This window comes from Cajanus cajan, chromosome 3 (genome assembly GCF_000230855.2).
Source record: "Cajanus cajan strain Asha chromosome 3, NIPB_CcT2T_4, whole genome shotgun sequence".
Taxonomy (NCBI): Eukaryota; Viridiplantae; Streptophyta; class Magnoliopsida; order Fabales; family Fabaceae; genus Cajanus; species Cajanus cajan.
This window is the reverse complement of record NC_138519.1, coordinates 7,576,790-7,648,878: the sequence shown is the minus strand read 5'-3', so window position 1 is coordinate 7,648,878 and position 72,089 is coordinate 7,576,790. Positions and strand designations below refer to the sequence as shown.

Genomic DNA, 72,089 nt, shown 5'->3' with positions numbered 1-72,089 from the left:
AGAGATATAAAGTATCTGGATCTCAATTATACTTTTATGTATATAAAAGTAATAATAAAATCAATGATTAATTAAGAAATAATGAATTACCTGTCATCTGGATGAGAAGTCCAGGTCCAATAGCTAGGATCGTCTCCCCAAGCAATGAAGAGAGTCCGAGCAACGAGCATGTAAGGTTGAGGATTAGAATAAGAAGACTCATGAAGTGGCAACGCGCTATTTAACATATTATGCTTATGCATCATCATCTGCTCCCTTACACTGTAAGCCTTGAAGAGAATTTTGGTAAGCTTGGAAACCGAGTCTGAGAGACCCGCTAGCTCACCTTGGTAACGAGCCCTCGACAAACAGTTCAGCCTGTGGACTTTTGAACAATTGCAAACAAGATCTTTGCCGTTTTCTATCATGTCTATTACTGATTCCAGCCCCTCCTTTGAATACCCCAACTCCTTGTTCAGACGTTCTATAATCTATATCTTTTATCACCGGAGCTATTCCTTCCAGAATGTATTGGAGGTTCCTCAAGCTCTGTTCGAACATAGAGGCTTTGCTCTTTTGTTCCATAACAGCTTTCAGCAGCCCTGACACAGCAATTGACAAAACTGCTTCTACTGCCATCACTCAAAACTCACAAGACAACCACTACAATAATTAACACCCACTACCTCCAAAACAAGATCAACAAATATCTTTATATATATAGGTCGAGGATAACCTTAGTTTTAAAATTAAATTAATCTTTTAATTCTTTTTTTTATTTTAATTTAGTCTTTTTTTGTTATCTCGTTAGAAGGCCTCTTTTATAATTTTTTTTAGTAAATTAAAAATTACAAATGTATACTAAAAAGGGTTATTATTATGATATTATTAAAATGGTTATTTCAATTTTTTTATTAGAAAAACGATATTTGTACTATAAATTACTCTCCAAATCATATTTTTTTATGTTTAAGAAATATTTAATGTGAAGTAATTATAGAATAAGAATAGTAATTGCGCAATAGGAATATATAACATCAAAAGAATTCGGAACAAAAGAGAAAGTCATAAAAAATTATTTTTCACATGATATTGCATAAGTTATATATCACACTTTCTCCCTCCTTTTCAAATATTTAGTCCTTCCGTAGTTTTTTTTTTCTCACAAAACAAATCTCATTTTATAATATTAAAGGTAATCAATTCATCCAAATTTAAACTAATAGTCTCCCTCAATTTTTTTTTTTGGTGAATTGCGTTCCCCTTCAATTTACTTCCTTTTTACTTGTTGATTTTTCGGATATATTTTACGTATCAAAATATAATTCTTTTTTGTTTTGTCTTTACATTTTTTTAAGTATAAAAAAAGTTAATAACTTTTGTCAATTACATCCTTATTCGATTACTCTTTTTCCATCAACTTTTACATGTTTTTTTTACAAAAATTAGATAATAAATTTAAATAATAGGATAATAAATAAGAAATTTTTAGTGTAAATTTTTGAAAGACTGAAATTCGGGAGAGAGTAATTTTTTTATACATATATACCGCAATAAGTATCTAGTAGTGTTTATACATGCTATCTATTAAAACATGAAGTTGTGGATTCAAAACTTAACACGTTTTCGGTGGCAGAGCTTATTCAATTGTTAAATTTAAAATTTTTAATACATAAATTTAATTTCTAAATTTTTAAAAAATTTAAAAATTATTTAAAAAAATTTATATGACTACTTTGTCTTTAATTTTATTTCCGAAATTGCAATGAACGTAGGAAGGGTGTGGTGGCGTAGAAGAACCTCAACGTGGGGAGGGTATTCGAGGACCGGCGATTTGAACAAGATTTTTTTTTTCAGGGAGGACATTAATTTTTCTGTTCATGAATATTTATTTCTTATTTTTTCGTTGTTTGATTATGGTTTGAATAAGATGTTTTCGTCTTCTACGGAGGACAATTTTCTGTTCATGAATGTTTATTTATTATTTATTTTATTTTTTCGTTGTTTGATTATGGTTTGAATAAGATGTTTTCGTTTTTTACGGAGGATATTTTTCTCTTCATGAATATTTATTTTTTATTTTTTCGTTGTTTAATTATGGATCTTTTAATATTAGATTTTAACTTTTTCTCATAAAAAAATTTGATTGGGGCAAAATACAATTTTATAAGAGATCAGAGTTAATGACTAATTTCTTTTAAAAAAAATTGTTAAATTATAAATTTTAATTTTAAATTGAAAGCAAATATCGTGATAATGTCAAGATATTGTGCTAGCAAGTTTGTTCTACACTACAATTCAAAGTATTGTTTAAAATTTGATCTGTAAACAAGTATTTCAAGTGTGATCACACATGAATTGATTTAATGACACCTAGGATGAATTGACTTAGTGATACCTAAGTTGACTTAAAAATCATTTAAATTTACTTATTTTTTTATTCATATAAAATTACAATAACATTAAAACTTAAAATCTTATACATATTATTTTAATTTAGATTTAAGTCCACTTTAGTTGTTCTTGGTAATCGAGCCTTACCACTTAATTTAGATTTATTTGTTTGAACATTATGGTTGTCTTTCATATGATTAACAAGACAGGCAGAAGAGAAACAACAATAACGAAAGGGAAAAAATCTTAATTTGATCCTTATAATATTTTAAATTTTTAATATAGTTACATCTTAAATTTTTATTTTAATTTGGTCCTCAATAAGTAAAATCATTGTAATATTGGATTTTTTTGTTCAAATTTCTTAAACGAAATTAACTGTTAGCCACATGAATGCCACGTAGATGCATAGGTGGCAAGGTTCCATGTCCTCTTCCTTCTTTAATGCATAGGGGACGAGGGTGGGGGACGTAAAACTCGCCCCCACTCTGCTTCATTGCTATGCCTAGTTACACCGATATTATTATAACTCTCCTTATAAAAAAAAAAAAAAAGTTGATTGCAATTTTCTTATTTTACATGAAACATTCGCATGTGTAGTAGTTGTCGTATTAAATGTCATAAATACTAACCGGTGGATTTTGTCATATATATGTGTACCAACTTGTAAACCCTAAACCCTAAACCCTAAAGGCAAAAAAAAACGTTCATAATCTCGTTGACAAGTTTTATCCATCACGAAGACTTTAAAAGGAATTACAAACATTGATTTTTTTTTTTTAAATAATTGAACAATCACCTTTATTTATTAGAAGAGTATGATAAACAACACCATATTAGTGGTGTTTTGGGATAAAAGTTAGGACGGACATGTATAACCGTATTTTTTTCACAACCTAAAATTTTGTTACATTACTTGTATTTTTTTTTTTGGTAAAGAGTTACATTACTTGTATGAGAAGTCTATTAAGTCGGTTAAAAAAAACTATTTTACATCATATGCAACTTTCGTATGTGAATAGTTTTTCTTAAATTGATTTTATCAAGGGATAGAGATAAAGAAAAGTGCATGTGTGTAATGAAAAAAAGATATAAAAAAAATATATTCTTTGTCTCATAATAAGTGTCATACTAAACTATTTAATTTACATACATTAAGAAATAAAAAAAATAAATGAAGGAAAATATTTTACAAAATTAATTTTATGATGATTAATCTTTATTAAAAATAATGTGAAACAAAAACTTTTTTCTATATAATATTATTAGGGGTTTGGATATATTGTAACATTGTAGTCTTTGTGTGATTGTTGATTAATTTAATTATATGCGTAATATTTTGAGTTGTAAGTGTTATTATTTTTAGAACTTTAAGTTTAAGGAAATTTTAGGAGTTAAGTTGTCTATGATGTAGTGAGTCACAATAAGTTAGTTTAGTCTAAGGAGGATCATATAAGATTTTTCCTAAAATATGAATCTCATTAATTTGTTTTAAAAAAGCCTTACAAGTTAGAGAAATTCTCTGAAACTTGAGTGAACCTATTCATATGTCGTCTAGATCAAAGAAAAACTCCACATGATCAACAAAGAGTATAAGAGAGTCCCTAAAGAATACACCAAACAATTCTTACAATTAGTCAAAGTAAAATCAAGCACAATTGCTTACAATTGATAAATAAGAAGGTGAAAAAAATTCTAAAATAAAGTTGTTACTACGAGACGTTTTCTGCCATTCCAGACTTTCTTTTGACGATCCAACCGTTGAATATGAAATGACACTTCATGTGAATCTGCTATCCGAAAAATCAGTCTGATCCTATGGTAAACAAATCTCTTGTTGTAATTCAACAAATGTTGCATGGTGGATATGAAACCTATAACTTTCTCTTTTCTTTTCTCTCTGTATTTTATTGTTGTTTTCTCAAATTGAGTCACACTTTCTCTACCCTAATCTAACTCCTTTCCACTTGGTTAAGTGAGACATGATGGACTTACACAATTTTGGGCCTATTCTCCACATAGGAAGGGAGTTCAAAACCCAAAAAATCTCCCTTTCACCATTATTTGGAGATGATCATTAAACAATGATCTCACAACAAACTTCAAACTTCCCTCTTGATAATGTCTTAGTCATCATATCAACACCATTATCATAAATGTGAATTTTGGTCAGCTCTAACAATTTAGCATCCAAAACATCACGTATCCAATGATATCTCACATTAATGTGCTTAGACCTTAAATAAAAAGTTAAATTCTTACCAAGATAAATAACACTATGACTATCCACAAATAGTAGATATTTATCCTGAATAAAACCAAGCTCCTACAAGAATTTCTTCACCCATAGCAACTTCTTGCATACTTTAGTAATGACAATGAATTTTTCCGCTATAGTAGACAAAGCTACACATCTTTATAATCTAGAGTACCAAGTCACAGTTCCCTTAGAAATTTAATCAATTAGCCTGAAGTGGACTTCTAAGAATTAATGTCCCTAGCCATATCAAAGTCTAAAAACCCCACCAAAGTAGGCTTATCACCACCAAAACAACACCTCATATTTGCAATACTATAAAGATACCTTAAAATCTATTTCACAACATTTCAATGCTTTATACCTAGGTTTGACCAAAAATTTAATAACTATAGTCTTGTGTGTAACGACCCGCTAGGTCTCACACAGTCTATAGTATCCAGATACAAGTATAAGATAAAATCTCACCACTACATAATTATATAAATAATGAGAATACACAACCAAAAAGTCCCATAATATATATAACTGAAAGTAGGGAATAATACCTTATACAACAACTAGGTAGTCAAATGCTACCAATCAACTAAATACAACATCAGCCCTCCTCCTGAGTCCCAACCAAAAAAAAGCTCACCCAGTCCAGCAGAGCACCTAATCCTGATCTGCTCGCATACTAAGGTATGGTCATCGCAATCTCAACCACAAGGGAAAACATGTTAGGGTAAACTCACAACAATAATCATAAAAAAATAACATCAACATATAATAAACAGCAATAGAATTCTACTTTCAACTTGCAACTTATAGCAACACAACACACATACAAGAATAGATATACAACATCAACAACACTTTCAACACATCATACTTTACTTAAATTGGCCATTTGCAATCGGTATAGCTCAGCCTGGCCCCTATACTGTGGTCGCTTCATACATGTGTGTCTTGACCTTGCCCACACATAGGACCAACCAAGTCCTAGAGGAGAACAACACATCATCCACTCCAAGGGACAACTTTCCAATGAGGGTTTTTAAACAAATTGGGCTCTCAAAGCACCACAACTATCTCAATCCGCACAATGGGATGAGCAACTTTGAAAATTTCTCCTCTAGTCCTAGTGATCAACAACTCATCATCACAATCACATAGTATTTATCACAATAGCTCAACTATCAACTCATTCATACAACATTATATACAACTTGAATGCAACAACCCATACAACATCAACTAACGCGTCGTCACGCGTATACAACTAGGAGATCTCCAACAACTGAGGTTGAGCAGTCTAGGTGGCATAAACCCTACCGAATCTAACGTTTGATCTATCTCAACCAGGTTAGGTATAGGGCATCGTTAGGAACTCCAAAGGGAATTAGGTATAGACAACAATAGGCGATTGTTCAGGTGTGATCACTACTACAGAATGTATTATCTACATCGGTTCTGCGAGGTAATCTCATCGGTTCTAAAATCGATGTAGAATAAGGCGACTTAGAAATACATACACTTCTACATCGGTTTTGAAATCGATGTAGATTTGTGCAAAATCTACATTAATTTTGCTGACAACCGATGTAGATTTGAGTAAAACCGATGTAGATTACATTTTTTTTATAAAAAAAAAGCTTTATTTATTTTTTAGATTCATTCTAATTACCTGTAATAAACATATATATATATATATATATATATAAATCCTAAACAGAAATTGTATGATGCACTATTCTACTCAATTGTGTTGCTTAAGTAGAGTGGATATACAATTTAACTTGTGTAATAAATCATAAAACTTGACAAGAAAGAAAAATTCCATAAGACAAGCTATGAAAAATAGGTGAAGTTAGTTAGCTTCCTTACAACATGTTGTGATAAGGTCAGCTACACCACAGCTCTAAAAAAAGGTGCTGTCCTTAACAGATGGAAACAGTAACTTTGAAAATGCCTTCATTTCTCTAAGACCAAGTCTCATGATTGCCACGTACATACATGTAGAAAATTAAATCAAAGATACAAATAAATAAATAAATATATATATATATATATATATATATATATATATATATATATTCTTTTTGGTGTCTTTTCGAAAACCTTATGATAATAAAATCTTTTAAACTTACTTTTGTATTGTTTCCCATCTCCAGGCCATCAACAAAACCTGTCCCATTTGTGGGTCATTCCTTGATCATTCACAAAAATACAAAAAGGAGGAAACAAATTTTATATACTGTAGCAAACCTGCTGCTATGGCCACAACATTTTTCAAAGTTCCACATAGTTCAACCCCTTCAACATCTTGAACCTATTTATTACATAGAATAACAAATTTAGAAGGTCAAATATTATCTCAGTTTTTTGCAAATTTAAAAGGTTTAGTTACGTTGCAAATTTAAAATTACCCGTTACCATAACATCTTGTCATAAGTCATGATGATATTTCCTTAGTATTAAGGATTATATTGGGAACAAATTCTTCAATTTCATTCAGAATTTCATGTGATAAGTTTTTCACCATTTTTGTGGTCATTTACTAAAGAATGTGAGCACTCACAGCTGTCACATTGAAAAGGAGTATAAAACAACTGAACCCATATCTCTCAACGACTTCCCTAAACTTCTCCACATCTATCTGCACAAACACTAATAATAATTACAACAATCAAATATAAAATGAGCAGAAAAAAAAACTCTAATTTCTTCTAACTACCTCATTTGCTATGCTGGCACCCATCAAAACAGAACAATTATTGATTCCCAGTTGCTCGGAGATAAGACTAGATATCATGCATGGACCTTCCATCTTGACCTCCATCCCTTTAACAAGGGAAATAAATCTAACAAGAGAAGGGGAAATAGATCTTGTCTATTTCAGCTACAGGTACATCAACAGAACTCCCTACAGATGAAAGTAAGCTTATATGCAAAATATAACAAGAGAAGGGGAAAAATTAAATGGTTGATAAATGTGAGACAGAACACTGAGAAGAATTAGGATTGTAAATATTACCTTTGTAAAATGAACAGATGAAATTGAAATACCAATAAAAAATCCAAAGGCTATTCCCATAATAATGACAGTGGAGGAGAAAAAACCTTCGCTTTGAATTTGTGAGAAGATTTTATCTGAGTTTAATGGAAGACTTTTTGTTCAAGTAAAAAAGGAATTACCAAACCCTCTATATTTGTGTTAAAAGTGAATAGTGAAAAGTTTTGAGTGTAAAATTAGTATTTATCTTAAAACTTAACTAAACCCTAAAATAATTAATAGTTTAAATTAAAAAAAAATTCATATCTATAAAACTTAAAGTGATTTAGATGCTGATGTAAAATATTTTAACAATAAAAGTTAACAATATTTAAAAAAGGATTAAAAATAGGAATTATATAAATTTGGAGGACTAAAATCAAAGTAATTTTTTTTAAGGACTAAAATCAAATAGACTCAGTATTCGAAGGGCCAAAAACATATTTAACTGAAAGAAAAAAAAACTAATCACAATAAAAGAGCAACATATCCTAAATAATGTAATTTATTATTAAATATAGTGCAATAGTGCATAGACTCAGAATTAGACTAACTTAGAAAATGAGGAAAGAGTTTGGCATTAATAAACCAGTTGCAAACACAATTACAAATTACAATATATAATCAGATGTGAAGAACACCTTTCATTCACTAGGGATTAGAGGTTGAATACATTAAAATTTAAATGAACCAGTAAGTAAATTCTCTCATCGACTAGACACTTACTACTATAGATTTGAATCGTATGACATGAAAATCCAAATAAATAAATAGAGATGACCAACTCAAAATATACAAGAAAGTTTCCAAAATTTCGAGAGAATAAGGAAGGATAAAAGGATAACGTATAGCTTATATTTTACTTTTCTAAACTAAGCTTAAAGTAGAGGATTGAGTTTGGTTATGTCCATAACAAAGGGATGGTCGGAAAGAAGAACACAAGTTTAAATTTATTATGCACTATTGTAGTTAAGGGTTCACAGGACTCCATGATTATGGTCCTCAAAGGTTGTATGGAACTGACAAGTATAGTTTTATTCAAAAGTTAATAGTGTGTTTGGATGAAGAATTTAAGTGAAGTAATTCATTTATTTGAAGAATTTCAAATTTTTTGAGGTGAAATACTTTATTTGGATAGAGAATTTATAAAGAATTTGAAATTCAAGCATTTGTGAAATTTCTTGAAATAGTAGAATTTCAAATTCCCCCCAAAAAATAAGAATTTAAAATTCCTCATATTTTTTTTTCTTATTTCACTTATATATTTTATCTTATATTTTATCTCTTCATGTTTTTAATTATTGAATATTTAAAAATATTTTTAAAATTATCAAATATTATCTAATATTAATTTTTAAAATTATTAAATATTTAAAAATTGAATAATATTTATTTTTATAAAATTTTATTTAAAAATCTCAATATACAAATATATTTTTAAAATTAATTTTATCATGGTAAAATCAAATTATCATATCCAAACTAATAATTTAAAATTAAAAAAAAATTTAAATTGACTTATCCAAACAAAAAATTTTAAGAATGATATAAATCAAAGTAATTCAAATACCAAGAATTTCAAATTCTTTGAATTTGTAAAATTTCGCATCCAAAGACACCATAAAGGAATTTCATTTTTTCTTTTTCTTTTTATAGGAATTCTATCATGTTTTAGACCAACTTATGAATAACTATATAAGAACAGAGGATTTGCAAAACCAAATAATTCACCTGGCCAGGCATTACAAATGAAGCATGGATAATCATAAAATAAAAACTGAAATATCATCTCACAGAAACCTGGAATATCAAAAAATAATTAAAAAGGTTGAAAACACATAGTATTACCCATTAAAACCCTGGCCATACGAATTAAAACATCGCCCATTTTGAAAAATTGCTTAACTAAGCAATTATTCTTATTCTTTGTTCACAAGTTTAAATACAAGGTTTGTAAAAATATGCAAAAAAGAGTTTTATTAGAGTTAATCAACTAATTAAAAATCTGACAACTAAAAATAGTTATAATAGTAAAAATTAACAAGCTTATTGTACATAGCAACTATAATTGGATGAAAATAATATTTATAGTTTTATACTGTCCATCTATATATTATTTATTCATTTTTATTATTTGTATAAACCCGTCAAACTTAATGAAATAGGAATATATATAGTTAATAGAGTTTAATGTTAACAGGATCCATAGAGTTAAATGTTACAAGTCTAAGTTCAAATAAGCTTTTTCTTTTTCCCTTAACAAGAAGAGCACGATACAAAATCTGCAAACATTCAATGAAACACAAACTCTCAAGCATCAAACACAGGACAGGTGGGAGCCATGGCGATTTCCAGAATCATTCAACCGGTAACAATAACACAATAAGACAAAACGAAATTCAAAATTCCAGCCATAATCATAAAAACACGATAAAGTAAAAATCAAATAACTTGCAAAAGCGACGAATGTAGTAAAGTCCGGTGGAGAATCCAGAGCACTTATCGAGCTTAAAAGCCTGAAGCACGTGACCGTGCGAACTAGCCAGGTGCTAAAGATCGGAATCCATCACAATCATGCGGCGAAAGTGGAGCGACTTCAAGCAATTGAAGTACAGAGAGATCTCTCTCATCCACGGCGTCACGAATCCTCCCTAGTCCTCCGGTATGAGGTTGAACATCGCCGCCTAGGGCTTCCCCTTAAGCTTCAGCGACTCCAAGTGCGGGAACCGCCGCCAGAGCCGGTCCGACGTGGTGGTGTAGCAGAGCGCGATAGTCACGTGCTTCCGCGTGAGCGAGTCGAGCTTGTAAAACGGTAGTGAAAGTGCCAAGAAAGAGTTTCAATAAATTAGCGCGGAACACAGATTCTAGAACTTGTCTTTCACAAGGAGAGAAAAATAGAGTTTCGTAAAGCTTACAGAATCAATTGTGGAAACGCTAGGGTTGAAGCTTGGCTTCTCCTTCGAAATCGATCAAATCAACAGAGAGCGATCGATTATGTGTTGAGAATCATACAGAAGGCATTCCCATTGTCAATATGTCAATGTCGAGGTTGTGTTGTGCATCCCACACTCAAAATTTTTGCTTTGCTAATTCTTCTTAACAAAAACACTATAGGTATTGTGTGCGCGGAGAGGAGAAAAGAATTTGCTCGTCCCTTTTACATCGGTCAATAGGAAACACGATGTAGAATCAGTTTTAGGAAGTACCGATATAAATATGCTCATATTTTTTATTTATTTACAAGATTTTCACCGCATATATTTTTTACATCGTTTCTTGGTGAACCAATGTAAATATGACGACGTTAAATAGTATTTTCCTAGTAGTGGCCACTTAGACTCGGAGCTCCAGTATTACTATCAGGACAAAAGAGTTTGGGTATGAACCTACCACGACCTTGGTCTGCATAACCAATTCACATATGGGGTTAGTTCACTCACTTCCCTCCAAGTACCACGCACCCTCCAATACCTAGTCAAAGACTACATCTCTAACTAGATACCTTACTCAATTTGATCATTCAACCATGACATGGATCGACTACTTCCACATCGCCCACACAGTACTAAGGGATTCAACTTTAAAATAACTTTCAACTTATCACCTTAATTAGTACTATGTATCTCAACATATAGGACATACATCTTCACCATATGTCCCCAACTTTTCAACTTTACAACAATAGGCAACTTTACAATTTTACAACAATAGGCAACTTTACAATTTTACAACAACAGGCAACTTTACAACTTGTATATGATGATTTTTCAAAAAAAAATTCAGTATATGTATGAGACATAACATGTTCAGCTTGGATGATGATTAAATTTTAGAAACCAATAATCACTCACGGTATATATGATGCAGTAGATAAATCTATCAATTAAATCATTTGTGTTCAAAGAGAGAGAAAAAAAAGATAATATTGAGAGAAGAATATTCAGAAAATAAAAAATAAAAAATAAAGAGAAAATAATAATATTATAATAATGTATTTTAATAAAAATACTTTAAATAAATAACATAACACATACCTCTTTTATCATTTGTCGTATAAATAACTATGTACTACTTGTGACATAATAAAAAATGAACAGCTTCTAACATAACAATTTAAATATAATAGGACTTTAATATTTTAATATTAAATACCTTTTAATCATGTCCTACAAGAATCAAACACCAAATGTTCATCGAAGAAAGCAAAATTCACATACTTTTATTAATTGAGTTTATCTAAAAAACCATCCACCAAATGCGCAGTAAAACCACCCTCCAAAAGTTTTTGTTTTGTTACTTTAAAGCAACCAACAACCAAATGTTTTAATTATTTGATGGGGTAGTGATTATTTTGGCTTATTTACTTTAATTAACCATCACCAATCAAAAAAATATACTAACCTTTGAATTTTTTTCCTTTTTATTTGTGTAACATTTTAATTTAATTTATAGTAATTATTTGATATTCATTTATTTTCTTTTTACTTGTGTAACATTTTTACTGGTAGAAACCTTAGTTTAATTTTTGAATCAGTAATCAAAGTAAAAACACATAAATATAATTAATATTACAATATCTTTGTACAATATTTTTGAATAATTATAAATTAGTTTGATATTTAGAAATTTTATAATAAATTTTAAAAGATAAATTTAATAAAATATGAAACAATATTATTTTTTTATAACATATATTGATTGATGTGCATTTATGTTCATGGTATTATATGATTGGGTTCAAATCTCGTGCAATATTTCTCTGTTAATAAAAATTATCAATTGACATAAAAAAAATGTAATCAATACATAAGAAGTTATGTATAAATACTTTTCATTCATGTTAAAAAAATATTATCAAAAGAAAAAATTGACGGTAATTAGCCTTAAACAAAATGATTTATACTTACAAAAGTGACGGTAAGTCTTTTTTTCAAAAAGATATTGAGTTGTAGGATTTGGTTAAAAAGAAAAAATTGAAAGATTTGGATCAGACTAATTTCATTTGTTTTAAAATAAGGTTATTATTTGAATTATAATAGGTAAAAAAGAATTAAAAGAATAGAGGGAAAAATAAATTAGCTTCTAAAAAATAGTCATGTTGTATTTTAATAAAAAAAATTGATTAAAAACATTATTTCATATCTTAATTGAATCAAATCAGTAAATTAACAATTATACTAAGGTCATTAATAATTGTATGTAATCAGTGTTAACTCAGCAAAGAGCAATATATAAATCAACTAAAAAGAATAAAGTTATGTCAATCAAATCAAAAATAAATTAAGAAATTTGAAATGAAAAGAAAATAAGAATTAATTAATTTTAAAATCTAGTAATATCAATCTACTTAATTAATAGTAATAACAATTATAACTTAAAAAAACATATTAAGGAAAGGTTAATATCTATTTAATATACAATTATGTTAAAAAGTGCTTCAAGTTATGTATAAATACTTTTCATTCAGGTTAAAATAATATTATCAACAAAAAAAAAATTGAACTTTAGGTCATGTAATGATTTGGCAGCAATATAGAAAAGTTCAATTGGAAAAATCTAGCAACACTAAATAGGATTTTATCAATTAAAAATGCAAGAATATAATCCAGAAATAATAACTATTAAGGAAAGGCTACTAAGTAAAAGCTAATATATTGATATGAATAAAAACTAAAAAAATTAAAGAAATATATTTATAAAAGGGTTATTATTTGACTCAGACTAATTTCATTTATTTTAAAAGAAGGTTATTATTTGAATTATAATAGGTAAAAATAATTAAAAGAATAGAGGAAAAAATACATTAACTTCTAAAAAATAACATACGTGCAAAAAAATTTATCAATGTCTTTACTAAAATCATTGACTCATTATAATTGATTCTAAAAATAATATCCTTACTAATCATAATTTTTTGGTGAAAATGAAATTTCAAACAGAAGCAAAAACAAAATACTACACTATCCAACAATAAAATTTATAATTGTTATAATTTATGAAGAAAAAAAAACCTCTTCATCCACCAAAATCATCTCCAAGGAATTTGTTTACAATGGATTCCTAAACTCTAGCAATCTCCATAATCTTATTATACGAACTCTTATCTTCCAATTAATTTTTCCTGTTGCAATGTTCTTTAGTAATGTAAATTTCTAATGCATGTCCTCTAAAAAGAAGATGAAAGTAAAAAGGAGAAAACTTTTTAAAATAAGGTTATTAAAGAAAAAATATATTAATATAAATAAAAAATAAAGAATTAAATAAATATATTTACAAAAGGGTTATTATTTGAATCATACTAATTTCATTTATTTTAAAATAAGGTTATTATTTGAATTATAATAGGTAAAAATAATTAAAAGAATAGAGGGAAAAATACATTAGCTTCTAAAAAATAACATATGTCCAAAAAAAATTTATCAATGTCTTTACTAAGATCATTGACTCATTGTAATTGATTCTGAAAACAATATCCTTACTAATCATAATTTTTTTGTGAAGATGAAAATTTCAAACAGAAGCAAAAACAAAAAACTACACTATCTAACAATGAAATTTATAATTATTATAATTTATGAAGAAAAAAAAACCTCTTCATCCACCAAAATCATCTCCAAGGAATTTGTTTGCAATGGATTCTTAAACTCTGGTAGCCTCCAAAATCTTATTATACAAACTCTTATCTTCCAATCAATTTTTCCTACTGCAATGTCCTTTAGTAATGTAAACCACTGAGCCATGTCTTCTAAAAAGAAGATGAAAGTAAAAAAGGAAAAAACTTTTAATAATATGTTTACTATACATCAACATTGAAACAACCAACCTTTAAAATTAAAACTTCATACAGGCTTACCTAAAAATGGTTTTCCTATGATTGATAGAGAAAGTGTGAATCCTCAAATTAGAAGTACAAAAGTACCCAAATCAGAAAGTGGACAATATATATATGGAGAGAATATTTTTAAAAGTAGAGAGTATGATGGAATAGGATAATCAGAATGAAGTTTTAAAAAGAAAAATGCCTTAAAAATTAAAAGATAGTTGAGATCAATTAGCATTGAAAAACTGCAATCAATACATAGGAAATAGATATCCATAATTTCTTCTCTAAGTGGAAGACAAAGTGTGCAAGAAATTTGATGGGAAACATATGAAGCAGAGAGGAAGAAAAAGAGGAAGGGTTTATGGTATTACATGATTGGGTTCAAATCTCGTGCAATGTTTCTCTGTTAATAAGAACTATCAATTGACATTGAAAAACTGTAATTAATGTATAAGAAATAAATATCCATAATTACTTTTTTGAGTGGAAGACAAAGTATAAGCAATTTGGTGGGAAACGTATAAAGCAAAGAGGAAGAGGAAGGGTTTTTATTTTATTTAGAAGTACTAAAGGTTTAGAATTTATTAAATTAAAAAAAAAATTAGAATAATTATGATAAGATAAAGTTACATAAGTATCACCAGTGTGAATGAATGTGCCCCCAGGTATGTTGTTGTAGTAGCATACCAGTGATGAGAAATGTGCAACTTCCGTATGGCGCCACATGCATACATTTATGAGTCGAGTTTATGACATTATTGCATGATAAGTGAATGTATATGTATTCTAATAAATCTATAACTTGAGAGTTGTGTTTGGTTATGTGTAACTTGTGTGATATTTGTTATGATTGTGTGTGTTGCCTAACATTTATTTCTACATCTAACACTACAAGAAAAATCAAGATTATCTATGGAAAAATCCGTAGATAAACATGAAAATCCGTAGATAAGTGTTAATTATCTACGAAAAAAAATTCGTAGATAATAAGATCGTAGATAACATTATCTATGGAATTTTCCGTAGATAAAATTATCTACGGAACGTTATCTACAAAATTTTTCATAGGTAACGTTATCTACAGAATTTTCCGTAGATAATGTTTCGTAGATTATGCTATCTACGAAATTTTCTGTTGATAACTCACGAAAGTTGTTATCTATGGATTTTATCCGTAGATAACTTTCAGGAAATTTTTGTTTAATTTTAATAAATTTATTAATGTAACAACTCTCATATTTGGCCTCACTACTACAAAAATACTGATCTACATCACCATTTCTACATCGGTTAACAAAAAAAATGATGTAAAGATAAGGCACGGTGGCATTATTGTAATTAAGTGTATAATATAAAGCATATTTATATCGGTTTTGAGTGGGAAAATATTCTACATCGGGTTTAAGAAGAACCGATATGGTATTAAAAGCACGGTGGCATTTTTGTGAATAACCCTAAAACATAAAGAAATCTATATCGGTTCACTAAGTGACTGATGTAATATTAATGATCTACACTTCACTTTTCAACATGTTTTGTCCTTATTGCACAATTTTTAGGAAACTTCCCAAAAAGTCACTCATCCCTATACTACTCCAGGTCAAGCACACTTAACTATGGAGTTCTGATGAGATAGGTTACAGAAAAGTTAATGCATGTTATCAGTATAAGTAGTACAAATTAATTCATTTAAGTCATCCTCAACTATACAATCTCATACTTATACTATTTTTGGATCTCTCTCCTTTTGGTATGTCCAGACCACTATAAAAATATAAAAATATGTATAATAATTATGTTACCAATAATAATAATTATATTATATTTAATTAATCTTTATATATATATATGTGTGTGTGTGTGTGTGTGTGTATACTTACTTGTATAATTAACAATCTATTTATTTCTATTTAAAATTAATATTATGATACAATTTAAATTAATTATTATAAATTTAAAAGTTTAAATAATAATTTATGTATTTTAAAATGATAACGGCTATAATAACACCGATTTAAATTTTACTAAGTATTACACCGCTCAATAATTTTATATTAAATGTGATATTTGTAAATTCAACCATTAGATTGAAAGTTCATATCACTTTATATGTTTATATCAAATTTTGTTAAAATTGAACAACAACTTGAAGGTAATCAAAGTGTTCATATTTTAGTATATTTTGAAATGTATATATTACATCAATTTTATTTTACAAGAATGAAGTATCAAATCATCTTGAATTAATATAAAATTTTGTATATATAAGCTAAGAGTAGGAAACTTTTAATCTAACGGTTGAATTTATAAAATTCACATTTAATAAAAGTTACATTAGTGTTATTATAACCCTTCTCTTTTAAAATATTATTTTTATAAATTAAATTTTAACATTTTAAAAAAATTATTAATTAACTTAATATATCAATTCATCTTAAATCTAAGATATAAAATTCAAAAAATGTATTTATTCTTGTTTTATTTTCTAATTATCAATCATTAATAAAATACTAATTTAAAATCTTATCTAATTATATCATAATATTTTCATATCAAATTTTAAACCAGTTATTAGTATGTTATTTTTTTATCATCAATTAATTTATAAAAATACAAAATTTAAAATGACAATTTTTAATAATATTTATTTTAAAATATTATAATGAATTAACTAAAATTTTAAAATATATTTTAATAAAAAATAATTTTAAAATATATTTTAATCAAAAATAATTTTAAAATATATTTTAATAAAAAATAATTTAAAATATATTTTAATCAAAAATAATTTTAAAATATATTTTAATCAAAAATATATTTTTGTCAATACGGTGACTAAAAGTATTATAATAAATAATTAAATTAAAAATAATTAAATCTTATAATAGTTATTTTTTTAATGATGCTAAATTAAATATTCTAATTATTTTACGATAAATTAAAATGAAAAGATAATAAAATATGTTAACTGATGTTTCAAATGAAATGTTTTACCTACGAAATTTATCTACGGGTGAGGTTATTTACAAAAATTTCCGTAGATAAGTTATCTAAGGAAAAATCTGAAGATAACTATTACAGATTTTTTGGTAGATAACTAAATATTATCTACGAAAAAAATTTCGTAAGTAATATTCTATAGATAACTAAACATTATTTATAGAAAAAATTTCGTAAGTAATATTCCGTAGATAACTAAATATTATCTACGGAAAAAATTTCGTAGATAATAACAATTTTTCTTGTAGTGTAAACCAGAGTGAGATGTTTCTCACTCCCTTGTTGCTTTATGTGTATTTTTATTGTGTTGCAAGTAATCATTAGTATGAGGATATTGGTGATGAGGTTTAAGTCTTATTGTGGGGTGTGCTCTGATAGGACTTGTGACATCGGAGCTTAGTTAGGATTAGCATTGGAGTTTCATTACTGTCATTGAGTTTTGGAAAGATTAATATTTTATTTTGTCATCATTTCCGCATTGGACTATGATTTGTAAAATATGAATGTGAACTCTCTATCTATGTGTTTTGGAACCTTGTTTCGATTAAGAAAGTTTTTTTTATTCGAGAATGTACTTTATATTTATTATGTATTATGTATATGGGGTAGAGAGTATCACACAATTTCCATTAGAAATCCCTCATTGGATACTATGAAATTTTTTACGAACTATTTGTCAAAATTTTTTGATTCAAACATTAGTAAAAAATTCTGACATTTTTGAAAAAATAAATTCATCAAAAATATTTTATTGATAACATTAATATTTCTACAAATTTTTTCGTCAATAAAATCCATCAAAAATTTAAATTTTCTGATAAATTGATATCCATTGAAAAATATCTATCGATAATTTATATTTTTCTTTTACTACATAGAGATCATTGAATTGATGTTACCTTACTCAATAAAGTCTTCTCTATATATATAATTAGAAAACTAAATTTTTTCCAACATATTTCTTTCAATCATTACACTTAATAAATTTCTTAATATCAAAGACAAGGTATAACCATTCACAAAACATACATAATTTTATTTGTATTTTTAGTAGACAACACTCAAAATTAGAATTTTATCTTTCTAATGATGAGAATAAAGCTTTGTATTAAAATTTAGGTTTAAATATACTTGTGGTTTGTGTAATTTTATGTAATTTTGATCTCTAAAATTTTTATTGCAAATTTACTCTCCATAGTTTTTAAAATTAAGCAATGTTTTCCTCCTATTAACATGTCATCCATAATTGAATAGAAAATGTTTATGTGTCTTTGTACGATACATATCAAATTGTTAGACGCCAACACGGTAAGAAATGCTACATATAATAATATATAAAAAAGTGTTACTATAGGTACGATATATGTTAATATATATTTCTATTTTACATATAGTTACACACAATCTTAATGTTGATTTTAAATGAGATTTAACAACATATTTTATATGTCATTATAGCCCATGTTTATACTTTTTAATAATATATCAACATATATTATATCTATTACATATATAAAAGTAATTTCTAGTAACAAATGTAATATCACTATAGGATGTGTGTCATTATATGATAATTTTATTATAATTATAAGAAATTGCAATATTGATAATTTAATAAAATATTTTAATGTGTTATAAATTTTAATTGAAATAAACAAATAAATACAATGTAAGTAGTAAAAGACAATATTGTTCTTGGAAGCCAACATGAGTAAGTAGCTCCTAAGCAATATCATTCACGAGCACATTAGCATTTTTTATTTAACTTTAGATATGTTAATGAATGATACAATATTCCTTAATTTTGAAAATTAGAAAGATTAAATTTGTAATAACTTTTTTTTCCATAATTGCGAAATTATAAAAAAGATTCAAGTTTAAAAATTAGTATAGATATATAATTAAATAAATTATTAGAGTCAATCTAATGGTGAAAGTTGAAGTAATAATAATATGTACAAAATTTTATATTCAAATTCTTTTATCGTGATTATAATTTTAATAAATAAAAAATATACGAATAAATAAAGTAAAATGTTGGTTTTGATTTGAAAATAGCACAAACAACAGAAAAGTAAATGGAAGTTATGTGCTTAATCATTTTGAGGAGAAAGCATTATTGTTCCATTATTCACTGATCATTACAATCACCTGATACTAGTTGATGATAGTCAGATACAAGTCTAAGTTGATGATAAACAAAGAAGAAAAAAGAATTAAAATGAATGTAAGAAGAAGTGAATGCACTAGTCAGAACCTTAGTGATCTGGTGAAAGCCTTCCAAGAGAGTGGATTCTTAGGATCTGGGGCTTGTTTCCTTTCTGCACCACTCTTTCTACCAATAATGGGCCTAAGCAATTTCTTCAAAGCCTTGTGAAACCGTGACCCACGACAACGCCTTTGCTTCCCCTGATTCTGATTCAAGAGAGGTATCGTTGGGGTCACGCTAACGTGCCTTGGCTGTGACACGGACCTCGGAAACGCTGGCTCTGATAGGCTCCTTTGCAGCATGGCTTTGTTGAGGTGAGACTCGAAGGAGAGTCTCTCGAATTGGTCCAAGAGAGTGCTCTGTTCGTCACCGAACCTCTTTCGGATCTTTGCTACTTCGTCCATTCTTTGGTGCTTCCCAAGTTGTTCTTGTTTTAGTTTCATTTTGTTAAGGTGGTGTGGTGTGTGTCTTTATACATGGTGATGTGGCATTGGAGGCTTAAAGGGGTGGGTTTCTCTTTTATATTGTATGTTTTGTCGTGGCTTTTGAAGGGGTGTGTGATGTGTGCAAAATGCTATAACTACATGTGAAAGCAAGGTATCGGATCCATTAGTGGCCATCACAAAGTGAAAATGCTCAAAGAGTGAATTTGGAACTTCTCATAAGAACTCGCATTATTTCTCAGTGGAACTGCCTAACTACACTTGTGAGTTGTGACCTTACACTAATAACACTACACACACAAAAAAAAATAAAAAATTGTAGGATCTTACATTTATTGAGTTTTCTTTTTTCCTTTTTAAGAACTAGCTCTTATTTATTCTTGTAAAAGGATTATAAAGTATTTTTATTGTTATTTTTAATTTTAAATAAATTGTCCCAATACATATTTAAATGTTTTTTTTTCCTAAAACAAGTAGATTTTAGTTTTAATTCTTTTGAATTTTTATTTTGTTTTTATTGTCACCCCTTTAGAACCTAAAATTAATACTTTTGGTCTTTGTTGTTGTATGACAAGTTATATATCTTATAAAAGGTAATGTGATCACATAATAATGAGTATGTGGTGTCATGCCAACACGTAATTTTCAAAAAAGAAAATTTGAGCCTTAAATAAATGTTTTTTTTTTTTTATCTATTCTATAATAAATGTTAAGGAATTAATTAAAAATAATAATTTTAAATTTTAGAGAAATGAATAGGTCAAAAGTATAAAAAAAAATCATCTTATAAGAAATAAATAATAATAATTTCAAAGTTTAAAAACCAAAACTAACGTATTTTACATAGACAAAAATATATTAAACCTTATAATTTTTTTTAAAATTACAATTTATTTTTAAAATGATTAATTTAGGTTTTATAGGATGTAACCAATAACATTAATCATCATTAAAGGACTAATATGATATAACATAAAGAATTAATACAGTCTCATTACACTTTTTAGGATTTAAATACTTTTTTCGATAAATATATCAATTTTTTTACTTTTAGTACTCGTAAAAAAAATGTTTGTGATGAATTGATCTTTGTAATATTTATAAAAAAAAATTTGTCATTTCATTATAAAATTGCTTGTGACTCCATTAAGTATTTTTGTGTGACAATATTTCGTTACAAAAATGCTCGTCACAACACATAACATGAATTAGATTCATATAAGTGTTTTTTAATAGAGATGGTGGGAAATTAAGACACAAAAGTATATTACATGAATTATGAAAAAAAAATTTACAAAAGCTAAACAAAATTGAAATTTTACAATGACAAAAATTGCATTCAAGTCTTTTTAAGGATAAACTTAATTTTTTAATGTAATTTTTATGCATGTTTTTTGTTCCTGCGTAAGAACACTCTTCTCCTAGATCCTTCCTAGTTGCCTTCAAGTCCTTCTGAATCTTCCGTGTTGACCGAACACTAGCTCCGCGTGGTGGGGGAGGGTACCTGCACAAGCACTCCGACGATCAAGTCAGTGTTCGGCTCAGAGCAATAAATGCATTAGCGGGAATAGTAACGTACCTCATTTATGTCACACCACCTGTATATTTATAGTGACATATGTGGGCCTGATGGGCCTTCATCCTTGGGAAATGGGTAATACATGACTTAACCTTAATCCTGTCTTAATCTAGTATGGTAATTAATGCAAAGTAGGCAGTTGGCTTGCCACGTGTTTATCATAGGCTCTTTCTTCAGGTTCTCGGCCAAGCTTGGGGTCTAAGGAGTGTTCGGCCAAGCTTGGGGCCGATGGGGTGTTCGGCCAAGCTTGGGGCCGAAGGGGTGTTTTGAATAGCTTCAGATCCCTTCTCTTTGGGTTTTTGGCTACTCACGAGACCGAGGGAGTGTTCGGCCAAGCTTGGGGCCGAAGGGGTGTTCGGCCAAGCTTGGGGCCGAAGGGGTGTTTTGAATAGCTTCAGATCCCTTCTCTGGGTTTTTGGCTACTCACGAGACCGAGGGAGTGTTCGGCCAAGCTTGGGGCCGAAGGGGTGTTCGGCCAGGGCATTCCTTTCGGTCTATTTCCTGACCTGAGGGGGCAGTTGGTGTGGCTCCTTGGTTCGGGCCCCCCCTTTCGGCCTATTGTCCGACCGAAGGGGTGCCAATTGGTGCGTTTCATTAGTTTGGGCGCCCCTTTCGGCCTATTGCATGACCGAAAGGGTGCTTACTAGTACACTACCCCCAAGCCCAAGGATGAAAGACGAAGGGGTTTTACATTAAAGAGGCTCGGGGAGATTTAGGGTTTATAACGTATGGGGGTGTGCATTTTTGGGAGTTGTGTCGTCTAGATTGTGACCGTTGCATGCTACCGCTGCCTTCGGGTTTCGTGCCTAGGGTTGTGTCCTTTGGAGCTCAGGTGCATTTATTGTGAGCCTCTTGGGTGGCCTCGAGTAGTCTATATAAGGTGTTGAGGTGGGGCTTCATTTTTCAAGCTTTCTCTACACGGCCTCTGTACATTCTCTTCACTGAGCCGAATACTCTCAAAAGGTTGGTTTTTGTTTTTTATCTATTGTGTGATAATGGCCACCGAAGGTGTCACCTTGTCGTCAGGGTCCTCGGCCAGCGATGGGGGTTCGGCCCAAAATGTGGACGCCGAGATGCTAGCATTTAACGCCGAAGTAGAGATAGTTGAGGGTCCCATTGGGTCGGGGCCAGAGCGTAGTGGGGAATCGGGGAGTTCCACTGGGTCGGAATTACTCGATGCCGAGATGAGCCCTGGGGATTACAGGCAGAAATACCCTCCTTGCGAGATCCCCGGGTACGATTGGGTCGATGGTGAGGTGGCGGCCTATTTCTCTCGTTTTCATGAGAGGGACGCCGTGATACGCCTTCTTAGTCTGTGCACGATGGGCCGATGGGAAGGTTGGGACCCCTATCATATCATGCTGCGTCGATGCCGGGCCGAAGGCCCTGGGGAGCTCGATCTGGTTTTCCTTGCGAAGCGGGAAGGTCAGGGGGATTTCTTTTATATGTACGCGTGTTTCTTTCGGGAACTGGGGATGTCGCTTCCTTTTGATGATTTCCAGATGGGGGTCCTTCGCGTGTTGAACGTGGCTCCGACCCAGTTGAACCCGAACGCGTGGGCTTATATGCAAGCGTTTCGGGTGTTGTGTAGATACCATTATGTAGAGCCGACTGTAGGTTTATTTTTGCATTTTTTCTGTACGCGCCCGTCTAATAAAACTGTGAAGTGGTTGTCGTTGATTCGGAATCCTGACCGACCGCTGTTGACGCCCTTCACATCGTCCTTTAAGGGCTTTAAAGCAGGGTTTGTGAAGGTGATCATAGACCCTGTAGTCGGTAGAAATTATTTTTACGATGCCGACGGGAAGCCTCTTTTTCCCTTCTATTGAACTCTTCAGCCTCGGAAGTACGATGACTTTCCCGAGGATATGATGACCGACGCCGAAGTGTCGGCCTTAAGCGTTCTTAAGGGATTGCCGAAGTGCATCTCGTCTCGGTTCCTAGTGCTGCTTCCCAAGTCGCCTCGGCCTCGTTTTGAGCTAGAGGGTATGTGTTGTTTTTATCTGCTGTTGCTCGTGCTTGTTAGGTTGATTTGTGACTTGTTTTATTTTTGCAGGTTGGATGGCGCAGCAAGGGTTGGGCTTGTCTTATCGGCAGCTGATGAGGAACAAGGCTCCGGCTGGGTCCTCAGCCGAAGATCATCGTAGTGTCTCGATTGATCCTCAGCCGCAAGTCATGGAGGCCCCCCGACCGACGCCCCCTGTCATCGCTCTTCCCGATCCAAAGAGCAGGAAGAGAAAAGACAAGGGGAAGAAGAAACCTGATACGGCTGGTCCGGAAGTCTCGCGGCCCAAGCAACGCAGGGTTGAAGGGTCTTCGTCGGATTTGGCGATCCCTTCGGCAATTGTGGCTAAGGACTTTTTGTCCGAGGAGATCCGGCCGGCAAGGATGATGTCTTCCGATTTGCTGTCGGCCCAAGGCCATATGATGCTTGATGCGGCCACTCCCTCGGCGCAATGGGCTATGGCTTGTGAGTTACATGTCCGGGCCACGGCTATTTTTAGGATGATGGCTTTGGAGCCGATGGGCGAGCTGCATAGTCTCCAGAAGAGTTTGGAGGACTCTAAGGCGGCCCTTCAAGAATCCCTCTCGGCACAAGAGGCGCTCTCCCATGACAAGGTTGCCTATGACGCCGAAATTGCCCGGTTGAAGGGGGCTTTATCAGAGATGGAGGCTCGGGCCTTGGCGGCTGAAGAAGCGAGAGTCCGAGAGGCGGAAGAGGCCGCTGCTCGGGAGCAACAATCCAAGGCCGAGGCAGAAGCTGCTATGGCCGCCTTCCGGACCGAGTGCGAAGGCAAGATTGTGAAGGAACACGAGGAGGGGTTTTGGCATGCCGCTCGGCAGGCAACCCACTTCGGCGCTTTTCCCCCTCACTTTTCTTTTGAATTGAGCAAGGACTTCTTTCAGGGGGAATTCATGGATTTTGCCGAGGCGCCGGATAACCTTGAGCCAGATGATGCGGCCCCGCCCCGATCGGCCCCGGCCGAGGATCCCGGGACTACTCTGAATGATGATGACGAGACCGAGCAGACCACCAATGCCGATTAGGCGGCCTTTGTTCTTGTCTTTTTGATTCACACATCTGTTTTGTTGATGATGTATATGGTTAGGGTATACTTTTTGTTTCTTTTTTTGATTCCTTGGGCCGGATGAGCCACACCTGATTGTACCCCCCCGGCCGTTAGTGCCGTTTTTTGAATTGAATGAAGTTTTAGTTCCTATTCGGACTTTTTTATACTTGCGCATTTAAGTAGACGTTGGGCTTTCAAATGAATCAGTTTTTCTATGGAGACTTGCTTCCATTTGAACGAGTTAAGGTACTCGGGAGGGAATAAGTGTTCGTCCTTGGCCGAACGAGGTAGTTCGGGAGGGAATGTTACTTCGTCCTTGATCGAGTTAAGGTACTCGGGAGGGAATAAGTGTTTGTCCTTGGCCGAACGAGGTAGTTCGGGAGGGAATGTTACTTCGTCCTTGACCGAGTTAAGGTACTCGGGAGGGAATATTGCTTCGTCCTTGACCGAGTTAAGGTACTCGGGAAGGGAGAAGTGTTCATCCTTGGCCGAACGAGGTAGTTCGGGAGGGAATGTTACTTCGTCCTTGACCGAGTTAAGGTACTCGGGAGGGAATAAGTGTTCGTCCTTGGCCGAACGAGGTAGTTCGGGAGGGAATGTTACTTCGTCCTTGACCGAGTTAAGGTACTCGGGAGGGAATATTGCTTCGTCCTTGACCGAGTTAAGGTACTCGGGAGGGGAGAAGTGTTCATCCTTGGCCGAACGAGGTAGTTCGGGAGGGAATGTTACTTCGTCTTTGACCGAGTTAAGGTACTCGGGAGGGAATAAATGTTCGTCCTTGGCCGAACAAGGTAGTTCGGGAGGGAATGTTACTTCGTCCTTGACCGAGTTAAGGTACTCGGGAGGGAATATTACTTCATCCTTGACCGAGTTAAGGTACTCGGGAGGAAATAAGTGTTCATCCTTGGCCGAACAAGGTAGTTCGGGAGGGAACGTTCGTTCATCCTTGGCCGAGTGAGGTTACTCGGGAGGGCATTATTCATTCTTCTTTGGCCGAGCGAGGTTGCTCGGGAGGGCATGCATGATTTAACTTGTAATTAAATTGGCAAATGAATGATTCAAAAGAGCTTGTTTCATTGATATGGTGCCTCGTTAAAAACCTTTCCCAGAAAAACCTCTTTCACATTTTTATAAGAGGGAAAAACCCGAGGAAGGAAAAGAGTACACCGAAACAATTACATACTGTTAACTGAAATAATGTTTCAAATGCGTTGCGTTCCATGTTCGGGGAATAGCCTTTCCCGAGAGCTCTTCCAACTTGTAGGCTCCGTTCTTCAAGTTATGCATTATGCGAAACGGGCCGTCCCAATTAGGTGCAAGTTTGCCCTGAGCTTTGTCTTTTCTTGCTTCTTCGGTAATTCGCCACACGAGATCCCCGGCTTGAAACTCCCTTGGTTTTACTTTGGTTCGAATTTTCTTTGCTAACCTGGTTCGACATGCCTCCATATTGATAAGAGCTTGGTCTCGGATCTCTTCTACCAAATCCATCTCAATGTTGAGTGCTTCCCGGTTGGTGTCTTCATCGAACTGTGTTCGCCTTAGCGAAGGTTCCCCCACCTCAACCGGGATCATTGCATCTGTGCCGTAGGTCAGCCGGAAAGGGGTCTCTCTGGTTGAACTCTGTGGGGTGCATCGATATGCCCATAGGATGTCCGGTAAGTGATCCGGCCAGGATCCCTTAGCTTGTCCAAGTCGTCGTTTTAACTCCTTTAAGATGACTTTGTTTGCCGCTTCAGCCTACCCGTTGGATTGGGGATGTTCGACCGAGGTCATCTTATGTTTGACACCTAACTCGGTCAAAAATTCGTTGAAGCGTCGATCGGTGAATTGTATACCATTATCCGTTATCAAGGCGTATGGGATTCCGAAACGTGTGACGACATTCTTCCAGAAGAACTTTTGGACATTGTTGGCCGTAATGGTAGCCAACGCTTCTGCTTCGATCCACTTAGTGAAGTGATCTACTGCTACCACCAGGAATTTCACTTGCCCCCTACCCGGCGGGAATGGTCCGAGAATGTCCATGCCCCAAACAGAGAATGGCCATGGAGTGGTTATAGGATAGAGCTCCTCTGGAGGTTGATGCGTCAGAGGTCCATGTTGTTGACACTGCCTGCAATGTTGTACAAACTTGGCATAATCGGTTTTCAAGGTGGGCCAGTACTAACCAGCCCGAATCACTTTTGTCGCGAGAGTCCGGCTTCCAGAATGAGTTTCGCACACTCCTTCATGAATTTCTCGGAGAACATAGCTTGCCTGCTCAGGAGTGAGGCATTTCAACAAGGGGGAGGAAATGCCTCGCTTATACAATTCTCCGGCAATCAACGTATACCGTGCGGCTGTGGTCCTCATCTTCTTCGCTTCTAGGGAATCTTCGGGCAATTCCCCGGTCCGAAGGTGGTTTACTATGGCATCCATCCAACACGGGCTTCCCTGATCAATCTTCAGGCATTCAGTTTCATTGATGCTCGGGCTAAGTAACTCTTGTTGTATCATGCTACGCAAATGGCTAGTTTTCTTGCTACTAGCAAGTTTAGCTAGTTGGTCGGCCCTAACGTTGTGTTCCCGGGGAGTGTGTGTGACTCGGACCTCTTCGAAGTTGCTTTTTAGCTTATGGAAAGCATGAAAATACAATAGCAAAGTCGGATCTTTGATCTGGAAAGTGCCGTTAACTTGCCCTGTTACCACTTGTGAATCGCTAAAGCACTGGAGCTTAGTGATGCCGAGTTCGGCGGCCAACCTTAGTCCCGCGAGAAGGGCCTCGTATTCTGCTTGGTTATTAGTGGCTTTGAATCCAAACTGCAATGATTGTTCTATTATTATTGTCCCCGGTCCTTCCAAAATGATACCGGCGCCGCTGCCGTGTTGGTTGGACGATCCGTCTACGTGTAGTGTCCATGAGTGTGGCTCAGGGGTTACTGTCGAAGTGAATTCGTTGATGAAGTCGGCCATACATTGCGCCTTGATGGGTCCCCTTGGCTCAAAACGAATATCGAATTGCGACAATTCGATGGACCAAGCGACCATCCTTCCGGCCAATTCGGGCTTTCGTAGGACTTTTGCAATGGGGCTATCTGTTCGGACCAGTATCCTGTGGCTTTGGAAGTAGTGTCGAAGACGCCTGGCTGTATGCACAAGAGCGAGAACGGTCCTTTCGAGATGTTGATATCTCGTTTCGGCCTCTTATAAGACCCTGCTGATGAAGTATACCGGCCTCTGCTCTGTTTTTTCTTGCACTAATACAGTGCTGATGGCTTTGTCTGAGACCGAAAGGTATACTATCATGTCCAGCTGAGGGTCCGGTTTGGCTAGCAACGGTGGAGCGGTTAGTATCGTCTTGAAGTTTTGGAAAGCAGATTCACATTCATCGGTCCACTTAAACTTGGTGGCTTTCTTTAATAGGGACATAATGGGTCTTGATCGGTCCGCCATGCAGGGCAGGAATCGAGCTAGGGAAGCGATTCATCCGGCTAAGCATTGCACTTCCTTTACGTTAAGAGGGCTTCTCATATTGATAACGGCCTGACACTTATCCGGGTTGGCTTCTATGCCTCTCTTTGACAACATGAAGCCGAGAAATTTTCCCCCTGCTACTCCGAAGGTGCATTTAGCTGGGTTCAATCGCATGTTGTGCCGCCTTACCTCATCAAAAATCACTTTCAGATCTCTTAAATGATCAGCGGCGGAGTTGGATTTGATCACCATATCATCCACGTAGACCTCCAAACATGCCCCAATTTGTTGAGAAAAAATCTTGTCCATGAGGCGCTGGTATGTGGCCCCTGCATTCTTCAAGCCGAATGGCATTACCTTGTAACAAAAATTGGCTGAGTCTGTGATGAATGCGGTCTTGGTTTCGTCTGGGGGGTACATCGGTATCTGATTATACCCTGAATAAGCATCTAGGAAACTTAATCTCTGATGGTCGGCCGCTCCATCGACCAATGCGTCGATGTGGGGCAGAGGATAAGCATCTTTTGGGCATGCTTTGTTCAGATCCGTGTAGTCTGTGCACATTCGCCACTTCCCATTGGATTTTTTAACCATCACCACGTTGGCTAACCATGTGGAGTACTTGACCTCCCTTATGAATCCGGCTTGAAGCAATTTGGCAGTCTCTTCTTTTATTGCTTGAGATCTATCTCCCCCCATTTTCCTCTTTTTCTGGGCGATAGGCTTGGCATCTCGACAGACCGAGAGTCGATGACAATGGAAGCCAGGGTCGATGCCAGGCATGTCGGCCGCTGTCCAAGCGAATAGGTCTGAGTATCTCAACAAAATTCGCTTGATGTCCTCTGCTTCCTTTTCTGTTAAGCGGGAACTTAGGTATGTGACTTGTTCCTCCCTTTTTCCAAGCTGGAACGGAATGGTTATTTCCGTCGGCTCGACCCTATACTCGTCCTCAATTCTGGGGTCAAGCTCCAAAGCTTCCAACTTGGAGGAACCAATGTCTCCAATGACGTTGACTTCTTGGTGTCGAGTCAGTTTCGGAGTCGGTTGTACCTTTAGGCTGGCCAGGTAGCATTCGCGGGCTGTCTTTTGATCGGCATGTAACGTGACGATTTTGCCGTCTTCAGACGGAAATTTCATTGCCAAGTGGGGGGTAGAGACGATGGCCCTCAGCTTATTCAAGGAGGGTCGACCCAGAAGGATATTGTACGATGTGTTGGCATTCACCACGATGTATCGTACTTTGATCCTTCGTCTCTGCCGATCGTCTCCAAAATAAGTATACAGGTCTATTGTTCCTCGAGTGTCGACACGCTCACCTGAGAACCCCACCAAAGGCTCATCGTAAGGTGTCAATTCCTACTCTGGGATCCCGAGTTGTTCAAAAGTTTTCCAGTAAAGGATATCAGCCGAGCTTCCCTGATCAACGAGAGTTTTCCTTACAATGCAATTGTTGATTTCCACACTGATGACCATGGGATCATCTTGCACTGGGTCCACACCCTGGAAATCTTGTTCGGTGAATGTGATAGGGGGCATATGGATGACTGCTGCCCGGTCTATAGTGTTAACCGACTTGATCGCCCTCAGGTGCCTCTTTCGCGCCGAAGACGAGCTTCTGCCCCCCGCAAAGCCTCCTGCAATGGTGTTTATGACTCGTCTGGGTTGATTTCGGTCGCCTTGGTTCCTGTCTTGAGACCTACTCCGCTCCCTGGATCGGTTTCGCCGAGGTGCTCGATCCCGATTCTCCCTTCGGTATTCTCTTCTTCCTTCACGATTGTCGCTCCTTCGATGATCCGTCGATCGAACATAATTCTGAAGATGTCCCGCCTTGACAAGATCTTCAATTCGATCCCGAAGGGCTGAGCATTCTTCAGTTGTGTGCCCCCTGTTTCGATGGAACTGGCATGTTTTTGTTTTGTCGGCGTGCGGGGGGGTCATGGCTCTTCTTGGGACGGCCAAAACTTCGGTGGCCAGGGCATGTTCCAACACTTTAGCCCTGCTGGTGTTGAGTGGTGTGTACTGCAAATATCTCGGCCCCCTGGCATTCTTTTCCCGATCTGGCATATCTCTTTGGCGCTGTCTAGGAGGCTCTTTGTCGTTTTCCTTTTTGGCGAGCGATAGATCGGGTCAATTTTGACTTTGGAATTCCGCCAGTTCCTCCATCTGCATGTATTTGGTAGCCCTTTGTTGCAGGTCATCCAGGTCCCGGGGTGGTTTCTTGCACAGGCTGTTGACAAAAGGTCCGGGTCTTAGCGTTGTGGTTAGGTGATGCATCGCTATGGCCGGATCCAGATCTCGGATAGATAACGTCATTTTTCCGAACCTTTCCATGAAAGTTCTCATAGGTTCTTTCTTCTCTTGACGTACGTTGACCAGTGCGATGGACGTGAGCTGATGAGGCCAGCTCGTGGCGAACTGTATTACAAAGCGGGAAGACAAGGACGTGAAAGAGTCCACGATCCCGGGTGGAAGCCTGGTAAACCAGTTGAGTGTCGGTCCTTTTAAGGAGGTGGGGAAGACTTTGCAAAGAATAGCGTCCTCGTCCGTGTACAGGCCGACCTGGGTGACGAAAACATCCAAATGCTCTTCAGGGTCGGTGGTTCCATCGTATTTTTCTAAGGTCAGGTTTTTCCAGTTGTCGGGCAAACGAGCCCCGGCAATTTCTGGCGTGAATGGAGTCCTTCCCTGTCTTCGTTGTTGGTCTTGCGTTGTCGCTGGTCCACCTGATGGGCGAGGAACATTGACTTCCTTATACCATCCAGATGATTCACCTTGGTCCCGGGTCAACTGGTTGCGTGTATCGTACGACGGATGCCATGTCCGATTATCGCTCCTGAGCTCGGCATTTTCTCTTCTCAGGGCCGATAATTCGTGAGCGTCTTTTTCTCGAAGCCGCCTGAGTTCCATCATTTCGGCCTTCAGTTGCTCGATGACCGACGACGGATTAGGCTGTTGAGATCGGTCCACGTATGACTCTTCCATTCCATCCTCGTTCTGATTAGTTTGTTGCCTAGGATTGTCCCGGGGCATCCCGTAGGGGTACTCTGCGGCTGCGTTCTCCTGTTGACTTCTTGTAAGTACCATCTCGCTTCAGGGTCGAGAACCGTTCTGGTTTCGGCCCCACGGTGGGCGCCAAAATGTTCCTGCGTAAGAACACTCTTCTCCTTGATCCTTCCTAGTTGCCTTCAAGTCCTTCTGAATCTTCCGTGTTGACCGAACACTAGCTCCGCGTGGTGGGGGAGGGTACCTGCACAGGCACTCCGACGATCAAGTCAGTGTTCGGCTCAGAGCAATAAATGCATTAGCGGGAATAGTAACGTACCTCATTTATGTCACATCACCTGTATATTTATAGTGACATATGTGGGCCTAATGGGCCTTCATCCTTGGGAAATGGGTAATACATGACTTAACCTTAATCCTGTCTTAATCTGGTATGGTAATTAATGCAAAGTAGGCAGTTGGCTTGCCACGTGTTTATCATAGGCTCTTTCTTCAGGTTCTCGGCCAAGCTTGGGGCCGAAGGAGTGTTCGGCCAAGCTTGGGGCCGATGGGGTGTTCGGCCAAGCTTGGGGCCGAAGGGGTGTTTTGAATAGCTTCAGATCCCTTCTCTTTGGGTTTTTGGCTACTCACGAGACCGAGGGAGTGTTCGGCCAAGCTTGGGGCCGAAGGGGTGTTCGACCAAGCTTGGGGCCGAAGGGGTGTTTTGAATAGCTTCAGATCCCTTCTCTGGGGTTTTGGCTACTCACGAGACCGAGGGAGTGTTCGGCCAAGCTTGGGGCCGAAGGGGTGTTCGGCCAGGGCATTCCTTTCGGCCTATTTCCTGACCTGAGGGGGCAGTTGGTGTGGCTCCTTGGTTCGGGTCCCCCCTTTCGGCCTATTGTCCGACCGATGGGGTGCCAATTGGTGCGTTTCATTAGTTTAGGCGCCCTTTCGGCCTATTGCATGACCGAAAGGGTGCTTACTAGTACATTTTTAATATATTTAACTTGACATATTTTGTTACACAACGTTGAACATTTTAATTTATTGAAAAACTAATTTTACATAATTAATTGAAATAATAACTTCACGACTTTCGAGTCCACTTTAGATGTTGAAGAGTTTGAGATTCTCACGAAGAGTGACAAAAATTACTGGATAACTTCCTTGTTCATGTCATTTCTTTTTAATATATACATTTTGTTAGTATAATATCTTTTCAATAATATTATTTATGTGAAATATATGATAGTTTTGTTGATCACTAATTTTTAGTAGAAAATCTAATTGATTACTATTAGTGGAGGTCTTTTCATCTAATCACTTTTTTTTAATCTACAACACTCAAATTTGAAATCTTATTTAAAATAACTAGATTTAGTTCTACTTAAATTAACAACTTAAAACATGTTTAATTTACCATTTCAACTCTTTAAAATGGAAGTTTGCAGTTTCTGACAGATAAAATGCAAAAAAATAAAATAAAATAAAATAAGACAATTGCTTTGATTCCAACATGAGTTAAGTTAAATGTAACTCTTTTCCAAACACACTATTGCTAGAATAATGTTATTATTCAAACATTTAATTTTAAATATCGGGAATCATAACATGTAATCCGGAAGCTATAATACGCAAAGCGTTATTCTTTCTTGCTTGAAAAAAAAAATTGTTTCATCTTCACATGCTACCTTTTTTAGGAGGCTTATGTGCCAAAGAAGTTACAGAAAATGATTGATTTGATTGTATATTCCTTGTCTCTTACTAAGGTTTATTTTCTCCCTTTTAAGAAAGTAGTAGCATTAGCATTATGGAAGCTTTATCTCAAGGGTAGTCTTGGTGCCTACCTTAGGTCAGAGATGCGAGTCAAATATCATCCACCCTTCATGTTTAGCACCATCAATTCATCAAAGAAAAAATGTCTAGCTCCATCAAAACAAAAAGTCGTCTTAGTTGCTTCTTTGCTTTTCTCTCACAAGTGATTTTCTTTTTTCACTATAATCACTACAACAAAAAATTACATTTAAGGACATTTATTTAGTGGCAATAAGCTAACGGCCACTATTTTATTATGTGATATAGAGCATGTTGTTGGAGATAAGAAAAAAAGAGACTTTTGAAGCAAATCTTAAAGGTGTTCATAATTCGATTTCGGCTAAGCATAATCAGCCAAAAAAGATGTTACAAGTTTTACATATGAATCAAGAACAAAACATTTAGAGTCTCGTCTCATTCCACTTGTTGTACCACATATGTTTTCTCAAAAAAAAAAGAAAAAAAGAAAGAAAGAAAAACACTGGTTTAAGCTTTGATAATCTCAAAGCATCGCGAGTTTAACAATTTATGATAATGTTCAAGATTTTGTCTTGTTTTAATAATATCATGTCTTCTTATTAGTTTCATGTTCACGTTGCAAGTTTCCTAACTGCATGCTATGTCTTCTTTGATATTTCTTAATAGTTATGCATTTTGAAATATCTAATGCATTCTTAAATTCAGTCTATCCTGTATTTTCTCGAGTTGTATATGGAAGTTTAAATTAGTGAGTTTTTGACTTGTGTATCTTAGTAATTTTTTTCCGGTAATACATAAAAGTCAACAAATGGTTGAAAAGGGACCATTAAAAAAAATTTAATTTTCCTGTAAAAAGGATATCAAGTCAGCAGTCTCTTGTAATAGATATAGTCTGTTAGCTCAATATGAATGAGGTGGCAATACAACTGTTATTCTTATGTCAGTTTAATTGCCTTCTCCTATTATATATAGAAACTCTTGCTTTGTATCTCTATTCAGTTTTAGAATCAATATATCAGATGTTAAACAGGATAATAAGGTATATGTTGAATAGGGTATATGTTGAATTCCACACCAATCATTGCCTTGTTAAATCACAGGATTCGAAGGAAACTCTTCTACAAGGGAACCTTAAAAATGGCCTGTATGTCTTTGATGAAGTACAAATTCTGCATCCTGATGCTTATAAGCATACTGCTACACATGTACCTACTGTTCTCAATGTACAAAAGACTAGGAATCTATATGATGTATGGCACAATAGACTAACTCATGCTTCTAAGAAAACAGTAAAAGATGTCATGAAAATTTGTAATGTTCCCATATCTGTTAGTAATAAAGATTCTTTTGTGTGTTGTAGTAACCCAATTTCGTCCGGGAAATGTTAATTTTGTTTAAAAAAAATAGAAAAAAGGTATATACAAGAAAGAATAAAAAAGACAAAAATATGGAAGCCAATTGTAACGCCTCATTTTTTATATTTTTATGGGGGGTAATTTAGTAATTTTCATATGATTTCAGAAGTCCAGAACGGGCCGTTCCAACCTTTCAAAAAGACATAAAATTTCAAGCCCAGAACGGGCCGTTCCAACATTGCAAAAAGCCCTAAAATTTCTAGCCCAGAACGGGCCGTTCCAACCTTCCAAAAAACCTTAAAATTTCTAGCCCAGAACAGCCGTTCCAAAACTGGAATGGTCGTTCCAACCTTACAAAAAGCCCTGAAAATTTTAGTCCGGAACGGCCTGTTCCAAAACTGGAACGGGCCGTTCCAACCATCCAAAAAGACTTATAAATTCTAGCCCAGAACGGGCTGTTCCCAGAAACTGGAACGGGCCGTTCCAACCTTAAAAAAGGACCTGTAATTTTTAGCCCAGAATGGGCCGTTCTCGAACTACCAAAATACCTAAAAATTTTAGTCCAGAACGGGCTGTTCCAAAATTGGAACAGCCCGTTCCGAAAATGGCCGTTGTGAGTAAAATTGCAACCCCGGAACGGGCCGTTCCGGATTCAGAACGGGTCGTTCCGGTCCCTCCTGAAAGTCTATAAATAGCAGCCCTTCCCCTTCCCAAAGACACCACCCACACACACATCTCTACCTTGGACCTGGGGGAACCTAGAGGAAGAGACCAGCGAGTTACCGCTACTGTAGCGAAGAATTGTGAGTATATTAAACTCACTTCTTTTTATTTGTTTTATTTTTATATCTGTCATTAGTCCTTATTTAAATTCAAAATGTGATCAAATATAGTGTTACAATATTTAATGTAAATATTTGAAATTATTGTATTAAAAATTTTATTGGAGGAATGGTTAATTAGATGTGACATCTTTTTAACCTTTGAATTTAAAGTACAAGTTGTGACAGTTTATCTTTAAAATTTTTCCTCCAAAAACAAAAATGTTCAACCAAGAAATTTTTTAACATCATAACATCTCTAGAAATAATTATAATTAAAATTTTATTGAATTGACTTTGGTGTACACCTTAGTCAATTTTATATTTTTAGGTGAATGAGCTGAGACAATTCAAGAATCCTATATTTAACAAAAATAAAATTTAATTAAAAATATCAACACACAAATATTTTCTACCAAAGAACTACGTGACTCTGATTCTTCATTACACATGAAGATACGTAGGAGCAAGAAATAAATCTTGTCGAGCCAAAAAAAATATATTATTTTCCTTTTTATATAACAATAATAATTTTAACTCTTTTATATATATATATATATATATATATATATATATATATAATGATAGTTTAGTTAAATAAAATATATTTGATCATTTTAGTGAGATAAATATTTTATAAATTATTAATAATTAGTTTAAGTAATTAAAGGTAATCGTCTTATGACGAACGTTGTGAGGTGCTAATACCTTCCTCACACGTAATCGACTCCCGAACTCAAAAATTTGGTTTTCGTAGACTATTTTCTATTTTATGGTTTTTCCAATGTTTTTCCTTAAAAACAACATTGGTGGAGACTCCTCTTTTTCAATTTATTTTACGCCGTCCCGTCGTGACCGAGGTTGCTACAGAAGGCGACTCCACTGGGGACAATTTTTGAGAGTCAAGCCTATAATAATTAGTTAAACTAATCATTAATAATTTTTTTTAAAATATTTATCTCACTTTTATTCTATTTTATTTTTTGTTTATGTTCCTTATTTGTTGTTTGTCTTATATGCATGAATTATATAAATATGAGTTGTGTAATTTGAACTTTAAAGTAGAAGAATTTTATTTTTTTTATATCATATGTGTTGTGTTTTGTATATTGGATAGTGTAGGATTGCTCCCTTCACACACTTCACTTGCACAATTTCACACACATTTATGAGTGGGGTCCTATGCCCAGACTTGAGTGCAACTTAGGATAGTAAGAGGTTGAGTAGTAGTAACCTTCTTGATGAACATCTTGTTTGGTTATTATGAAGGCCTCAGTTAGAGTTTGATCCTTTCAAGGGTATTATCACCTCTAATAGTTTACCTATTATTGTGACTAATATCCTAAGAAGGGTTATTGGCTCTAGGAACCTGTTTTAGAACTATAGTCCCACCCTTTTGAGAGGAACACGTGTTAGTAGTCCATAGAGTTTTCAACTTAAGGATGCCCTTATTAAGTATCACACGAGAAAATTCACATTACACATCATACATTTATCTATTAACTTTTATCATATCTCACGCCCCTTCAATATGACACTCATAAAAAAAAAATTATTCATGCATGCATGCATTCATCTACATTTCATAATTCATACATGATATGCATTTTACATCTTTGCATAAAAAAATAGTATTCTATAAAATCATTCATACAACTTTAAAAGATTGCAATTGTCATCATCATTAACATTTTTGTTTCTTAAAGAAAATAAATAAAGTTCTCTCGCATAATTCAAAGTAAGATCATTATCCCATTTAAGCATTTAGTCTAAAATGTATCTCATAACATCCAATATTTTCATAATTTTTCATGACATTCACGCATAAGCATTATTTAGATTAAGTAATCATGTCAGGTATATTCATTAGGCATATCATCGTCTTTTCTTGTCATTCTCCATAATTGCATTCATTCTCACTTCATCATCGCGAATCAAATGCATTTGTTTCTCTAAAAACCAAAAAAAAAAACAAAAACAAAAACAAAAAACATTTTTTTCATTTCAAATTCTTCACTCCAACATTATTCTTTTATACATGCATTTCATAGTAAAATAAAGGTCTAATTGATTGTTCATTCATGTCATTTACAAAAAAAATAACCGCATTTGATTATTTTCTTTTAAAGAGGATGTCAAGCAACAAATTTATGCAATGTCTCAAAAGAAAAAAAGAAAAATAGGAAACAAAGAAAAATGGGAAAGAACATGAAATTATTGTTCTCACTTACATTTAATTCTCAATCGAGAAGATGAGCTCTTTGACAAATTAACTTGTCAATTAACATGATTTTAAAACCATTGTTAACCTTTTGAAGTATTTATTTCATTAACTTGCATAACAAGTTATGTTGTTATCTTCACTGTCATAAATTGTCTTTGTCCCATTACATCTCATAGTTTCCTCATTATTCTTCCAAAAATAAAGAGTTTGTCCTCATAAAAAGTCAGGTCTGTTGGATGATTCTCAATTAGCAAGTTTGACAATAAAAATTTGAAGATTTCTTATCGGGACAAATTTATCATTTTATGAGTATCTGTCCAACCATCTACCACATTTAATGGAGACAAGTCCTATGAGCAAAAAAAAAAGGTGAAAAAATGTAAAGTCCGTTAGACTGAAAACCCAAAAGGGCGGTCTAAGCAAAAGTTAGGACAAACAAAAAAGAAAGGATACAAAAAAAGGAGTAATGTGGAGTCCATTAAGTTTTGTCTTAGGATTAACCTTTAAAAAATAAGCAGTCAAGATTTGAAATGATATATGACCATGTTTCCCTATCTCCAAAATATATATATCACTTGTCACCCAAATTTGTGCCTAAAAGTGAAAGTTTTCTTCAATTTCCTCCAACAAGGCTCACCCTCAAAACAAGGACAACATGATGCATCTGGAAGAAAAGAACAAGCAATCTATTACTTGAGCAAAAAAGTTTACAGATTGTGAAAGAAGGTACTCTTTGCTATAGCGAACCTGTTGTGCTTTGGTTTGGGCTACTCAGCGTTTAAGACAGTACATGTTAAGTCACACTACTTGGTTAGTGTCCAAGATGGATCCGATCAAGTATATATTTGAAAAGCCTGCTTTGACCGGTCGAATTGCTCGCTGGCAAATGTTGTTGTCAGAGTATGATATTGTATATGTAACCCAAAAGGCTGTTAAAGGCAGTGCATTGGTTGAGTATTTGGCTCATCAACCGATAGAGGATTATCAATCAATGCAATATGATTTTCTAGATGAAGATATCATGGCTTTATTTGAGGAGGGAGAGTCCATGAATGGAGAGAAGTGGACACTGTTATTTGATGGAGCGTCTAATGCACTAGGACATGGAATTGGGGCAGTGTTGATTACTCCCGAGAACCAATTAATCCCTTTCACCGCAAGGTTGGGTTTTAATTGTACTAACAATGTGGCAGAGCATGAAGCATGTGCAATGGGGATTCTAGCAGCTTTAGAGTTTAAAGCTAAGGTGTTAGAAGTTTATGGAAACTCAGCATTGGTTGTTCATCAACTCAGAGATGAGTGGGAAACTCGGGATTCTAAATTAATTCCATACCACTCATACATCAAAAATTTGATAGAACAGTTTGAAGAAATAACTTTCCATCACATCCCTCGTGAGGAAAATCAATTGGCTGATGCCCTAGCTACACTGTCTTCGATGTTCAAGATTAGCCAAGGGAAAGACGTTCCACTGATAAGAATACAAAATAGAGGTCAACCCGCATATTGTAAAGCAATAGAGGAAGAACCAGACGGCAAACCATGGTTCTATGACATCAAGTGCTATCTAAAAGACAGGGAGTACCCTCCCGGAGCTTCAGAAAATGACAAGAAAACTTTAAGGAGATTGGCAATGAGTTTCTTCTTGGATGGGGAAGTACTTTATAAAAGAAATCATGACATGGTATTGCTCAGATGTGTTGATGCTAAAGAAGCTATGGAAATCATGATAAGAGATCCATGAAGGTTCATTCGGAACCCATGCAAGTGGACATATAATGGCAAGGAAGATCTGAAGATCTGGCTATTATTGGTTGACCATGGAGGCTGATTGCTGTAGCCATGTGAGGAAATGTCACAAATGTCAAGCATACGCTGACAATATCCATGCACCACCAACACCCTTGAATGTTCTGGCTGCACCATGGCCATTTTCAATGTGGGGAATGGATGTGATTGGTCTAATTGAACCAAAGGCATCAAATGGGCATCGTTTCATCCTCATAGCTATTGACTACTTCACTAAATGGGTCGAAGTAGCTTTTTATGCTAGTGTGACAAGAAATGTGGTAGTCAGATTCATCAAAAGAGATATAATTTGTCGATACGATTTGCCGAGCCACATCATTATTGATAATAGAACTAATTTGAACAATAAAATGATGAAAGAGTTGTGTGATAATTTCAAAATTCAACACCATAATTATTCATCATATCGTCCTAAGATGAATGGGGCAGTAGAAGCAGCAAATAAAAATATCAAGAAAATTGTTCAAAAAATGGTGGTAACTTACAAAGATTAGCATGATATGCTTGCTTTTGCCTTGCATGGCCATCGCACTTCTGTTCGTACCTCTACTGGGGCAACCCCATATTCTCTCGTGTATGGCATGGAGGCTGTGCTCCCAATTGAGGTAGAAATACCTTCCTTAAGGGTATTGGCCGAAGCCAAACTTGAGGAAGCTGAATGAGTACAAATTCGTTATGATCAATTAAATCTCATTGAAGAAAAAAGGCTAAATGCCTTATGTCATGGTCAATTATATCAGAGAAGGATGAAAAGAGCTTATGATAAGAAAGTTCATCCTCGAGAGTTTCAAGAAGGAGATTTGGTGCTCAAGAAGATCTTACCAAACCAAAAAGATCACAGAGGGAAATGGACTCCAAATTATGAAGGACCTTATGTGGTGAAAAAGACATTTTCAGGAGGAGCTTTGATCCTTACAAATATGGATGGTGAAGATTTATCGCTTCCTGTAAATTCTGATGCAGTAAAGAAATATTATGCCTAAAAGAGAGGAAACAAATAAAAGAAAGAAGAGCTCGTTAGGCTGAAAATCTCAAAAAGGCGGCCTAAACAAAAGTTAGAGCAACCTAGTAGACTGCAAACTCCAAAAGAAAAACCTAGGTAAAAGCTGGGGTGAAAACAAAAGGGGGGCAAGGAAAAGAAACCGAATAAAGCATTGAAACCAAAACTTTAGCAAAAATCCTTGTTTCAAACAACCTTCAAGCACACATTTGAGCCTTTGTATCTTTTCTTTCATATCCATCTCATCGACCAGTGTTACAATCCGATAAAGTCCATACAGATAAAAAATTGGTTGCTTTTTTCTTAAAGTTTAGTCTTAAGACAAAACAATTGAACTCATCTATCAATGTTAACACGATTGCTCAAAAAAAAAACAAAAAAAAATACAAAAAAAATACAAATGCTCATAAGACTTGCACACCCATTATATCATGAAGAGAAACAAACATCCAGTGCAAAATCTTCTATTCATCAATGTTCATTGATTACTATGCTCAATAATTATGAGAATCATTCAAAAGATTAGATTGGGAACAAATCACAAGTCATGCCTTCCTTTGATTCCCCCTTACCCAATTAAATGAGGCATTCATTCTATGTCTTATTCCTCCATCAATTCATACATCAATGTTATTTCCTTGAGTCAGAAAACAAGGCAATCACATTCATCATTGTCTCCTATTCTACCCCTGTCTTTCAAGACTAAATTGGGACAACCACTTCAAACTAGGGCAAAGGATCTAATTTCCATTTCATCACCTTGACTTTCAATTGGAATAATTGTCTAATCCAACTTTGTTCCCTATTTCTTGATAAACTAGGGCAACTCAAAATACTCCTTTTATACCGGGACAAGTTCTCAACCATCATCGCATTTTCATTCCAACCATATAATCCATGTGTCTCAAGTTTAATCAAGTCAATGCCTGTATCACCCATATTCCATCATTCTAAATACGGGTTATCCTTCCCATATGTGTCATTATTTGATTCTATTTACTCGAGTCTGAGGTGATGTAAATCATTTGCCTCACTTGTTCAAAGTCCAAGTTAGTCTACATTCTTCCACCTTTCACTCCATTAATTTGACATCAAACTGGGGCAGTTGCTCAGTCTCTTATTCCCACCAGGTTCTCAATTTTTGTCATATCTTGGGGTAGTTTGCTCTATTTTCTCTATATCAAAATAAAGTCACGTTCAAATATCCTTTTTGAATAGTCTTCCAAAAAAAATCATGTGTCATTGTTATGCATGTTGATTAAATGATGTTTCAAAGGGAATAACAAGATGGTGATAATCACTTAATTGATAAGTTAGGCCAAATGAGTCTCATTTGATTCTAGGTGAGATAAGCTGGAAAGGATAAATTGTGAGATCATTTTTCAAAGAATAAAAGAACAGGATTTCATGGATTTGAAAAGAGGATAAAAAAAAGGTGAATAATTGAGACACAAAAAGGGCTTTGCATGAATTTTCTTTCTCTAAAGAAAATAATCATTTTATGGTTTTCTTTGAAAAGAAAAAAAGACAAAATGAAATGTGTCTATGACACCTCATAAGCATTCTAACACCGAATCAAGCATTACATCATATGAAGCGTTCGTTCATGTCCAATGCTCACTTGACATCCACTTTATTTGCATCAAAGTTTGGTACTTTTCTAATACATGCATTTAAATTCATCACTTCATCACTTGCATATAAAGTCTCACACTTGTCTGACATCTATATCATCTATGTTTGAGTTTGACACATGTTTGACATTCATTACATCATAGTTTGGTACATTCATTCAAATCCAATACTTGTCCAACACCCACATTATTCACATTAATGTCTAATACTTTGTTTAACACATTCATTCAAGCCCAATGCATACTTGTCATTTGCATCACCAAAATTTTGGTCCATCCTTAACTCATGCATTCAAGTACAATACATGCTTAGCATCCACAGCATTTGTACCAAAGTTCGGTACTTATCATGCACATGTAATCAAGTAACATACTTGCATAACACATTCATTGAAGTTTATTATCTACTTGGCATCAACATTGTTTCCATCAAAATTCTCACTTTTACATTCGGGTCCCCGCGCCCATGTTTTGAGCTCCCACGCTCACTCTTTTATGATTCGAGCCCCCGCGCTCACTCTTTAATGTTTCGGGTCCCCGCGCCCATGTTTTTAATCTTTCGAGCCCCCGCGCTCACTCTTTTATGATTCGAGCCCCCGTGCTCACTCTTTAATGTTTCGGGTCCCCGCGCCCATGTTTTTAATCTTTCGAGCCTCTCGCTCACTTTTACGTTCGGGTCCCGCGCCCATGTTTTGAGCCCCCGCGCTCACTCTTTTATGATTCGAGCCCCCGCGCTCACTCTTTAATGTTTCGGGTCCCCACGCCCATGTTTTTAATCTTTCGAGCCCCCGCGCTCACTTTTACGTTTCGGGTCCCCGCGCCCATGTTTTGAGCCCCCGCGCTCACTCTTTTATGATTCGAGACCCCGTGCTCACTCTTTAATGTTTCGGGTCCCCGCGCCCATGTTTTTAATCTTTCGAGCCTCGCGCTCACTTTTACGTTCGGGTCTCGCGCCCATGTTTTGAGCCCCCACGCTCACTTTTTTATGATTCGAGCCCCCGCGCTCACTCTTTCATGTTTCGGGTCCCCGCGCCCATGTTTTTAATCTTTCGAGCCCGCGCGCTCACTTTTACGCTTCGGGTCCCCGCGCCCATGTTTTTAATCTTTCGAGCCCCCGTGCTTACTCTTTCATGTTTCGGGTCCTCGCGCCCATGTTTTTAATCTTTCGAGCCTCGCGCTCACTTTTACGTTCGGGTCCCCGCGCCCATGTTTTGAGCCCCCGCGCTCACTCTTTTATGATTCGAGCCCCCGCGCTCACTCTTTCATGTTTCGGGTCCCCGCACCCATGTTTTAATCTTTCGAGCCCCCGCGCTCACTTTTATGTTTCGGGTCCCCACGCCCATGTTTTGAGCCCCCGCGCTCACTCTTTTATGATTCGAGCCCCCGTGCTCACTCTTTAATGTTTCGGGTCCCCGCGCCCATGTTTTTAATCTTTCGAGCCTCGCGCTCACTTTTATGTTTCGGGTCCCCGCGCCCATGTTTTGAGCCCCCGCGCTCACTCTTTTATGATTCGAGCCCCCGTGCTCACTCTTTCATGTTTCAGGTCCCCGCGCCCATGTTTTTAATCTTTCGAGCCCCCGCGCTCACTTTTATATTTCGGGTCCCCGCGCCCATGTTTTTAATCTTTCGAGCCTCGCGCTCACTTTTACGTTCGGGTCCCCGCGCCCATGTTTTGAGCCCCCGCGCTCACTCTTTTATGATTCGAGCCCCCGCGCTCACTCTTTCATGTTTCGGGTCCTCGCGCCCATGTTTTAATCTTTCGAGCTCCTACGCTCACTTTTATGTTTCGGGTCCCCGCGCCCATGTTTTGAGCCCCCGCGCTCACTCTTTTATGATTCGGGCCCCCGTGCTCACTCTTTAATGTTTCGGGTCCCCGCGCCCATGTTTTTAATCTTTCGAGCCCCGCGCTCACTTTTATGTTTCGGGTCCCCGCGCCCATGTTTTGAGCCCCCACGCTCACTCTTTTATGATTCGAGCCCCCGTGCTCACTCTTTCATGTTTCAGGTCCCCGCGCCCATGATTTTAATCTCTCGAGCCCCTGCGCTCACTTTTACATTTCGGGTTACTACACCCATCACATTTTACAATATGAGTTCCAACACTCATCACATTTCACATTTTTGGGTTATGAATACTTATTCACGATTAGTGTCTTCATGCACATGATATTTATGTCAGGGATCTTTTGCATTTGGATTTTGCATCCAATATTTCCATTAGGTTCACGTCAATTGTTTTTGATCTTTGTGTTTCATATAAACTCCTTTCTTGACTTCTGTGGTAATTATCTTCCTCTTCATGCTAAAGTTTAAAGTACACGCTCTAAAAATTTTATCTTATAAATAAATAAAGGATTAAGTGGATGCGACATCGTCTTAATCATAGTAAGGGAGACACAAGTTGTGACAATTTGATGTCTTAAAAGTATTTTCTAAATCAAACCTACTCTTGGGACAAAATTGGAGTTTATATCTTTACTTACATTTTAATACGATAATATGAAAATTGTATTTTCATATTTTCTATTAAATTTAAGTAAAGAGGTACTCACTCTTTTAATGTTTCACGCCTCTATGCTCACTCATCGTTCTTTTGAGTCCCTGTGCTCACTCTATCAATCTTTTGAGTCCCTGCGCTCACCTTTTTAATGTCTCGAGCCCCCGCGCTCACTCGTCTAATGTTTTGAGCCCCCGCGCTCACCTTTTTAATGTTTTGAGCCCCCGCACCCATGTTGTTTAATGTTTCAAGCCTTCATGCTCACTCTTTTAATGTTTTGAGTCCCCGCGCTCATGTCTTTTAATGTTTCGAGCTCTCGTACTCATGTTTTTTTAATGTTTCGTTTCCCTCGCGCTCATGTTTCTTAATGTTTCAAGCTCAGGGACGAAATTGTGTTTTTTTTACTTATATTTTACTACGATAATATGGAAACAAGAGTTGTTTATATTATCTAGTAAAATTAAGTAAAGAGGGGCAACTGTAGTAACCCAATTTCGTCCGGGAAATGTCAATTTTGTTTAAAAAAAAATAGCAAAAAGGTATATACAAGAAAGAATAAAAAAGACAAAAATATGGAAGCCAATTGTAACGCCTCATTTTTTATATTTTTATGGGGGGGTAATTTAGTAATTTTCATATGATTTCAGAAGTCCAGAACGGACCGTTCCAAAACTGGAACGGGCCGTTCCAACCTTTCAAAAAGACATAAAATTTCAAGCCCAGAACGGGTTGTTCCAACATTGCAAAAAGCCCTAAAATTTCTAGCCCAGAACGGGCTGTTCCAAAACAGGAACGGGCCGTTCCAACCTTCCAAAAAACCTTAAAATTTCTAGCCCAGAACGGGCCGTTCCAAAACTGGAATAGGTCGTTCCAACCTTACAAAAAGCCCTGAAATTTCTAGTCCGGAACGGGCTGTTCCCAGAAACTGGAACGGCCCATTCCCAAACTGGAACGGGCCGTTCCAACCTTAAAAAAGGACCTGTAATTTTTAGCCCAGAATGGGCCGTTCTCGAACTACCAAAATACCTAAAAATTTTAGTCCAGAACGGGCCGTTCCGAAATTGGAACAGCCCGCTCTGAAAATGGCTGTTGTGAGTAAAATTGCAATCCCGGAACGGGCCGTTCCGGTCCCTCCTGAAAGTTTATAAATAGCGGACCTTCCCCTTCCCAAAGACACCACCCACACACACATCTCTACCTTGGACCTGGGGGAACCCAGAGGAAGAGACCAGCGAGTTACCGCTACTGTAGCGAAGAATTGTGAGTATATTAAACTCACTTCTTTTTATTTGTTTTATTTTTATATCTGTCATTAGTCCTTATTTAAATTCAAAATGTGATCAAATATAGTGTTACAATATTTAATGTAATTATTTAAAATTATTGTATTAAAAATTTTATTGGAGGAATGGTTAATTAGATGTGACATCTTTTTAACCTTTGAATTTAAAGTACAAGTTGTGACAGCTTATCTTTAAATTTTTCCTCCAAAAACAAAAATGTTCAACCAAGAAATTTTTTAACATCATAACATCTCTAGCAATAATTATAATTAAAATTTTATTGAATTGACTTTGGTGTACACCTTAGTCAATTTTATATTTTTAGGTGAATGAGCTGAGACAGTTGAAGAATCCTATATTTAACAAAAATAAAATTTAATTAAAAATATCAACACACAAATATTTTCTACCAAAGAACTACGTGACTCTAATTCTTCATTACACATGAAGATACGTAGGTGCAAGAAATAAATCTTGTCGAGCCAAAAAAATAAAAAATATTATTTTCCTTTTTATATAACAATAATAATTTTAACTCTTTTATATATATATATACAATGATAGTTTAGTTAAATAAAATATATTTGATCATTTTAATGAGATAAATATTTTATAAATTATTAATAATTAGTTTAATTAATTAAAGGTAATCGTCTTATGACGAACGTTGTGAGGTGCTAATACCTTCCTCACACGTAATCGACTCCTGAACTCAAAAATTTGGTTTTCGTAGACTATTTTTTATTTTATGGTTTTTCCAATGTTTTTCCTTAAAATCAACATTGGTGGCGACTCCTCTTTTTCAATTTATTTTTCGCCGTCCCGTCGCGACCGAGGTTGCTACATGTGTAAAGATTGTTGCATTGGTAAGTCGCATGTTCTACCATTTTCTGAATCATCCACCATGTATAATTCTCCACTTCAACTTGTTTATAGTGATGTTTGGGGACCCTCTCATTATGCCTCGCGAGAAGAATTTAGATATTATGTTCATTTTACTGATGCCTATTCAAGGTATACATGGATAAATTTTATGCATAATAAATTTGAAACTGCACATCATTTCAAGCATTTTAAAACCATGGTTGAAAATCAATTTGGGAGCAACATTAAAAGGTTTCAATCTAATGGAGGAAAAGAATTTTCCAGTCTAACAAAACTCTTTAATGAAAGTGGCATCATACATAGAATCAGTTGTCCTCACACTCACCAACAAAATGGGTCTGCTGAGAGAAAGCACAGACATATTACTGAGATAGGTTTAACTCTCTTATCTTCATCTGGTCTTTAGCGAAATTTCTGGGCTGATGCTTTTAGTACTGCAATTCATGTTATAAATAGACTACCTACACCTATTCTTGGACAAAAATCTCCATATGAAGTATTGTTTAAGAAATAGCCAAACTATCTTTTATTAAAACCTTTTGGTTGTACCTGCTATCCTCATCTAAGACCGTTTAACAGCCATAAAATGGATTTTAGATCCTCTCAATGCATTTTTATTGGTTATAGCATGCATCATAAAGGATACAAATGTCTTACAAATAATGGCAAAGTTATTATATCCAGAAATGTGATATTTGATGAAGATACATTTCCTGGTACATTTTCTGTCAATACTAACAACATTGTAGGAATATCAAAGTCTCAAGTATTTCCAGCAATACCAATACAGATTGTGTCGTCTCAAGTATCTTCATTCAACATTGTTCCATCATTCTCTTCATCTGTTGAATCCCTTGAGAACTTCCAACCTACTTCCAACATTAACGATTCAAATGCAGGTCTTAGTACACTCCTTCAAATTCAAACTCACCATCAGCCACCATCGGAATACCAGCTCCCACACAAATTGCCACGTCAGAAACAACTCAACTTCTGGAAAACCAACACCCTATGATTACTAGAGCTAAGGCTGGTGTTTTTAAACCTAAAGTCTTTCTTGCCACGTCTGAACCAACAACTGTCGTCCAAGCTCTTGAAACGAAACATTGGAAACAAGCCATGCAAGATGAGTACAATGCCTTGATGAAGAATTATACATGGGATTTAGTCTCATTACCACCAGGAAGAAAAGCAATCACTTGTAAATGGATATTCAAGAACAAATATAAACAAGATGTTTCCATTCTTAGACATAAAGCTCGACTAGTGGCTAGAGGATTTAATCAACAGCAGGGGATAGACTATACAGACACCTTCAGTCTGATTTTCAGGCCTGTCAGCGTCAGAGTAGTCCTTGCTCTGGTTGTTTCGCAAGGCTGGCCAATTCATCAAATAGATGTGGACAATGCCTTCCTAAGTGGAGAGCTACAAGAGGAGATATACATGCTTCAGCCACAGGGGTTTCATAAAGGGAATTCAGACACTGTTTGTAAACTAAGGAAAGCAATTTATGGTCTGAAACAGGCTCCGAGAGCTTGGTTCCAGAAACTAACCATAACTCTGATACAGTTGGGGTTTAAACAAGCTAAATTTGACAACTCTCTTTTCATCTCCACATCCAGAACCACATCAATATATATATTTTTTTATCTATGTTGATGATATAATCATCACCAGCAACTCATCTATAACTATACAAAGTCTCATTCAGAATCTTCATCAATTCTTTCCTCTCAAAGACCTTGGCAAACTTCATCACTTCTTGGGAATAGAAGTTAACTCAGATGGTGCAGGTGGCATTCACCTCTTTCAAACCAAATATCTTACGGATATTCTTGACAAACTCAACATGTCTAATGCCAAGTCTGTCAAAACACCAATGGCACCTGCTTCAAAATTAAAAAATGATGGTACAACAATATGTCAGGACCCGAGCTGCTATAGGTCGACAATTGGCGCTTTGCAGTATCTGACCATTACCAGACCCGATATTGCCTACACAGTCAACAAGTTATGTCAGTTCATGCATACTCCTCTTGAAGTCCACTGGAAAGCAGTAAAGAGACTCCTTAGGTATCTTAAAGGTACACTGTAGCATGGATTACACTATAAGAAATCAAGTGATACTGAAATATATGCGTATTGTGATTCAGACTGGGCAAGTGATCAAGAAGATTAGAGGTCAACATCAGGAAATTGTGTGTATCTAGGACCCAATATTGTATCTTGGATGGCAAAGAAACAAAGAGTGGTATCACGGTCCAGCATAGAGGCTGAATTTCGAAGTATGGCAAGTCTAGTTACAAAAATCCAGTACATTCAAAATCTGCTTTTAGAACTTCATATCAACAGCAGAAATCAACCACTGATATGGTGTGATAATCAAGAGGCTGTTCTTCTCTCTATAAATATGGTTTTACACACTAAAACTAAACATTTTGAATTAGATTTGTGGTTTGTTAGAGAAAAAGTAGCTCAGGGAAAAATTCAGGTCAGGCATATTCTAGCAAAACTTCAAGTTGCAGATCTGTTAACAAAGGCTCCAAGTTCAACCATCTTCTTGCAGCTGAGAGACAAACTTACTGTAGATAAACAATCTACACTAAGTTTGAAGGGGGATAAAAAGGATATCAAGTTAGCAGTCTCTTGTAATAGATATAGCCTGTTAGCTCAATATGAATGAGGTGGAAATACAACTGTTATTCTTATGTCAGTTTAATTGCCTTCTCCTATTATATATAGAAACTCTTGCTTTGTATCTCTGTTCAGCTTTAGAATCAATATATCAGATGTTAAACAGTCTATCTTCTCTTGTGGTTCTCTCTAACATCCTGGCCACAAGAATTGCCATTAAGAGCTAGCATACTTTTTGCTGGTCATTTAATGGATTTTTACCCACATTTGATCTAAATGTCGATAATATTTTTATTGATATTATAAAAGAGTTATTGGATAATTTGTCGATAAAAGAGTTAGTGACCATATAAATGGTCACTAAATAACAAATTGAATGCAGTTAAAAGGTAACGTTTAGTCTAATAAATATTAGTATAAAATATTAAATTTTGATAACTTATTAAAATATATATAATTAGTGACTACAATTTATATCAATCAATATTGGTTATGATTAATATATTTTTACTATTTTATTTGAAAATACCTTTCATTAAAAAATTATATATAAAAAGAGAAATAAGATATTTATTTACTTTAAGAGTAAGTTGTAATAAATTTATTTTACTCAATAAATTATATTATATATCAAATTTTAATTATTCAACAAATAAATTAAAACTTATTAATGTATATATTAATTCTACAAATTTTTAAAAAATTTAAAAATTATATAATTCTTTGCTATATATATATATATATATATATATATATATATATAGAGAGAGAGAGAGAGAGAGAGAGAGAGAGAGAGAAAGGTTATAATAACATTGGTGTAAGTTCATATCACTTTATATGTTTATATCAAATTTTGTTAAAATTAAATAACAACTTTAAGGTAATTAAAGTGTTCATATTTTAGTATATTTTGAAGAATATATTACATCAATTTTATTTTATAAAAGTGAAGTATCAAATCATCTTAGATTAATATAAAATTTTGTGTGTATATATATATATATATATATATAATCTAAGAGTAAAGAATTTTCAATTTAATAATTCGATTTACAAAATTTACATTTAATATAAAGTTATTGAAATGTATAATACTTAATAAAAAATTTATCGGTGTTATTATAACCCTCCTTATATATTTATATATAGGGGGAGATCCTTTTACTCCAAGAGTAAGTTTACACAGACTTACTCCGTTTAATAACTCATATTTTACATAAAATTTCAACAATCCAACCATTCAATTTAAAGTTCTTAATGCATAGATCAAATCTCCAAATTTTTAGAAAATTTGACAATTATTTGATATTTTATTTCATTAATTCAAATTGACGGATAATCATAAAATTATTTTATACATTGATTCGAATTAATGAAATGAAGTATCAAATAATTTTTAAATTTTCTACAAATTTACAAATTTGATCTATGTATTAAGAACTTTAAATTGAACGGTTGAATCGTTAAAATTTGATATAGAATATGAGTTATTGAACGAAGTAAGTGTAGGTAAACTTAATCTTGAACTAAAAAGATCTCTCCTATATATATATATATATATATATATATATATATATATATATATATATATATATATATATATATATATATATGCCATTCATTACCACCTGAAGCATGAAATTCACATCCTTATTATTTAGCTTTGTAGCATCGACATGCGAATAAATAACTTAAAAACCATTTTTGTTATCGTAGTAATTAAAAACAACCTACAATAAAACATTTTCAAAAAAATAAAAATAAAAACTAGCAAAATTACTTTTCAGAAAAGCAATTTTTTATTTCATAAAAATAATATTTCTAGAACTGTTTTAACTACAAAGTAACATTAAAAAAATACTTTTCAGAATGACAATTGTTTTTCCTGAAAGTAATGTCTGATGGTATTCAACAAAACCAAATTCCAGACATATCACACTTTTAGAAAGTAATTGTTACATATCTAAACAAGTTTCAATTTATAACCTATATATACCTAAAGGTAAGTAAATAGTTTAAATAAATAATCTTAATTAATAATAATAAGTATACACATGTGTCAAAGTTAGTAGTATACATTTTTCTTATGTTTAGATAGGGATGGCAAAACGGGCCAGCCCGCCCCGTTTTGGCCTGCCCCGCCATTGGCCCGCTAAAAATGGGTCAGGCAAGGCCGGTCCGTCAACGTAAAACGGGCTGGAGATGCTGGCCCGTCTCGCAGGCCAGCCCGTATACAAAAATTAAAAAAAAATGGAAAAAAAAAATATATTTTATGTTCAAATAAAAAAAATTGTTACAAATAAATAAATATAATCATATGAAATTAAAAATACATACATATTGTACATAATATATATTCAATAAAAACAAATTACAAACTTAGAACAAAATCAAATAGAAATTAGCCCATTTACACCAAAATCAAAACCAAATTATAAACTTACACAACTTAATTTTTTGATAGTTCACAAAACAAGTTTAAATACAATTAATTAACTTTAAATTTTTATTTTAAGAATATTAAAAGCTCTCTTAGACGAAGATGTCTCTACTTTATTTTTTGATCATCTTCATCCTCATCTACATCAAAATAAAATAAACATAAAAATAATTAAATTTAAAAAAATATATATGCGGGCTGGCGGGTTGTGGTGGGCCGGCCCGCTATTTGACCCGACGGGTTGACGGGCTTGACGGATTGGCAGTTGAAATGATGGGCCCGACCCACTAATTTTTGGCGGGCCAACAGGCCGGCCCGCAGGCCACAACCCACTTTGCCATCCCTATGTTCAGAGTAGCATAATCTAAAGAAGCGTCGATTTATACGATTGAACAAAGGCCCAAGAATGGGCATGTCATTAATAATTCTCAAGCCCAAATTCAGTAACTCTCCTGGTAAGAAGTACTTGAGCCATTGCCAATATGACCACTCAAAATATCATAACGATCTTAAAGCCCAAATAGTTATTATATTTCAGGTTTTACTATTTATACTCCCCTTTGCTAAATAAACTATCATTCCATTTTTCTTATCTGAATTTACCTAAATAAATTGTTTTATTGTTTTTTTTTAAAAGATCACTTTCATATGGCATCATGGATCGCACTCTCTCTTCCCTCTCCCGTTTGGCCACTCTCTCCCTCCTCAATCTTCATGTTTGAATTCCACATTTATGTGTTTTGGTTTAAGACCCATGTAATACTTTTGTCACTTGTCAGTGAACCATGAACAAATTGTTTCTGAGATTCCATTGAACATGTTTTCATTTTTCGGTGATTTCACTTCATTTAACATTTCCAAAATTACTATTTACTATCCTAAACATTGTTCAAAAATACATTTTAGAACATTAGTTTTTTTTTTTTAAGAAAAACAACATTTTGGAGAGTATTTTCTTGAATATAGTGCACGAATGACATTAGAAAATACAATGAAATTATAGACGATACACAATGTTAAGATTGAAGTTTTTTTTTTAATGAACTAAATATAAGAGTGCAATGAGGTGAAATTCTTTGATAAATAAAAAGGAACAAATAATTATAAAAAAAAGCAAGTTTATATAAAAGGTAATTTTAGTATAAAGAATACTTATGATAACAAATATTAATAAATAAAATAGAAAAACGTGTTTAGCAAATAAAGAGTTTAAATAGCAAACGCCTTACAATTTGCCATCAGCACGATTTAATAAATTTGTCCCATTTTAAAATCCTACGTTACCCGTCCTAAACTCTTGGAGAAAATAGCCATTAGTAAAATTAAAACTTTTTTTTTTCTTTTGTCTTACGTTAACATAATTACAGTATTTAATCGAGAGTAATTTCTTTTGTACAATACTATCGAAAAAATTTCAAGTCTCACATCGACTGAAGATAAGATAATTACAAATTATATAAGTGAAGAGAATTCTTACTTTATAAACTAATTAATTTTATAATATTAAGTTAAACTCAAATACATTATTTTAAGATTATCCTCGATCTCAAGTTACAACAATATGTTGTGTTGTACAACATGGATCCATGAATAAATACAAAGTTGTGTGTATTTTCCTTACATTTACATCATACACGAGGGACCCATTTTATCGCATTTGAGATTGGAACGCATGAAATACGATACGAGGACTTCACGTCTGAAGTGGCATGCATGATGGATATTAATCATGTTAGTGTTTGGTTATTGAGTTGTCTGTTAGTGTTAATGTTATGCTTCTTCTTTTTCTTTTAATATACGCACACAAAATTTCAATAATTTATTCCCCTTTTGTATTATTCAAGCTATGAAGGACAATCATATATATATATATAGTGGCCTCATGTGCTCAAGTACTTGTCGCATTGTAAATGAGTAGTATATATTATTAGGTTTTTGAAACTCTCCTTCTCCTAGCTATGCCAATGCATTGCTATAAAATCTACAAGAAGAAAAAAATAGAACAAAAATTCAGATTTTTCTGATCGACAGAAAATCATATTCCGATTTTGCATGGTGAACATAAGATTTGTTAAATATAATTAATGAAAAATTCAAGATATGTTAAAACAATACTTAAAGGGTAACAAATTTTTATATTAAAATTATTTAAACATAATTATTTTTAATTAATGAATTGTGGCTAATAAACAAGCATGATGCTTTCACAAAAAAAAAAAAAAAAAAAAAAAAAAAAACCAAGCATGATGCATGGATTGGTCGATGTAGGATATATTGTTCTCCCAAAGGCCAAGCTTGGTTCTGATAATTTTTTATACACTATTGTTTGTGCTTATTAAGGGTATATATGGGTTGACTATCATTATGTCTCCACGAAGAAACCAAAAGGTGAAAGGACTGGGGCAGGATGAACTCATATTTTATTGCAATAGTTTGGTTATCTGGCTATAGAAACTTTTGCATCACACTTCTTATTTCTTTCTTCTACCAACCACTGAATTAATACGTTCTTTTATAAGAAGTAACTACTATTTTAACATGCAACAAGTAAAATATTTATTATATATAGTTAAAATTTATAATAAATTATATATAAACATGCAACAAGTAAAATATTTATTATATATAGTTAAAATTTATAATAAATTATATATATATATATATATAATAAATATTTTGTTTGAATATACCAATCATATTTAAAATTTATATGAATAAATATTTTAGACATATAAATTATATTTTAGATTTATGATAAATAATTTATATTATATCAAAATATTATTTTTATTTATTGATAATTTAGTTTTAAAAATATTAAAATTTAATTATTTATAAAGAAAAATCAAGTTAGATAAAAAATTATAAAAATTTCTAAAAATTATCTTGTTAAAAAAAATTTAATAACAATTTCGTAAAAAATAAAGATTCGTGTTTAATATATAAGAATTAATTAAAATAATACAAATAATATTTTCATTAAACAATATTTCAAAAATAGTTCACACTAATTTAAACATTTTTATATTTAATTAGTCACGTAAATTTAAATATTTAGAGAGAAGATTTTATTAAAAGTGGTCAAACAGTTTTTTACAATAAAAATTACTCATCAATAAAATTAATAAATATTCCACATTAATAACATGATTAATAATAAAAGATTTTATACTTAATAAATCTATTGAGTATGTTAAATAAATATTGACTTAATTATATTCAACAAGTATATGTTAAATTAGTCATTAATATATATTAAATTTGGTAATATTTTTTATAAAAAATTAATTATTGATAAAATTGATAGATATTTTATATTAATAATATAGTTAAAAAAAATTAATTATATTCTTCATGTTAGATAAAAATGAGATAATCATATGGATAGTGTGGTTAGCTAGGAATGAAGTGGTCTTTTCTTCCACTCAAATATCTGTATCGAAGATGGTAGATTTGGTTAAAATTAGAACCTGAAACTGGTTAAGGACAATGCATAAAGATTTTAGGTACGACTTTGCTTCTTGGTCCATGAATCCAGCAACTTGCCTCACTTAGGTAAATGTATTCAAGTGATAAATGAGACTATTAGAGAAATCTGATTCTACAATTTCTATTTCAATGTTGTGGGTTAGATGTAATGGTCTAGCTTAGGTTCCTAATTGTGGAACGGTATTTTTAGTGGACATATTACACATTTTACATGTGGTATTTTGTAATGCGTTGGAGTACCCCTTGTACTTCATTTATTTTCAATTTTTGGATTATATAAAAAAAAAAGAGATAATAATTCTTGTTTTTAAAATGTTTGTGGTAATAAGTTATTAGCAAAATATATTCACTAGTTTTATTGATAATTAATTTTTATTAAAAAAATTGACAAATTACTTTTGTCTATTTTTGGAAGAGGTGAAAAAAAACAGATAAAGAAAAAATCGTAAAAAAATATGCATAAAAATAAAATAGAAGAAAATAAAGAGAAAAGTTGATTAACAAAAACAAAAAAATTTCCTTCCATTTTTTCTTCAAATTGAAATTGAAAATTTTTCCTTTCCTCTCCTTTTTCATCCACCCAACTAAACATATAGTTGATTATATCTTCTTTTTCCAATAGCAGTTTTTTACATTACAAAATTCAAATTCTAAGACCTGCATTAAGAGACAATTGAAATGGAGACATTCCTTTTTTATTTCAATGTTAACAATGTTCCTTTGTGTGATCTTCTATAATTTTTTTTATGACTTATACGTGTAATGCATATATAATATATGGTAGCGTAAATGTAAATCAACAAGAGCACTGAAAAATAATTATGTGATAAACTCTTAATTATTATATTATGTGCACTCTGGAATTAGACAGCAATCAAAAACAGTGCACCATGGCCATGAATCATGATTACGAAGCACTGCACCAAATGTTGTCATTAGAAAAAGTTAGTTAGTTGGTGGTGCTTTTAAGGACTCGTTGTGACTCGCGCTTTGATGATGTCGAAGAAGCACTTTGACATGTTTGTGTCGTGGTTATAGGAATCTCTTGAAAAAAAATGTGGTTCTTTTTATGACACTTTTTTCAAATTATTCATTCCATTAATTTGTTTTTTTTTTTACGAATACGTCTTTAATTATTCATTTTTTTCCTAGGGAATCGTTAATAAACAATAAATACTGTAAAAAAATAGTTTTTTTTCTCATAATAATTGGATAGGAGAAAAACTGAAAAACTAGCCAACTATCTCTCTCTTTCACTTTATCCCTTTCTTTTCTTATTTTTTTAATTTTTTATTTTAGGACACTTGTCTCTTTCTATAAAACGTAAAAGATCATTACTTTAATGAAGATATATATCAGCTAGTTAAATAAAAAATTATGAAAATGACATGTTAATAATTTTAAAGATAATTCTAAAAATATAATATAAACCATGAAAAAATTTAATATTAATAATTAAATTTATAATTTTTATAATATTATTAAACAAGATTTATGTAAGAATAACTAAAATCAGCTTAGTAATTGAATGGTTGAAATACATGGATAAAGACTCAAGTTTGATATTTATAATTATCCTTATAATATTTTTTGTTGATAAAATAATGAGTCATATATATTTAATTTATATTTTTCAACTAAATTTTTAGAATACAAGTTATTATTAATCTATTTTAATTAATTTTATATCATTTTTTGTCACCATCCAAATCAATCTCTTAAAATTTTGAATTTAGTTTAATTCTGAAAATAATTAATTAGGTAAAATTTTGTTTTTAAGGATCATAATTTATGAACTATTTTTTTTTTTGAGTTTCTAACGTATCTTCCTCATGTTAAATATAAATTTCAAGCATTATATTTGTAAGACTTAATATTTGTGAATTATTTGATAATGATCGCATAGTAAGTAATATAATAAGGTAAATAACAAGAGTAAACTTTCATACCATATTAAAATAGTTTTAAATTTAATTCAATCTTATAAAATTGATTATAAGATAAAAATTATTCTTATTTATACATGTTATTTTGACTTTATCATTAATCAAAGTATTTAGAGTAATAAGATACACCTTTTAGTTTATGTTTTATATTTTTAAACAAAATTAATTTATCTATAGTTTTTTATTTGTGCATATATGAGTTATGAGTACGCATGATGTAATGTGATTAGCTCCACAATATGGATTTCATGCCGTTGTATTTTTATATTGGCTTAAATATAATTTTATTCTCTTAAATTTAGAGTTATTTTTTCTCTTAAATTAAAAATTTTTATTTTAATCCTCATAATTTTTAAATATTTTATTTTATTTCCTTAAATTATTAATAAAATATTTAAAAGAGATAAATTGAGGTAATCGTTATCAACTAAATTTATATGATATTTTCATAATAAGAATACCAATAAATAAATTTTATAATAATAGTATTTAAAAGATTTTTTTAACAAAATTAGAGTATAAGAAATAGAACGAGACTTTTTAAAGTTATAGGGACTAAAAACTAAGAATTTTAAATTTAAGAGACAAAAATAAATTTATCCAGAAACTAAAAACATATTTAAATCTTTTGAATTTTTATCCTTTCGTAAATTTGTTCTCTGAATTATGGAGAACTATCATTCTTAATACAATTGTTTATTACTAAATTCACAAGTAAAATAACTCGTTTCGCCAGCAACGATTTTTATATTTTTATACTTCTGTAAATTTATTCTCTGAATTATGGAGAATTATCATTCTTAATACAATCATTTGTTACTAAAATTTCACCAGTAAAATAATCCGTATTGTCAACAACGAACATAACACTGTTAATTAGTGAGATTAATTTTTAATTTAATGGGTTAAAAGTATTAATGGTAAAAAAATTAACTAGTAAAATCTGCATCTCAATTAAGGCAATTAAGCAAATTATTAATTACTGTTTTATGGGGAGGAGCGTTTATAACTATGAAGAACCAAACATTCTAGTCCTAGCTTTAAGTGTCAATAAAGCAAGCGAATGCTTTTTGCCTTTACTTTTTCTTTTTTCTTTCTCATTCCCTCTCTTTGGCATTATTTGTTGGAGTCGTGGCATGTATTTTGATCTTCTTACTCTGCGTTGTAACTGCTTTGTTCCCCCATTTCATTTGTTTTTTTCCGAAATCTTATATATGTATATATAAACAAAGAAAAACTCTTATGGTAAGGAATAGACAAATAGTTGCATGTTATTTAGAAGGGTGCATTAATCAGTTATGTCACTTGTGTGGGCTTTAGTACCAACATGAAGCACAGTTTGTCCCACAAGAACAAAAACCAAACAAGAATGCAACGAATGTTCAAATTCAGAAAATTGAATTCCTGCTTTGTAGGCAAAGAGTACGATTGAAACACCAGTGTATTAGCTTTGAAACTGGTGAAGAAAAATCCAGTAGTACAACTTGAGATGACCAAAAGTAAAAGAATAAAGTAGTAAAACTTGCAACAACAACTGAAACAACAAACAAAAACTAGGGAAAGAAATTGACCAAATATTCTTTGCATGATGTATATCTTTTAAAGCAAGCAAACTGGATTGTTCTTCACCAGGTATTGCAATAAATGTGATGTTCACGAATTCTATAACTTCAAATTCAATGTAATTCCTCTTGTCCTTCTGAAGGGCATTGGACCAATTCTAATATGTTGACTACCTCAGCCATATCTGGACGGTTTGAGGGCACTTGTGAGGCACAAACCAACCCCAATTTTATCACAGGAATTGCTTCCTCTGCAGCAAAATTACCCTTAAGTTTCTCATCAACACATTGCTCCACTTTGCCTTCATCCAATGCACTCCTTACTTTGTCACAAAGAACAACCACATCATCCTCCATGTATTCCACAGGTCTTTTTCCTGTCACCACCTCCAAAATCAAAATTCCAAAACTATATATGTCACATTTCTCAGTTATCTTGACTGTGCGGCAAGCAAACTCCGGAGCCATGTATCCAAGTGCACTTTGAATTTTGCTGCTCAAAACACAATGGTCTAGCATTGGCAATAGCCTCACCAAGCCAAAGTCTCCTATCTTTGGCTCATCCAAACAATCTATGAAAACATTGGTTGATTTTAGATTGTAATGAATTAGCTCCATTTGGTGCAAATAGGCCAACCCTTTTGCCATTCCAAGAATGATCTTGAACCTTTGCCTCCAAGAAAGCACATTTTTGCTACTATCATCATCATGTAGAAGCTTTTGCAAACTCCCTCTGGCTAGGTACTCATAAATTAGGAGCTGCAAGGATGGAGTCCAATAATAACCTTCAAGTGCCACAAGATTTTGATGTTTGATCTTCCCAAGCATTTTAACCTCCCTCTCAAAGTCTTCTTGAGACTTGCTCAAAGTGGACATTGTAAGCTTCTTGATTGCAACATAATGACCATCTTTAAGGACAGTGCAATAAACAACTCCAAATCCACCACGCCCTATTTCACTTTCTTTGTTAAGAAGATTATGAGCACCATCAGCAAATTCAGCATCACCAGAAAACATCACAAGCTTGCCATTGTTTGGATCATTCGGTGGCGAACCGCTATAATCCTCGCCACCAGAGAATACAAATGGGGCAGCAGAAAGTGACATTGAAGACCTCGCATGGATATTTAGGACAGTAACAACCACTACACCAATGACAATAAAAACAGCAGCACCAATAGCAATAAGGACAGAAATACTGAGCATAATCTTATGATGATGGTTTTGTAAGGAAGAGCCAGAGTTGGAGTAAGAAGAATTGGGGTTTAGGACAATAGGCTTTGGATGAACAGAAGGGCAAGAATGATTAACAACAGAACCACATAACAATGGATTACCAGAGACAGATGAAGGAGAGATAGTGTTGAAGAAGCCACCCACTGGTAGCTCACCTTGAAGGTGGTTGTATGAAACATTAAATGAGAAAAGATGGGAAAGGTTTGTCAGCTCCTTTGGTAAGCTTCCAGAGAGTTCATTCCATGAGAAATCTACATACTGAAGATTGGTTAGGTTTGCAATGGCTGAAGGGATTGAACCAATAAGCTTGTTGTGAGAAAGATTCCTGTACCATTCCATTGAAATGCACAAAGAAAAAATAATCAGGAAAAAAATGTAGACTCTTAAACCCAGTATTTGAATTTTCACAACTAAAATAGAATCAACAAAAGGTTTTTCATTTGAATAAAAAATTTAACCAAATAATGTTATAAAGAACAAAGCATGAAGAATTTCAGGAGCTTACAGAAATATTAGTTCTGGACAATTCTCAATTTGAGATGGAATTCTCCCACCTAAGAAGTTCTGTTGTAGCCTCATTTCACTGAGTGAAATTGCCCCTTCTATTTCTGAAGGAATGCTTCCATTTAGCTTGTTGTAACTTAAGTCAAGAATGTACAAAGATTTAAGTTCTCCTATACTCACAGGAATAGAACCTGAGATATTGTTGGTGGACAAATTCAAGACTTGCAAGCTACTAAGACCTCCAATTCCAGATGGAAGTTGGCCAGAAAATGCATTTGATGACAAATCCAAAACCTGAAGGCCATGGAAAGATACAGGAATGAAAGTAAGTGAGGGGTAATTGCTCTCACTAAATCTGTTCCCTGAAAGAGAAACACTTTGTAAACCCATCCTAAATATCCATGAAGGAAGATGGCCAGCCAAGTGATTGTGGCTGATGTCAAGAGTCAAAAGCTTAATGCAGTTTACCATCAACTCTGGCAGGTTACCTGTGATCTCATTCCTTGACAGATTCAATCTACTCAGCAAGTCAAGATTTCCTATTGAATTTGGAATCCAACCAGAAAATCTATTTGCAGAGAGATCCAATATCTCTAGACTTCTCATTTCTCCAATCCAATGTGGAATGCCTCCTGTGAATGAATTCCCTTGCAAGCTGAGGAATGAGCATGAGGTGAGTTTTTGCATTGACTCAGGAAGTCTCCCAGAGAGAGAATTACCACTGAAATCAACCAACTTCAAAAGCAAGCAGTCTCCAATATCCTGAGGAATCCTACCAGTGAAGTGGTTCCTCCCTAGCCTCAACTCCCTCAAGTCATACAGATTCTGAATCCCTTCGGGAATCTCTCCCTCCAAGAAGTTATTTGAAACATCGATTGACTGTAGTCCCCTCAAAAACCATATTCCCGATGGCAGTTCCCCATGTAGCTGATTAGAGGAAAAGTTCACAACTGCCAATGAGTAGCATGAGCTCAAAGAATCAGGAATCTTACCAGTGAGGTTGTTGTTGGCAAATGATACTACTCTTAGAGACCAACATTGCTGAAAAATCCCATCTGGGATTGAACCAGAGAGATTGTTCTCACTCAAATCAACAACTTGTAAATCACCAATGCTGAGAAGATCAGGAGCTATGGTCCCTGTGAAGTTGTTCCTAGAGAGGGAGAGAATCTGAAGGAACTGCAATCTCAAAAGGCCTCTATCAACGTGGCCAGAAAGAGAAAATCCATCAAGAACAAGAGAAGATACCCTATTTGTTGCAGGGTCACATTTGACACCAACCCAATTGCAAGGACTATAATCCTCTTCATTCCACGTAGAGAGTTTGCCTTGGGGGTCTTCTAGACCGGCCTTGAACACAATCAACCCCAACACATCATCGTTGAAAGATGAGTCTATTGAGATCACTAGGGGTGGACAAAAAAGAACAAGAGACAGTGATAGGAGTAGGATGAATTGCACTTGCTTCATCAGAGTAATATCTAGAATGTAGCGATACATCAGTGGAGCTCTTCATGAATTTCGCAGAAAGCTACTATTCCCTTACAAAAGCACTGCAATTCCATTTGCTTACATATGGTAGAAAAAGGTTGGCGGGTCCCAACAAAGCATGGTATAAAAACCAAACGAAAACAAACAACCACCTTGTCACGCACAAGTATAAGAAAGTTTCAAATGCAAGAAAAATAATGAGAGAGAGGCACAAAGGTGCTATTGTTATTACTAATTATACTACTGCAACAGTGGCAGTAGAAAGGACACAAAAAAGTTGGGGGAGTAACAATCAAATCCTTGGTGGATATAAACAAAAAGTGCAGTAAAAACAAACAAAGGAATGGACTAGACGGAAGACAGTAACCATGTGAGGGTTAAAAAATTAAAAGAGAACAAAGTAAAGCAACTTCAGCAAACTCACTTTCTGCTTTTCAAAGTTCAGAATTTCCAAGGAGGAATGGTGATCATTGCACTCAGAGGAGCAGAAGCTTTGAGTATTTTTCCAAGTGGGGTGACACAGTGTTTTTTTGAAAGAAAACAAAGAGTTGGTGGCTGTGGAGAAAAAAGTGCAGTGAAATTACATAAGCAAATCAGAAACAAAAGATCACACCATATACTGTGATATGGTGAAGGAAAAACGTTGAAGATCCATGTGATATGAATAAAACAGTGGTTGAGCCGTGTGAGCTGATGTGGGAACCAAAAGAAGAATTTGCTTGTCTGTGGTTTAAATACTTTATAGAAGCAGCTGAGAATAAGAACGTGTATAGGGAAAAGACCTACCTAAGAATAAGAAACTGAGAGAAGCCAGAGAGGTTGAAACTTGAAAGAGAAAGTGAGCATAAAAAATAATGGTTCCAAGTCTTGTTGTTCTACTTGTACCACTTATTGTTCTTGTTCTTGTTGTGGTTCTGAAAAAGAGAGTAAAGTGAGAGATTTAAAGGGAAAGAGTGAAAGAGAGAGAGTGTGACAGGAGAGAAGCTTTTTTCTATAGTGTGCTTTGGCATGGCCTATGGGGGGAGTTGCTACGGTGTGCATGGCGTGGCATATGGCTCTGTGGGTCAAACCAGAATCATGGGTGTGAACTGTGAACAACATTGTTGCGCATTGGGACAACTTTTTCATCTGACGTGTATGATTATGATTCTTACTCATACCATTTTGGAAGTCGGAGAAAAGAGAAAATTTCAAAAAATAATTAAGACAATTATATTGAATAAAATATTCAACTTGCAATTTGAAACTTATATTTACATAATGAATATTATAATTTTACTTATTTAAAATAAGATTTAATTTTACTTATCTAAATTTTTCACGTTGAGAAAAGCTACTAGAGTGCCTTTGGATAAAAATTTTCAAAACTAATCAGAGTGAAAGAAAATAACAATAAAAAATAAAATTAGATTCTTCATAATTAAAAATTAACTTATACATAAACTAATTTGTAAAATGTTTCATATTAATTTCTCTGCAAACTTATTTTTAAAATAGGTGTAAATAAATTTAAACTTTTTCTTTTTTTCTTTCAATTTTTTACTATGAAATGATTTTAAAAATAGTTTATACAAACAGTTTGCATGCACTAATGTCTAGTATATTTCGTCAAAGGCATTTTTGTGGTTTTTTTTATTTCATTTTGTATTTTTGTCAAATTAAGAAAAAAATTGAGCTATTAATCTATAAAAAAAAATAGGAAACCCCTATAATTTTTTAAATAATTAATTTGAAAAACAATAAATTTATTATATATTAATTTGTACTTCCTACCGTCTATTTTGTTTGACATGAAACCTAAAAAGTACAATTAATATGCCTGACAATTTATTAATATATTTTTATTGTTCATTTAAATAAAGAATTTAAATGAAGTAATTTTTTTTTTTAAGAATTTCAAATGTCTTAGAATGAAATATTTTGTTTGAATAGAAAATTTACAAAGAATTTGAAATTTAATCATTTGCGAAATTCCTTAAAATAATAAAATTTTAAATTTTACTAAAAAAAAGTAAGAATTTAAAATTTTTAATATTTTTTCTTCTTATATATCTTTTTATCTCTCTTCTATCTTTTAATTATTAAATATTTAAAAATATTTTTTAAATTATTAAATATTATTTAATATTAATTTTTAAAATTATTAAATATTTTAAAAAAATAAATATTTATTATCATAAAATTTAATCTTAAATTTTCAATATATATATATATAATCAATTTTACACATGATAAAAAAAATTAAATTATCATATCCAAATTAAGAATTTTAATTTAAGAAATTTGAATTGACTTGTTCAAATAGAATATTTAAAAAATTATAAAAATTGAAATCAAAATAATTTAAATTTCAAAAATTTCAAATTCTTTGAATTTCTGAAATTCTTTATTCAAACACACTATTAAACTTTTTGGATTACCACCAATAATCAAATAACACATTAATAATAATTAAAGCCTTAAAGAATATAACAGAAAATACACATTTTATTTTATTGTAAAACAACAATCTAATTAAAACCCAAAAAAATAAAAGGAGTAATTTATTGATTTACAACTCTAATGTTAGAAAAGTTGAGAGGGCTTTGTCTTTATTACAATTTATCTTCCATAATTTAATAATTTTTACAATGAGTTCTTTTTCTCTCTTAAGTCTTAAGCTATTCATGATAGCAACAAGTACCTAAATGCACAGTATGGATCAATTGTATCTATCAAAGAATTTGTGTACTGTTGCGGCATAATATGGTGAACTGCAAGAGTTTACAAGTTGCTTACGATGGTCAAAATCTCGGGCTCTGTTCTGACCATTAAATAGGAAATTGCTAGGCAATTACGCCTTTTAAAGATAGGCGTCGCCAAAACTCAGCCCAAGTCATTACATGAGGAACACCATCAGCCTTATAACTAGAAGAAAAAAAGTGTAAAACCTAGTAATTAAGCTATGCATGAATCTCGTACTATTCAAACTTCAAAGGAGAACAAAATATAAAAGGCTAATCTGATTGGATATACGTGGTTAGCAATCAATCTACAACATAAATTCCAACATTTAGTTTTTTTTCACCTTCAAGTTAAGCAACTAAGGGAAAGCTAAAACATATTTCAACAAGTGCAAAACCAAAAAGAACAGAAATGTTTTTTCCTTACGACCAAAAGTATTTCAACTATTTAACTTAAAAAAATAACAAAATATTGTACCAAAAGGAAGAGGTGGTTCCAGCAACAGAAAATCTAAATTCCATAACATAAACTGTTAAAAATTCAAAAATGAGCCTATGTATTCTCTAAGCCTCTTTACGCACGAAATACAGCTTGCCCATCACATGAAGGATGGCAACAAATGCTATGAAGCCAATGCTCATTACAAGGACCACATTAGGGGAAATCTTGAGTCCAGGGGCATCATCGGTGTAAAATTGGAGCATAGTTCCAGCTGCTCCTCCAGAGGCCCCACCACCGGTTGTTCTCCTTCTCCTCATGCTTGCAGTAGCCGCTGCACTTCCTCTTTGGGGAGCTGTTCCACCACCTAAAGCCATTTTCTGAAACACATATTTCACACATACATTAGGAATCTTAAATCAACACCAACATACAAAACCTCAGAAATAAACTAATACAACCAAGTGTTCTCATAACTCACTCTACCACCCCTACAGCAATTTTAAAAACAAGTTAATCAGATAAGTGAAAGGAAAATCTCAAGTACTCAAATTAAATGAATGAAAAAACAATGCATTACATACACTCGCAAACAACAGAAATCAAGATTTGGTATGTATGCATTAGATTTAAATATTTTATCCTTTCTCTTCAGCAACTTCATTAATTTGAGAAAGGACAAAATAAGATGCAATTCCTTCCATAGGTAATTCTAGAGTTGCTCCTCGATCATAATTGGAGTTTCACTGTGGTAGTCCAAATAATAAAGGTTTGCATTGAAGGTCAATCGTATATTACCGAGTTGAAACTCCAATTCTAATGGGTGAACAACCTCAAAAGCTCCTATGAAACTCCGATCTACTCTGCACCGTTACATCTGCTATGAATGCACGAACAAGTGCATATGCACATCCAACTAGAAGTACGGATCATGAATCAAATTACTTAACATTACGACCAACCACTAAAATTCAAGATCTTTAAAACCTAATCTTCTCTACAACACGGAAACCCTAACAAGATCCCAAAACGTACAAACAATCAAGTTTGCCTAATTGTTGTACTCTTCTATTAAACAACCACAAACCCTCAAAACAACCTTTCAACAGCAGAGACTGAGAAAACCCTACACAACAAAAAAATAAAACAATAATTGGATCCACAACGTCACGGTTCATATCAATTACAACAAAATCTAGCAGGATCATTACGAACAAAACACAGAAACCCACCAATCAAACTAAATCCATGCAATTTGACAGAATGAAAAATTCCAATCGTTGAAAATCCACCAAATTCACATCCCAAAAATTTCAACCAAACAGAGAAAAAGCAATGATCGGAGCAGAACAGATCGTGCATCTTCAGTTTCAGAACCCTAAAATTTTAGGAAAAACATCAGATCTGCGATCAGCATTAGCAATCTAAGGGAAGGAGAAGAAGGAACCTGAATGCGAAATTCCGGTGAGTGAGGTTCGTCGGTGTCGCAGATTGAGAGAGGAATACTCGCCGGTAATATAGAATTTCGTTCAAACGGGTAAATCTCGTTTCTCCTTATTCTCGTTTTATAATAGTGAGCGAAATTTGACTTTGTTTAGTCCACGTGAAATCAACCAATCATGATTTGCCATGTCATCAAACTTGCTGATTAAGTGAAATTTGGTTTTGGGCCGAGAAAATAGGCCCAGTAAAATTGGCCTGTTTGGGCCTCGTTGCTGCTAGACTGATTACTTTGTAATAAGATTTTGGTTCATGATATATACACCTCTTTTTTTTTTTATAAGTATCTTTCCTTTTAAAAAAAATAATTAAAATTTTAAAATATTTTTAATTTTGTTTTAAATTTTTTAATTTTACATCCACAATATTTAATTTAGTACTTTTTTTTTACATATCTTTTTTCCTTTCTTCAATTTTTACATGCACTTCTTTATTTTTCTTTCACCCCACCTATTTTAGTAATATGTGAAAATTAAAAGAGAAAAAAAAAGTGTGTGAATAAGAAGAAGAAAGTAACAAATTGAAAGTTGAAAGTATAAAATTAATTTTTTTTTTTTAAAAATTATAATATTTTATAAATTTTTTTTAAAAGGAAGTGTACTTATAAATAAATAAAAAAAAAGAAATGTATGTATCATGAGCCTAAAAATTTACAGTTTATTTTACAAGATTGTATTAACTAATTTGGTTTCCGGAGACGCTACATTAATGTAACTCAAGTCTCATTTAGATTTTGAAATAAACAAAAATAAACTTAATGGATATAAGTATAACACAGTCAAATATAATGATAATTTTGGTGATCAGTAACAATTTTTTTTTTTTTTATATTTTCTTCTCGTTGTGATTGATTTTGTCAAGAAGATATTAAATAGCTTCTAAAATAAACATTTGTAAAAGATATAGTGATAACAATTTTAGATGTTCTTTCAATTTAATTATTACAATTTTCTATCAAATATTAATTATTTCGAATCTTCTTTCCTTTTGGTTATTTGTGGGTGATTTTTCCAAAAAATATTAAATATTTTCTAAAATAAATATTAATAAAAGATATAATGATAATCATTTTGGATATCTTTTTTATTTGATTATCGTGAAAAATTAAGATTGATAGTGATAACTATTTTAAATCTTGGGTTGATTTGTTTAAATTCTTTTATATAAAAATTCTTTTTTAAATAAAATAAGTATTTTTTATATGTTTGTCTAAATTTTTTTAAAAATAAATAATTTTTTTGCTTTTTTTCAAAAATAATTTCAATATGCTTCTTAAATAATTATTTTTTTTAAAATACTTGACTATAAACACTTTTTTTAAAATTTAAACAAAGAGACTTCTTATTCTTATTTGGTTATTGTAATAACTTTTTAAATAACAAACTATTAAAATTAAATATATCAATCTATGTAAGTATGATATTCTTATTTAACTCATTCAGAATCTAAATTAATTCTAATTTTTTTCCTTTACAAATGATAAATAATATAAATCTATTCCTCCACAACCATGTATAGAAATCAAACTATTGTCTTCAAAGTTTGAAAAATCCATTAAAATCATTACTTATATGGATACAGAAGTACAAAAAATCATGATGAATCTAGACATTCTTTTGAGAGAATTCTGGAAAAAAGAAATATCTTATTTTGTAGTAGTTGATGGCAAAATATTTCAGACAAACCTAATTACTAAAGTCCCTATCGGAATCAAGTTCTTCCTAGAATGCATTGTTTGGTCAAAAGTAATTGGGAACAAGCTACTAAATAAAGACATCTTGATTGGTATGGATGTATATACTATTGCAAACAAACTTCAAATACATTCCACCAGGATAAGGTTCAAAAGAGAAAATACATTCTCAATTTCCGAGATCAATCCCTGATGATAAAGCAAATTCAACAGTTTTTTGGGATTCTCAGTTATATTCGGGACTTCATTCCTCAAGTAGTCAAATATACTAGTCAATTGTCAAAGCTCTTGAAAAAGAATCCTCCACCAAAACAAATTCCAGTTGTCCAAGAGTTAAAAAAGATTGTTCAAACTCCTTTAGCATTAAAAAATTTTAAGAATAGGGTGAAAATCCTTTAAATTGATGTATGTGATCATTTTTAAAAAGTTGTTCTTATTCATGAAATCAACAATAAGAAATTCAACAGTGGACATGCTAATGGACAATTCAAAGAAGTTGAAAAACACTATCACACTACCTTCAAGGAGGTTTTAGTTGTTAAAATGGAATTAAAAAAGTTTGATTTTTATTTAAGAGGATACCAATTTGAGGCTCAAATGTATAATTCATTTTTTTCCAAAGATTCTCAAATTACAAATCAAGATGTCTCTTGATCCCCAAATTATCATATTAAAAAATTGGTTATCCAAGTATGACTTCTTTATCAAACATATTAAAAGAAATTAGAATGTCATTCCTGCTTTTCTTTGAAGGAATGGAAGAATGATTCAATTGATCACTACTACTGATAGTTTTCCTTTGATATTCATGGTGAAGCTCTGCCAACCAATGCCAAAGTAACCAAGGATTTTCCACTAGGATTAACACCTAGTTCACTAGCTTATATGCTAAATCTCATTATTTTTACTTCGTACATGAAGCTATGAAATACACATATAATACAAATGCAATATTTAATCCCAAAACTTCTTTTAGAGGAATCTTTGAGTTAATTTATGAACCAGGATGAGATCTTTATGAAGCAAAACTCTAGTTTGTTTGGTATAACACCATTCAATATTCTATTCTGATTGTTGTAAAGGCCAAAACAACATATCAAATTCTCATGAATCCCAACAAAGAAGATTATTACTTTTGGACTTTATTAGAATGGTTTTCTCTTTTATCTTGGTGGAGAAAATAGCTAAAGAAGATCTTAAATCTTGAAAAAAGTAGAGGAATTTCATATGAGAAAATTAATAATTTTTCTTTAATTATTATAGTACATCATCCTTACTTTTAAAACCTAACCAAGAATTATAGTCCATAAATGAAGACTACTTTTGGGGAAACTTTGAAGATTATCCTTTAAATCAAAATCATAAACTTCAACTTGTCAAACATCTATATGAAATTAACAACTATCAATCTAGACCACAAATCCCAATCAGCCAATTTCATCTTAGAAACCCAATGATTATTATCCTAGCAATATGATAATCCCTTCCAAATCTTCATAAGAGACAATATTTTTTAAGTCTACATCAGAAATCTATATTTTTTTCTAAAAAAGATAGATATGCTAAGGCATCACTATGTGGAAGAGAGATCCTAACTAGGTTAGCACTTCAAACCACACCAATCATCTGCCGCATATCAATATGGATTGAAATATAAAAGAAAATAAAAGTACAAGTGAGGGGACCGAACCAAAACCCACGAAAAAATGTAAAGAAAACTAATGGATCATAGGCCGAAGCCATTATACAACATCAAATCATGAAGTCCAAATTACTACCCACAGTTTGGTACTAATTTTTGTTTGGTCACAAATCAAGAAAATTTGGATAATTTGGCTTTTCTTGATCTAGTTCTAGGCCTATCCAGTGCTGGTTTTTTAGGCTTAGAGTTATGGAGTTTAAGCGGATCATGGCATCCTTTCTCCCAGTCATATATCCGTTTGCTTCAAGGAGAGCCAAATCTGCCTGAACCTCTGGAGGAAAATCAGCCGAATCATTGATATAAAAACAGTTGCTGCATTAAGAATGTTATCTGACTGTACAGTGCGAGGCCTCAAGACCCTTGGTTTAGTCTTAGGTACATGAGGGGAAAGATCCACCTGTTCTGCATCAGACTCTGAGGTAGCATCCACAATTGCAGCAAAATCCCATTTCTTATGACTTGTACTAGTGGCTGGAATATTAATTTTTGTTGTTACATTAACTGCACCAGCTACATCATCAACCGCAACAATTAAGCTATGATCTTTGTTCGAGCTAAGCTGGTTTTGATCATTTGAAAGGTCTTCCAAAGGGGGCATGCCTTCAAGAGAATTATCAGCATGTTGATTTTTCAAAGCTGCAGTTGGATCAACAGTTGTGATTATTTGGGGTGCAGCAGCTGCTGTAATAGAATTGTCGTCCATGACTGCAATTGAATCAACACCTTGTCTACATGTTCATGAGACATTTCATTAGTTAGCAAAGTATCATTTACCTTGATCACTTGCAAATCATGTGCTGTAGCCACAGGTGCTTCAAGCGGTGCAGCATCTATTGCAAATGATGTAGGTGCAACAACTACATGATCCATTGCACCAATCAGATTGGCATTTGGTGGAGTCATTCCATCTTGTTCTATTGCTTGAGAGCCAACACTAGCTACACCAGTCTGCACCAGTTCAGTGGTTGAGACAATTGCATCAGCCAAGCCACCAGCCAACTGCTCTTTCTTTTGAATTGATTTAGCTGGTTCACCTACATGCTAGCCAACATTTGAATTATCCATAACATGAGAACTCCCCCCCTCAACTGCTGCACCCACAGATTTACGTGGCCTATCAGTCATCTTCTGCAGATTTGGTAAACATTTTCCAGCACCTGCATGAATATCAACATTGCATGCAGAGTTTACGTGCTCTATACATTAACATATAGAGCAAAACATAGGCATCCTATCAAATTCAAAAAATACAAAGAACGCATAACCTTCCCTTTCAACCAGTAGCTGCATTGGAATCTTGTCCGCAAGATCAATTTCGATCAAGACTCTAGCAAAGTGTCCATATTTCCTATCCAACGTAGCTTTGTCTAGAGAGATTGGCGTCCCTACTGTTGAAGCAATCGCAAGAATGATTCTTGGACTCCAATATTCTTGGGGGAGCTCCAATATGCACAGCCAGACCTGAGAAAATATATTCTTATGATTTCTTGGATTAAAATCTGGCTTCCAAAGAGACAATTGTAGTAAACCCGGGTCCAAGTTCCACGAGCCAGCCGCAAGAACCATTCCAAGATCATGAGAGTTCTGAAATTCCAGCTCAAACTCCCAAGAGGGATGATATTCCAACCAACTATATGACTCCACAACTTAGACAATTTGGTTTTCAAATCATATACTTTGATTGGCTTTTGGCCTTTAGCCAAAAAGAACTCTCCCGTGAAGATGTTTGGAACACCTTGCAAGGCCCTCATGGTATGCATCTTCGGGGATTTTGATGGCTAAGGAGTCCCTTTTCCAACAAGGTTTAGGAAGAGAGTTGAATCTTGGAGCCACCGAGGATGTGACTACATTGGAGAAGGATGTCTTCAAAGAAGGCTTGGATGGTCTCAATGGCAACGGAGTGCCAAGGCAAGGCCAAGGACATGAAAACATGTCCACCATGCCTGAGCATCGATGTACAAGAAACCTTCTTCAATCTTGGAGAGTTCTTGGAGAATTCTATGTTCTAAATGAAGAAATCTAGAAAGTTGAAGATCTAACAGATGGTTATAATGAAAATTTGATAGAGGAAATAATGCATAAGACTATGTATCCCTATCATCACCATGTGTATGTGAGTTTGACTCGATCAAAAGTAGGACAATACATCTCTTCACTTTCAACCAAATAAGACAAAAGTGACAATTGTATCTCTAAAGCATGTGG

At 33.6% G+C, this 72,089-nt stretch overlaps 5 protein-coding genes across 7 annotated transcripts in view; 2 read left to right on the top strand and 3 right to left on the bottom strand.

The window, feature by feature from the left end:
- Positions 1–678, bottom strand: part of LOC114915384 (putative F-box protein PP2-B12) — a 3,356-nt gene extending 2,678 nt beyond the window's left edge. The window contains exon 1 of the mRNA XM_029270062.2: positions 91–678. Within this exon, the coding sequence (XP_029125895.1) occupies positions 91–407 (317 nt within the window). The 5' untranslated portion in view covers positions 408–678. The remainder of the gene's footprint in view (positions 1–90) is intronic.
- A 37,563-nt stretch (positions 679–38,241) lies between these two features.
- On the top strand, positions 38,242–39,162 carry LOC109792093 (uncharacterized). Its single transcript, XM_083071561.1, has one exon. It carries the CDS (start codon positions 38,242–38,244, stop codon positions 39,160–39,162), a length of 921 nt encoding a protein of 306 aa, XP_082927687.1.
- A 76-nt stretch (positions 39,163–39,238) lies between these two features.
- On the top strand, positions 39,239–40,210 carry LOC145956005 (uncharacterized). Its single transcript, XM_083071560.1, has 3 exons — positions 39,239–39,487; positions 39,722–39,853; positions 39,968–40,210. The coding sequence occupies exons 1-3, from the start codon at positions 39,239–39,241 to the stop codon at positions 40,208–40,210; spliced, it is 624 nt and encodes a 207-aa protein (XP_082927686.1).
- An 18,203-nt stretch (positions 40,211–58,413) lies between these two features.
- Positions 58,414–62,833, bottom strand: LOC109790797 (leucine-rich repeat receptor-like protein kinase PXC2). Of its 2 annotated transcripts, XM_029269732.2 has the most exons (3): positions 62,614–62,833; positions 60,338–62,382; positions 58,414–60,157 (listed from the first exon to the last, which is right to left on the bottom strand). In XM_029269732.2, the coding sequence occupies exons 2-3, from the start codon at positions 61,834–61,836 to the stop codon at positions 58,711–58,713; spliced, it is 2,946 nt and encodes a 981-aa protein (XP_029125565.1). In that variant the 5' UTR covers positions 61,837–62,382; positions 62,614–62,833; the 3' UTR covers positions 58,414–58,710. The 2 variants fall into 2 exon arrangements, with proteins under 2 accessions (XP_029125565.1, XP_020205621.1); XM_020350032.3 differs by having other exon boundaries at positions 60,338–62,833.
- A 2,121-nt stretch (positions 62,834–64,954) lies between these two features.
- Positions 64,955–66,575, bottom strand: LOC109790799 (protein transport protein Sec61 subunit beta). Of its 2 annotated transcripts, XM_029269733.2 has the most exons (3): positions 66,437–66,525; positions 66,222–66,367; positions 64,955–65,369 (listed from the first exon to the last, which is right to left on the bottom strand). In XM_029269733.2, the coding sequence occupies exon 3, from the start codon at positions 65,364–65,366 to the stop codon at positions 65,115–65,117; it is 252 nt and encodes an 83-aa protein (XP_029125566.1). In that variant the 5' UTR covers positions 65,367–65,369; positions 66,222–66,367; positions 66,437–66,525; the 3' UTR covers positions 64,955–65,114. The 2 variants fall into 2 exon arrangements, with proteins under 2 accessions (XP_029125566.1, XP_020205624.1); XM_020350035.3 differs by lacking the exon at positions 66,222–66,367 and having other exon boundaries at positions 66,437–66,575.
- Between the last annotated feature and the right edge of the window lie 5,514 nt (positions 66,576–72,089).

Bases quoted from the DNA above. Each gene is read 5' to 3' on its own strand.
- LOC109792093 (XM_083071561.1), top strand. From the start codon at position 38,242: ATGGATCCGATCAAGTATATATTTGAAAAGCCTGCTTTGACCGGTCGA.
- LOC145956005 (XM_083071560.1), top strand. From the start codon at position 39,239: ATGGAGGCTGATTGCTGTAGCCATGTGAGGAAATGTCACAAATGTCAA. The intron at 39,488-39,721 runs GTAGTCAGATTC...TACAAAGATTAG, and splicing joins CTAGTGTGACAAGAAATGTG to CATGATATGCTTGCTTTTGC. The intron at 39,854-39,967 runs GTATTGGCCGAA...CAATTATATCAG, and splicing joins TAGAAATACCTTCCTTAAGG to AGAAGGATGAAAAGAGCTTA.
- LOC109790797 (XM_020350032.3), bottom strand. From the start codon at position 61,836: ATGTATCGCTACATTCTAGATATTACTCTGATGAAGCAAGTGCAATTC. The intron at 60,158-60,337 runs GTAAGCTCCTGA...GGAATGGTACAG, and splicing joins TGTCCAGAACTAATATTTCT to GAATCTTTCTCACAACAAGC.
- LOC109790799 (XM_020350035.3), bottom strand. From the start codon at position 65,366: ATGGCTTTAGGTGGTGGAACAGCTCCCCAAAGAGGAAGTGCAGCGGCT.